General features: G+C 40.4%; 1 protein-coding gene across 1 annotated transcript; it reads right to left on the bottom strand.

The window, feature by feature from the left end:
• Positions 1-1931: 1931 nt before the first annotated feature.
• tacr3a (tachykinin receptor 3a) lies at positions 1932-43970 on the bottom strand. The gene is made up of 5 exons (XM_038713361.1): positions 43334-43970; positions 39380-39568; positions 37637-37787; positions 3514-3710; positions 1932-2548 (listed from the first exon to the last, which is right to left on the bottom strand). The coding sequence occupies exons 1-5, from the start codon at positions 43699-43701 to the stop codon at positions 2215-2217; spliced, it is 1239 nt and encodes a 412-aa protein (XP_038569289.1). The 5' UTR covers positions 43702-43970; the 3' UTR covers positions 1932-2214.
• Between the last annotated feature and the right edge of the window lie 14303 nt (positions 43971-58273).

The following is a 58273-nucleotide window of genomic DNA, read 5'->3' as shown; positions in this document are numbered from 1 at the left end:
GACGGCGATAGAGGCACACATTGTACTGTACATTCATACAAAACACATACTTTTTATACAGAAAAGCATAAAAAAAAAAAAACAACTCACCACATACAAATATTTCACAAACTTCAATATAATGATTAGACAACAGCTTAAAAATTCACATTTTTCACATTCTTGTGTAAATACTTTCATGAAGTCTGAACATTCAGAACTGTTGGTAAGAATAATTATGGAGTTTTTTTTCTTCCTTTGCTGGGAACCTTTGCCTTTTGTTTAACAATGTATAATTGTATTAAATGTATACATAACCTGCTATCACAAACGGTTGGACTACAAATTCAGCTTTTACTACAACTAGCAGTACACTCAATAAGTTATTTTTTAAAGTATCTTTAAAGAGTCTGATTGATGGCAAAATATTAACATGCTTAGTTTTCAGCAGTGAGTTATAGCAATACTCATATAGTACACACATACAGTAAGGGTTTTTCTCACTCTTCTTAGTAATCTTGTCTGTGTGTTGCTGTGTACTGAGTCAGATGGGACATACTGTTCCTGTAGCTCATGTAGTCGTACTCGTCACAGTATGGTTCCACTTATCATATTGTAAACCCAACATCGCACAGGCTAGTGTATTGCTTGGTGCAGTTTCAACACTTCATGTGCGCACAAGCAGTGAGTTAAATTAAGATGCAACACAGGATAACAGCATGCTGGAAGAAACTACTGAAACACCAACAGAACCAACAACTGCAATAGATGAAAACTGTCCTGCTTTCTGATAACACATTATAAGAAGGCATTTAAAAGAACATTATTGAACAGTAAAAGAAAGGCTGATTGCACCTTACTGTGCAGCTTCCATTATTTTATATATATTTCAATTTGCTCATTCTCCAGCAGCCTGTTTATTTATGTGTTACAAATGTACACTGGATTTTGCCTCTGGCTTGTGACCAGTTCCCAGGAAACATTTTTCTTACATGTTACATAATGGGAAAGCCAAATGCAGTTTCAGTACTTTCAGAGCTGAACTCGGAGCCACATATAGAGTCAAACAGAGTTCAATCAAGAGCTATTCCATTGGTGATTCTCTGCAGCCTCATTCATGGCTTCAGGGGGGAAACAGATGCAGAGTGTAACCTCTGTGTCACACAGTTCACAGTTAATACTTACAAATGAAAACTATGTCATAATAACTAAATTACAATCACCATGATGTATTTTCAGATTATCTCCACTGTGAGATGGTCTCACCATCTTAACAAATATTTTAATTGAAAATCTCCAAGCAGAACTGAGTCATGTCGTTATCACTTGTTTGAACTGAGTGACCGAGACCTTAACGAAAACAGCAATGCACTGACTGTGTTTAAATGCTAATCTCAAACAGAGCTGAATGTTTGGGTAAAGAAGGAGGGACAAATACTTACAGAATTTCATTAATGCAAAGGGATGCTGACTGGATAAGTGGAGAAAATATCACTCAATGGCAAAGTGTAATTTAGATGATCATACCGTACACTGTAAGCATTGTTCAACTTGTGAGTTGTTTAGGCTTCTCCTGATCATGAGCAGATTATGAGACATGGGGCCCTTGGACCCAGACATGTAAAGGGTCCAACACCAGGACACCGCACATCACAGACCCAGTGGCTAACGATCCACCTTTTGGGATATGTGTGAATGCACTGCTCTTTGTGAAACAGGCCCCAGAACCATACTGACACTCCTTTCCACAGATATAATAGAAAATACACAAAATCTTATGGGAAAAATTGGGAAAAAACCTGTGGCACATACTATAGTTTCTTGAAGCAGAGCTGTTCTGCTGTAAAACAAATTTAAATTGCTTAGGTTTTTTTACTGTAGTACTTTGATCACGCCCTGTATCAGCTAATTTCCAATATTAAAGAATCAGGAGAAAAACAACCATAATAGATTGAGCTGTGTGACATTTTAATTAGAACTGCTAGAAACATTGACTTGCCCAATTAGCCCGCTCAGTAATCCATCCATGCTCCAGAGTATCTTAAAAAAGTCTGTGATCCATCAAGTTAAAATATTCAATAATCTCTATATCCATGTGGTCATACCCTGCACTACTTTCACCTTGATACAATGTTTCTATGTCTAAATTAAGCAAACATCTCCGCACTGTTTTATATATACAGTGTATTATGCATGTGAACACATTTACTTTTTGTAAGTCTGTGAGAACACCCTTCAAGAGAACTCCTCAGGTTGAGCACTTGGAGCCACTCCATTTGGCGTTTTAACACTGCCACCGTTGCATCCTGTGATCTCTGTATGGCGAGACGTGATGTAGCTTCTCTTCCTAGCAGACAGGGAGTGCTTCCTTCCGGAGCCACCGGCAGCACCGCCACCACCCTCGACAGGGTCGTAAACCATCACCGTGGTTGTATCCATTCGTGACAGCGTGTACATGCTGCTCTGGCGTGTTGGGTGTAGCCGTGTCGAGCGTAGTTCCAACTCGTCGTAGCTGGACACCTTGATGAATGGGCACCAACGAAACGCTCGCTTGAAGCCAGCTCGAAACCTGGTGCCACATCAAGGGGGAAAGGGTAAGAGTTGGCAAACACAGGTAGTGTTTGGAAAGGGGAGAGATAATAACATGGAAAACAAATACAAGGAAGTCTGTCTGATGGGCATTTTTTTTAATTTGGCAGTCCTTTAATAACTTTTTGATAAACAATGCATGTTTTCTTTTCCAAGATGCAGCATACACCATATACAGTGCTGTACCAAAGATTGATTCTTCACCTGAGAAGAGATTGTATCCAGGTGTCCCTGAAGCATTTAAATATTCAGTTAGTGATTCATGTCTAAATGTTTGTGCAGTGACGAAAAAGGGGTCAACTGGGATGAAAGTGCAGTATTTAGCATACACAACAGTAAACCGACAGTACGTGGATCCTTTTCTGAATGCACTGACACTGTATTCATTGATACACCAAACAGTTTTAGACGCCTGGGAGAAGTAATTTCTTTTGAAAGAATTAAATCCATTTTCCATGAGAGGTTGACTATTCATTTTAAAAGACCAATTTTCTACAAATTAAATTCATAAAAACATCATATCTACAAATAATTTCATGTCCTTTGAAGACCATGGACCACACAGTACTGAATAAAACTCAGAAACAAAACATGAAACATCTTCATTAACTGATTCATTTTCCTTTGCTATGTCATAAAATTGGATTTTTAATTTTTTATCTTTGCTAATACATCCCAAATGTTTTCACCAGATATAATAAGCTCATTTCTTTTTCTTTCTCTCATCAGTAGGAGATAACAATAAAAGCTCCAAGCTCCATAATTAATAAAACCATGCCTCACTTTTATTATGTAGTAACACATAATGGAACTTAATTACACTCAACAATGTGACATAATAATGAAATAATTTCACTTTTGTTGTGTCATTTGGTAGCAGTCTCAAAGTGGTGACGTTTAGTGGTAACATTTTGTTGTGCAAAGCTATACTCTGTTGTTACCCACCTGCTGTTGAGGCAGCAGTAGATGATGGGGTTGTACATGGTGGAGCTCATTGCCAGCCACAGCACTGACAGGTAAACCTGCTGGATGTACTTCCACTTGATCAGACGCTTGTTGAGACCTGTCACAATGAAGTAGACATGATAAGGCAGCCAACAGAGGGCAAAGGTCACCACTACGATGATCATCATCTTCACCACCTGCGAGAGAGGGAGAGAGAGAGAAAGACAGTGAACAATGAAACATTAACAAGCTGTCACTGTGATCTGTATTTAGAATTTCTGGAAGCATTGGTTCAGATACAGACAATTTTATTGATCTGAAGAGGGCCAATTCATTTGCACCTTACCCAGTCCATACACATGACTCAAAAACTCACAGCAAGGTACTTATATGCCACAGACAACATACACAAGTCAATACACAGAAACAATGAGCAGCAGTAATTAAATATAACATTTTGTTATTGTTCATATAAATAACACTGGCCTGAGGGCATTACAGTGAATTCACTGGACAACACATGGTCAGATTGACTGATAATTATTTTTGCTTCCTGGACCACCTGTTTCTTCCAGAGGGAGCACAAGTCTCTTTGCTGGGCTCCAATGATCTTAGAACAGACTTTCACAATACTATTTAGGCTATTCTTGTCCTTAACAGACAAACCATTAAACCAGCAAATAAATGAGAAAGTTAGAAGACTTTCAATGAATGATTGATAAATATAACATAAAAAAATAGAATCACAGACAAAAAAAGATTTTCATTTTGCACTGTTAAGCGCTGGCAGCAGTAGACCAGCAACTCTGTTCTGCAAAGTAAAATGAAAAGGTAAAATTTTTAATCAATGGAGTCTGTTGGCTTCTGTTTCTGATGGGGAAAAAAAAGATCTTACTATTTAAAAAAAGGTCGGTCTCTATAAGGATCCTTTCCACAATGTTGTCACTTGTAATAACAATCTGAGCCTGTCAGTGGCAAAAACACTTTAGTGGACGTACTTTGAGGGGGTGAAATTGCCTGCAAGGATTACATTGCAGCCCTGTTTTGCTGCTTCCAACTGCAGAGTGCGCGCTCAATACTGGACCAATTTCTAAAAATGTCATCCCAATTAAACATGTTGAAAAAGAAACATGGGGAAATAAGGTCCAGTTTGAAAAATACTTAGGTTAAACCACAAGTGTTAAATTCCCTACCCTGTATACAAACCAACGGCCTTCAATTGTCCTGGCACTGCAGGAAACAGATGATGGATAGCAGGAACCCAGAGGAAAAATCTTTTGCTCAGAATATTCTTTTCTTTAACTCTTGAGAAAACACTAAGATCTCAATAGTATATCTTTGAGATCACTCCAATCTGAATTGTTGCTCCTAAAACCCCTTAGGAGAAAAGGATGAGATGAAGTGAGATCAGTTCTTGCGTGCATTCGGTCATTAATGAATTAACGTTAATCTCTAAACGTCATGTCAAAGTATTGGTGTTCCAGTTATGCTGGCTGTCACTACCTTAACTAATTGGAAAGCATGACATTTGAAAGTGCATTATTTTCAATGTCAAAATTTAGTTTTCTTCCTCAGTAACAGATAATTAACAATAAATACATTAAGGATTTGAAATTAAGGGGAGTAAAAGTACAAACCCCCATAAAAAAAAAAAAACTCAACCTCAACATTTGACGTAAGTAAAGTACTTGAGTAAAATAACCCTTAAGTGGGGTCACTAAGACAAAACTGAGAAATATCTTGGAGCTTTTTTTCTAATCCACATTCTGGACTGAAATTACACTTATTTAAGATACTGTAGAGATCACATCCTTTGATTAGAGTAAGACAGAGATGAATTATTTGCTCCTGAGGCCAATATGAGAAAACTGAGACATATTTGAGAAGAATCATGAGATCCCAGGAGTCATAGCTGAGTTTTCTTTGAGCTCTTTCTCTGATCTCATGGTCCAATTTTCAGGAGAGTTAAATTAGACTTATTTAAGATCAGTTAGAGATCTCTTGTTTTGATCAGAGTCAGACATAAATGAGATTTTATATTGTTGTTTCTCCTGAGATGAATTTGAGAAGTGGTAGAAAAGGCCTTTAAAAGCAGATAATTTGTGTCTAGGAGAAAAGAAGGAAACAACTATGAGATCTCATCTTGGATTTTGCTTTCCTATGGGAATGTATGTTCTAAAACACATGCAATTTGTTTAAACAGAATCTAACATTTTTAAATAAGCCCAGTGAAGACAATGAAAATATACAGGTAAATCATTACAATCAGTAAGCGCTATAATCATAAAAGCTTTTTTTAACTACCAATTTCCTTAGAAACAAAGGGGGCCATAAAGCGGACCTGATCATCAGAGCATCTTGTGAGGGAGAGATGTGAAGTATGACGGACAAAGAATTGGTTTATGGATAGTTAAAATTAATGCATTAAGTTGGATCCCTCTCTTCAGCCACACACTCTTAACACCAGCTCCCTGCATTACTTTTGCTCGGTCTACACACACCAACAGTTGCTTTTGGATTTTTGCATTTCCATTACCTAGACTTATATCGGCCTGCCTGTTAGGCCGCATTGTACCACATAGTATTAAAATAGAGACAAAAAAACTGCAGTTGAAAATCTATTGTTATCTGCCTTGAATCAACTGGCCCTGATGTTGGGTGGGGTTTTAATATGATTGGCTGTGTCAATCAATCACACACTCAACACTCAGTGCCGCAAAATTAAACACCTAGTACTAACACCAACATGGGTGAACATGAAATAGACAGCAGAAATGAGGCCCCAGAGCCCAGGCAAATTACTCTGTTACTACAACAACTGCTGCCTACCTTGCCTAATGGAAAAGTCTTCCCCTGACTAGTCCTACTAGGACTCGTATACTAATAAAGGTATATTAACAACCATTATGTACTGATATTAATTAAAATTAATAATGTATGTTTTTTAGTAATGTTTTTTTGGTATTCAACATAATATATTTTTTTGGTATTCAACATAATATCCCAATTCTAATACTAATCCTAATAATTCATCTAGGCTGAGGATAATCTGTTGACAGAGATAGCCAGGGCCAGGAAGTCGGTGCCCCTTCAAATGTAAATTTTTTTCACAAGACCAAAAGCACTGCGTGATTGTTTATATCTTTTCAAATACATTTTTTTTTATTGAAATGGCCTGTTGTGGTTTTTATTGTTGTTGCCCTCAAGTGGTTTATTGTACTCAAAAGGCACATATGAGGTGATTACTTGAGGAGAGCTATATAAGTGTTTCTAGTTTAGAAAATGTATTTTAATGTACTGTACGCACAAAATTCCCCCGGCAAAGGCTTTGTCCAGAGAGTGGGCTGACCAGAAATTCCCGGGCAGTTTTTTTGGTAAATTCTTTTTTTTTTTTTTTTTTTTAAACCAACCCTATCGTCAGACAACAATGTCAATATAGAAATCCTCACCTTCTGCATTATTTTGCATGGCAACGATGCTAAGGTTAAGGTAGGGAAAGAAAGTTAATAAGAATTAGACGTATCCTTCAATCATGTTATGAGTGTTGTCGTTGCATAGTTAGTCCACCAGAGGACACTCTGCAAGTCCCCTGTTTGGAACTACAAATCCACCACAAAACAATCAGTTGACATAATTAGCTGCACTTTCACAGTACTATTTATAACCGAGGTCACTAATAGGTGGACCACAGTCCGGGTCAAGACCCAGCCTACCTATAACAGATAATTAATTAATTAATTAATTAATTATTAACTTTTGGAGCATTAGCACTGGCTTAACGGCCCAGGAAACTCAGACCAATTGCATGCGTTGTCAATCATCTCATCATGTGATGCTACTCAGCCAATGAAATCTGTGCATCTTATCTTCCGATAAACATTGCGACTCAAGACAGGGAGTGAGATAAACACAGGCAGAGAGGAAACAAAAGAGAAAAGAAATTTCATATGGCTTTTAATGAAGAATCCACAGATGCTGCTTGTTCATGCTTCCCATGGGCAGTTTAAAACCAGTATGTCTCATATGGTCCGAGACTGTCGCGATTGTTAGCAATGTGAAGCGCCACCATGAGTCAAAGCACAAATCTTTTGAGCAAACATACCCACTCAAATGCAAATTGAGGGCACAGAAAAATACAAGCTTAACTGGCAGGAGAAGCTAGAGCTCACTTTTCTCACTGAACAAGAGAAAGTAAGAATTAAAGAGAGAAGGAGGTGTTAAAGCTGTTCAATTGTTAAGATGTGTTGACATTGTTTATAATAAAATTGGTTGAGACTTAAGATGTAAAATGGAGTTAACAAAAAAGGGGAACTACAAACTAGTTCAAACTACACTTTTTAATTTTTCTAAAGTCAAGCACTTTATTTTGAGATACACATTTTTTAAAAGCTCTGTTATATATATTTTTTTAAGCCTTTCTTTTACTTAAAGAGAATTCATATTATAATAGCATACTTATTTTTAATCTCACGTTTAATGTGAAAAAAATGAAAAAATAAAATTTATATTTGAATTGTCTTTTATCTGATTTGACAGTCCATTGTTGACAACATACTACATATAACGTAAGTTAGTCATTAAGATGTTCCAAACCTTTGCTTGACCTCTTTGAATTTTAATTAATACCCCTGATTTATAACAATATATAACTGCATTATGTCATGTTATCTTGGTGAGGACTCATAACTGGACATAACATATGTTAGCGATAATCTTTGTTTATGTTTAGTGTTTCTGAAAAGAAAAAAACACAACAATAATATCAGCCAATATATCAGAATATCAGATTTCAAAATCCTCATATCAAAATTGGTCTAGGTCTTAAAAATACTATATTGGTAGGGCTCTCATAAAAATGCAAACATTAATTGCAAAGTTTATATCAAGATTTGAACCCTGGTGTCCATCTGGACGCCAACTGACCAAACCAAACTCCACATCGTATCTTTTCACCTTGCAGCATATAGGGCACACTACAACCTGTGTTGTCATTGGACATATATAGTGAGGTGCAGACTCCAATAGATATGGATATATGGATGTAATAATTCCTACAATGAAAGGGAGAAAGGACAACAGTCTAAATGGTAATAAACGGTGTTTCCATCATTGTCATATAATGACATTTGATCATCTACCTGTAAGCCAATTTTTATTATTTTTAAATGTCTTCAATCTGTCTTTCTATTTGGAAGTGAACAGCTGTGGATTATCTCTGGGTGGTAACTAGGGATACAATCCATAATACTGTGTGACCGCTCAGAGGCAGGCTGGAGAGGCATGCTACTAGAGGCAAAACAGACATCGAGTCCCTCCTGAAATCCAAACAGAAGTCCTGGCTTCCTATGTTAAGAGTGCATGTTTCAAAGACGTTTACTGCGTAACACAAGCCATGCTGTAAACTGTGCTAGGTGGCTGATAAACTGAAGTGAAGTAGACAGTATTTTCCTTTGATGATAGTGACTGTGGACATTGACTGAAGGCTCTGATTCTCTCAAGAAGACACAGGTGTTGGAAGACTGAAATAAAGTAGTTTTTATATGGGTGTAGTCTAAATGTTTCCATTGTATGTGACACGCTCTGCTGCCTCTTCCAACAAGTACGACACTGAGGGGGAAGAATGCTTCAAGGGGAAGGTGAAGAGTCCAGTGTTTATTCTAAAGGATATGCACTGTATCACTCAAATATGTCTACAGTTCTATAATAGTAAAACTGAATTTCAGCTTGTTAATGAAGTTTATCTCACAGCATAACTAACAGCTGAGAATGACTGTGAATCTTATGTCAGCATGTTCTTTAAAGAGCCCATTTATTCCAGTTGGTAACTCTTGTAGTTCCAGCAAGTATTTATGGTAGCACGACAGTATATGTGGGATTGACTCAAAATAAACTTCAGTGCCATGTTCATAATAACGAAAACACAATGTACCCATTGCAACAGCGTGGCCATATACAGTGTTTTTTTGGACAACAATGGCACAGAGGAATAAGCTATATACAGTTTATGTTAGTAGGATTACTTATGTGACAGACAGAAACAAGAGTTGTAAATCTTGTTGTACACTGCTCTTGGGTCTTGTTTAAAACACAATCCATGTAACTTATAAGGATACACATAGGGTATTTTATGAGGCTGGCTTCTTAAACATTTTAAGTTTGTCCTTTACCACAGTCTCTCCTAGAGACTTATTGTTCTGGCATTTACTGTAAGAACTATACATACTATAATATAATAATGAAGTGCCTTCTGATTGTGAACATGTGTCATCCCTCAGATGAGAGATTTAGCAAATGCCAGAGCAGAAATAGAAAACACATCATTCCCCAAGTTCTATACAGTACAATCCAGTCCATGGGGGGCAAGATTTCCTGTATGATAGAAAGACAGAATTCATACCCTCCTCCTCACACAGCTACATAAACAATAGTGAAAGTATATCCTTTGAAGCACAGGAGGTTTAGGTGAGCCCATGCTGTAGTTTATATAAACATTAATGGACTGTCTTTAGGGCTATGAGCACATCCAAAAACAAAATACATTGAGATGTAGAAGAGTTCTACCCCCTCAGATTTTCATCATGGGGGATAGTGACAATATCAGAGGACATATTTTAAGCAGTGCTTTGTGCCTTCTGTCAACTGGAAAAACACAAGCAATCATTTCTTTTATATGTCAGTTTTTCTGTGACAGACTTCTACTGTTTGCGCACACAGAGTTTAAAAATTCAGTTTGACTGTCAATTCAGACTCTTGCAGAATGAGAGCAGAATAAAGCTGCACAAATACAGCCGAACAACAAAGACATAATGGCTACATGAAGTGTAAATGGTCTGTTTTTATTAACTTGTGTATGTGTTATACAGTTAAAGTGTTTTATAATAAAACACACAGATGTACAAAACACACAGCAGAGTTAAAATTAGATTATATAACAGAGTTGCAAAATGGAGTTTGTCATGCTTGGTAATCTCTGGCTGCACTGTGGCTCAAAGTGGCTTACATATCTAAAATATGCCTATAATGCTTTCCAATGTATCAGAAAAATACATCTTTAAAATATACAGGTGCATCTCAGAAAATCTGATCGTGGAAATAAAAATTCCCCCCCATAATTTAAGTCAAAAAGTGCAACATTTATATTCTAGATTCATCAAACATAAAGTGAAATATTCCTTTTTTTATTTTAATCTTGATGATGTTTACAGCTTACAGCTCATGAAAATCAAAAAACCACATCTCAAAATATTAAAATGAATAAAACAAATACAGAAATGTATATAATACGACCGTCTGAAAAGTTCTGAAAAATGGTTAAACCATGCACTTAATACTTGGTTGGGCTCCTTTTGCACAAATTACTGCATCAATGCGGTGTGGCAAGGAGGCATTCAGTCTGTGGCACTGCTGAGGCGTTATGGAGGCCTTTGACTTAAATTACGTAAAAAAATTAAACTTCCACGAATTTTCTGAGATGCACCTGTATTCAAAATCTCATCGAGCCAGTGAAATTAGGCAAAAACGGAAGTAATGTGTGTGTTCTTTTTCCAGGTTTCATTGTTTGAAGCCCAGTGGCAATAGTCTGAGTAATCCAGAGGCAGGCAACCAACTTTACCGTAACAAGAACAACTGCAGTTGTCCAAACAAGTAATAAAAGTAATCCTCCTAGTAGTAGTAATACGTAACTCCTGTTTTTTTAAATTGCATCTATAGTTTCCAGTGAAATTTATAATTTAATGTAAACTCCTTCTCATAAACAAAGCTCTTAATATTATGGGTCAATTCATTGTATTTCTGAAATAGTCGTGACTTTTCCAGAGCACTCAGGTCATCTGGTGCTGACCTTTCAAAAACATCAGCTCCAAAACAGGAGTAGCAGCTTTTTGTTTTTACGCTCCAATTAACTTCCAGCTAGAGGATCTGAAATGTGCTCCTTATATTTAAAAACAAAAAAACAAAACATTAAACCTTTTTATTGTGTATGGCATATGCCTGTTGACCAGAATTAACCAACACAATTGGTTATTTCTTCTCAGTTGTGTCTGCAGTAGTATAATGGTGTATTTTTGGCATTGTTGCAAACATTTTTATAACTTTTTATATTTTACGGTATGTCCTATACAAATTAAATTTCCAATGACGTTAAGGTTAGAATGACTTAAGATTACACCAACAATGCATGCATGCTTCATATTGTTAGTTCAACATGTTCTAATACCTATAACAACGGAATAGGTTGCTTGCCAATGACTACCAAAAGACATATATGACCGTTGGAGAATACCAGCAGCACGTGGTTAATGTTGTGCGATGGTTGCAGTTTTGTTAGATTCAGGAAAAAAAATCATGGTGTGGGTTAAATAAGTATTCATGTTGACTTTTGGTTTGGACTTGTCACTCTTTATATTGCTTCGCCTGACTTCCGACCTCCTTTGCTCACGTCATAATTACTAAGGCCACTACAAGTTGCCGCCTAACAATAACCTTAAATATCAGTCATAATAATCTGCTTTCAGTCCTACTACAGCCATATTGTTGGGGAGTTAAGTGTTAGTTTGATTGAATTTATTGAAATGAATGGAAGCAAATTTGAGTTGAGATCACAAACAACCTGCTTACTTACTGCTTGTCTCAGAAAAATGGCTACCTTGAGAAATAACTCACCTCACCAGGAAAATTACATAAATAATAAAAAGCTTATGCAGGATAGCAACAGAAGGGAAAGAAATCTTGTAAGCAGGACTTTGCGACACTGCAAACCAAGAAAAAGTATAGGCACATTATTGAACTTCAAATTTGTATATGTAAAGAAATATAAAAGGCATTTCAGGTCACCAGTAAGTAATAAGAATCACTTTAACATGCAACAACACCTGCACTACTGAGAGTCAAATGAAATGAAAATAAATGACCTTTAATATTTCGCCCTAACTATTATTTTTACCTTCCTCCTGGTTTATTTTGTGCTGTGATCAAATTGAGAGACCAGAGAAGTAATTCTCTCTGTGTTTGAAACTTTTATCTACATTCCTAATGCAGAGGTTGTTTGCCAGAAGGCAAGGAAGAGGAGTAAGTTCTAACTACTGAGGGAACTGCACGATTGCACATCACATACATCTCCGACAGGATTTTCATGCCTACATATGAATGGGGATGCAAGTAGGGGGACTGGAATAGCAACTAAAAGAGAGCTATTTGTAAAATGACTTGGCTGTTTATGTGATGCTTATTAGCCTATTTAGTGAGATGTGCATCCATAATGCCCAGTCTGCATATTAATAGTCAATGTGAATCCACTGCTTCCCATCTACAAGAATAGTCTGTCTTCATCCTCTCATCAAAATTGTAGCCTAAACATTCACGTTCACCTTTGAAGGGAAAATGAGGCGGGGCCATCCAGCTCTGGACTATCGCTGCGTATACCGGTGTTGCATCAGTAGGTCGAAGTTGATTTGCGCCGAAACGGCTTTACAATTGCTTTCAGTGCTGCTCCATTCAGGTGCGCTGCATGCTACTAATAACTATGTAAAGAGGTCTCGTGCAGAATATAACGGAGTAAAAAGTCGATATTTGGCTTTGAATTGTAGCGAAGAGGAAGTACAAGTTGCATCAGCTGAAATACTCGAGTACAGAAACCGAAAAAAAAAAAAACCTACTTAAGTACAGTAACGTATTTGTAACGTAAGTATTTGTACTTTGTTACTTTCCACCACTGGTTAAGTTACAAAAACATTTTTGCTGTACAAATTGATTTGATGTTCATGGCGTCATGATTCTTGTGTCTGAAAAACTACAGACATGTCTCTCACATGTGTCAGTGCTTTAAGAAGTAACAATATGAAGCAATACTGTTAGCCGGATGTTAGCGCTAAACTGCTGAGACACAAGTTTGTTAAAATGGCAGGGATGGAGTCATTTGAGCCAAAAGACCTGGGGGAAGCCAGCTAATTTTGTGTAATTCTACATTTGATTCTTACATTTTATCACCAAAATTATGTGATATTATGAATTTTAGACCGGAAACCATGATTTGGACAGAGCAGTGTGAGGGGTGTAGAATGGGAAGTCCATATGTCAGGTGGCAAGGGACACGAAGATCCACACGTTAACTTTAAAAGAAATACATTTATATGAAACAACTGGAAACATAAAAAGGATCAACTTATAACAGAACAGGCCAATCAAGTCTTCAACATGGAAATTAAGACAAGGCTTGACCCCATGTAGCTAGGCTTTTTTTCAAAAGTCATATTTTGAAAACTGTTTATTCTAGATCCAGAGTGATTTTCCCCAGGGATGTACCACATCCTGAAACATTACGGTCATGTCCTCAAGTAAAAACTGGCTCAACTCAACACTCAACACTATGTAGTGTTAACTGATAGAATATAAACTTTTGCCAATTAATGGCAAAGCAAACTTCATTTATAAACCACATTACATTTCCTTTTATACATAGGGGAAAACAAAATGAGCTTTACATAAATTAAAAATAAAAAAATAAAAAAAATACCAAGTACCACCATGTAAAAATAAAAAGGACCTCAGCCATAATTTTGACCAAACACTGCAGTCAGTTAAAGCAAGCAAAGGTATGCAACTGTATCCTTAAAATAACAGCTTCAAAATCATTTTGATGGTACACTGACTTGTAATAGGGTGAATGGCGTCTCTGTCATTACCACTCCGGGCTGGCAATGCCAGCTACTGCGCTATGTAACCTTGGAATCTCGAGTGGGACATTTATCACGACAACAATGTAATGCTTTACGGCACCAACACAATTCAGCAAGCAAGCTATAAGAAACATGAAAAAAAAAATATATACAATGTAAGTTTTTTGGAAAAAGCTAAGCTTAGTATTCTCAGCATGGAATTTCATTGGACAACAGTAAATAACAGGCTTTCCCTCATTGGTGCGAGCTCGCCTACAACATAACCATCAGCCGTTTTTAATAGTACAAAGGTTACATTTAAAAATAAATAAATACATTTTACCTTTATTTAACCAGAAAGAAAACTCATTGAGATTAAAAACCTTTTTTTCAAGAGCCTCCTGGCCAAGACAGGCAGCAGCACAATTTACAAGGTTGCATATATTAAAACATTGTCATAGGTTTGTGTGGTGAGCAGGTTGGTGGACCAAAATGCAAGACACACAGGCAGACTAGTACAGTTCAGTGATTATTTAATGCAACTAAAGGCGAGCACACTTACAATATAGTGGCTGAGTCCAGGGAATCCAAAATCCAAACAAACAAGGTAATCCAACAGAAAAGTCCAGAAACAGGTGTACAATCCAAACAACTGATGAGGAACAAGCAAGACGAGACTGAGCAGACAACACTACAACACACTGTAATGACCCAACAAAGACTAAACAGAAACACCAGGTACTAACGAGCAGGGTGGAAGCAACAGGGATCGAGATTAACGAGGCACAGGCAGGCAGAGAGAGAGCCGGGGAAAACAGAGAGAACACTTGACAGGCAGACATGGTGCAAAATGAATAACCAACACATACAGAAACTCATGTTACAAAGTACCAGAACCTAAACAAGAACACAGAACTAGAACACAGAGTGTTCTAGCAGACTAGCAGACTAAACCAAAATAATGTAAACAAGAACTGGTAGCGAATATTAAAACATGAACTAAGGACCAGGACTAAGAACAAAGACAGAACTAAAACCCAGACTCCCCAACAAGACACACAGACAGGATCATGACAAACATATAACATATAACATAAACATAAAACATATAACAATTTATGATGGAAATAAATAGTGAGTTACAAGGTCATAAAATATCAAAATTTCATATATATTTACCACAAGTGATAAACAACAAGGATCGTCCGAGTTATCATTCATAACATCTACAGCCAGTGTGTACAACCTTCATGTTGCTCGGTCAGTCGCTGCTAGCTATACAGCTAGAGTTAATGATAGCAAATTTACTAGATACACGGACATTGGTAACGTAACTATGAGTGGTCTTGCATTGGTTGCTTTCTAGCATGGGTTGATAACAGTTTCATGCAACATTTGGCTGCTGCTGGTGAAACAGCCTCTCCATTATCCATTGTGGACATAACGTAAACTAATGACAGAGGCGAAGAGACTGAAGAGGACGCTGATGGAGGAAGCTAAGAAGACAAATGTTGGAAAGAGCTTCGTGAAATAAAAGGCTCCAAGACAGACGCCGAGCTGGCATTATTTCTGTATACACAGTTGGCCTACTAAGTAATATTGCTATGTCTGTGTAGTTGCACTTGCTTGATGTTTAGATATGTTAGCAAGACTTGCTAGTTTTTGACCATGTGTAATGTAATCATAACAAATGCACATGTACAACTTTCTTTTTTACGACAGTAGCAAATTACACTCTGAAACATAGGGGCACCAAATCGCATAACTCTGAGATTAGATGTTTGATGATAATTTTTCGGGGTAGTTACCAAATGGTAATGTATGGTAATTATGGATAAAAGAAAGTGGCTTAATGTTAAAGAAAATTAAACCAATAAAAGATGTCCAGCTTGGAATCGTAAGGAAAAAGGGGTTGCAGGAGGAGGAATGGAAGAAATCAAACCCTGCAGCTGGAGACCCGTGTTTTGTCATCGGTTTGTAAGGGTGTCGGGTGTGACTGTCAGCTGAGCACAACTACAGGCTCCAGTTGATCTTGGAAGTGAGGGACCTAATCAAGTAGTTGTACAGCAATAACAGTCATCTGTTTGTTTCGCTCTTTTGTGTCCTCTTGGTAACCTATTTGTGAATGGTTGGAATACAGTGTGAAGGCAGATTTAGTATTCTGTTATCCCTGTAGGATGTGTGACAGTGGCATGTGCCCATGGACTCAACTTTTGACAGTGAGAAGCTACCAGGATTGGTAATGTGAAAGACGGGGTTTCACAAACACTCATCTTCAAAGGAATACAGGGAGCTTTGCCAATTTTGAAGCTATGGCAGAATGGTATGGCAGGTATCTTCTCTTACTTTCAAAGTACCGACATGAGAGTGGTATCAATCTCCTCATTTAACTTTCAGCAATAGAAAGAATAACATCCATCCATCCATCGTCAACCACTTATCCTGCGTACAGGGTCGCGGGGGGCTGGAGCCAATCCCAGCTTACATTGGGCGAAAGGTGGGGTACACCCTGGACTAGTTGCCAATCCATCGCAGGGCAGAAAGAATAACAGTATTTCCAAACAATTTGAAATTATTAATTTAAACCAGCAGTACATTAAGTGCATTATTTTGCTAATAATCAAGCAGTAGTGCATCTTTGAGGATTGAGGTGAGGCAAATGTCAGTAAGTTAGGCTCATTGTGATTCAAGCTAATATTCTTTTTAGCCAAAATACTACAGAATAATTTAAACATATTTTAACAAAGATGTGTGAGTAACAAGTCACCAATCTAACTCATTTCACCACCACAGCAGTTGAGGTTGCTGGGCAGCTTCAGCTCTAGCGCAGTCTGTCTCTGTATTAAGGCTGACACTTTTTTTTTCAAGGTTATGCCTTTATGTTACAGACAGCAAACATCTGCATTCATGCTAGTGGTTCACAGCAAAATCCTTGCTAATGATGAATGGAAAAAAAGACAACAGCTGCTCCTTGCTTTGAATCTGGAGCCTGTCCTTCTATTAGTGAATGTTTTAAGTTTGTGAGAGAGTGAGCGAATTACTAGCTAGTTCCATCCTTTCTCAAAAACGTAACATCAGGGCAGCAGGGCAAGCAGATGAGATAAAATATTAGGTAAACTATCTCATGGCACAGGTGTTTTTTTCTTTTCAGTTACTATGGTGTGAGACCTTCCATCAGGTTTTAAAGTAGAATCTCAAGTGTTTGTATTCACTTCCACTCCTAAAATACACAGGGTCAATCTACACCAAACTGGCCCATAGCAGCATGTCTGTGTAATCTAAAGGCTATTTCATATAAATTGAACATGGAATACATGAAAATGAAAAAGTGTATGTGTGTGTGTGTGTGTGTGTGCGTGTGTATTTTCTCACTAAATATGAAGGTGAAAACTGTATTGCAGGGACTTGTTCTTTTGTTGGTAGGAAGCCTGTGGAAGGAGAATGTGCAATAGGCAGAAAATGCTTCACTGACATGTGGAGGCCTGCAAGCATCACACCTAAACAGCATGTCATCATTTTCACCTGTTGTTACAACCCTGTCTCCACATATTTGTTGTTGTTTCGAGGGAAACGTTAATTGCTGCCTTGATTATATTCAGTCATGCTTTTTTTTATTCAAGTGTTTTTTTCATGTTTTTATATTGCACACAAGTAGTAGGGTAATAGCTGGATTAGATGGTAGGTTGTACAAATGCAGGACTTTGTTACCAGAGATGGGAGGTTTGCATCCTGAGTGTGGTTACGTTTAGGCCACAAAATCATCTTGGTTAAGGTTAGAGAAAGAGTTAGGTTTTGGTTAACGCGTAAGGTCTAAATACACACACTTCTCTTTTAATCAATACAGCGATATGAGTATATCTGCCTCCTGAAGTATCTTTTCAACCTTCAAGATTTCTTTATTCCATTTTATACATATAATTACAGTGATTGTGTGCTGGGCTCTGAGTGCTGCTAAAAACACACATCCTGTCTTGTGCTTCAAGTTACTCTCTGTATTGAACCAAGACCACACACTTTTCCCAACCTTAACAAAGTGATGTCAGTGCCTAAACACAGCCATAAAAAACACAGAACTTTGTGCTTTAATTACTATAACTAAATATTGCTTTGCAAGAGCGAATATTGTAGGGTACAAATTAAAATATGTTAGGGTCACCTATTGTGAGGTCACCAGACTCTACTAATATTATGGTAAAGGTGTAATTTGTTCAAAACATTTGCCGGAAGTGTTGGGAAATGATGAAACAGGAGTTGAAAATGGATGCAGAGAAGAAACGAGTGTTTAGTAGTTCACACATAGCTATTGAGTGCCGATTGGCAAGCGTCGATTGCTTCCCCAAGCAAGGGTTTTTTCGGCGAGCTTGGCGACTTGCAATTCAGGCTAAATATCGTGTAGTGTAAACTAGACTCAACAGGTGTAACAAAACTAACAGTAGAGTGAGGAAGATGTCTGTACATGCCCACCCAGCCCTGAGAAAAGGATTAACCAACCAAAATAAGTGAAAATCTGGTGGCTTTACTGTTCATGTGAGAAAAAAAGAGAACAATTTAAAAGAAGCTGAAGTAAATACTTTTAAAAGTAAATACTATACCGACTCAATGCGCCTTTCCATGAAAATCCCCAATACCACAATATTTCACATATAAATTAAAATGAGCAGTATTAAAAAGAAATGGGAGCAGACAAGAAAAACACATTAGTTTGATGCTGATTTGCTTTTGGAAAAAAAGTAATGAAACTCACATGGTAATGAGCTTTTTAATGCCTACAATGGATATTGAGCTGTGGTGCAAATGACCAAAACAGTCTTGGGGCTTGCCCCAATACTAGATTTATGTTTCTTTATTAATCAGTGAATGAATATCATGATGAATTCTCATTAGTTACCAGAACAGAGCCTAACTGCCAGACAGAGGACGGTCGCCACTGGAGTGTTTTCTTCATTCAGCCACGGAGAATCCTGGGAAATTCCCTAGCAAAAGCCAGGAATCGGGCAGCTACCGTGGGGACCAGTGCAACCGGCGTAAGGCAGGCCAACGACACCAGTAAGGCAAAACCAAGGCATTTGTGGTTGAGTTGATGTCTAATAGTCTGTTAATCCATTAGCTTTAATCCTTCATCATTCCAGCCTAAACTCCTAGACTAATTTAACCGAGTTAGTATATGTATATATATAACCTGCGTTTATTCTCTTTCTCCCTATGAATCAAATTCTTCCCACAACAGAACAAATCAATTTACATTGAACTCATTACACTCATTGTTTGCCTCATGTTTGTTTAGCCATTGTTTATTCCTTTGATGTATATTTAACCACATTTATATCCACCTTTAGTTTCACCGCAATCACAGGAACTGAAGAACAGAGGTAACAGAGGACTTACTCCTTCGATATGAGATTGACTGATTGATTTAAGATAATTGAGCGATTATTAACTAACTGATCACTAGTGAATAATTGTGTAATTATTAAACTATAACATTACTCAGGGGTCCGGAGACCCTGGGTGAACTGAATCTCTGGTGGTGCCCTTTTCGAGGTATGAATTAATATTCCCTGAATATTAATAGTCATAATTTGTATTACAAAAGTAGGTATGCTACAGTATATAGACATTTAATATTTGCAACAGCAAATATACTTTATTTGTATATAGAAATTCTGTATATTAACTAATTGAAAAAGAAAATACATTAGACTTTTTAAAACCTTCCACATAGAATGCCATTTAATGCCTGTTTCACGGTCATGTAGGAAAGTTTAATGGAAAATCAGTTATATAATATGACCTAGAATTTCAGTACTTCCCAGCTGTATATAACAATAATTCCTAAAGATATAAATAATTAAATCAACATGAGGGACTTGGATAAGTTGCACAAAATGGTAGATGGATTAACCAAATGAAAATGATTAATTTATTTAAGTTCTTGCTAAAGTCAACATTTTCCCAATTTGAGATGAGCTAGCTTCTGTAGCTAGCAGCGGTGACAGTGTCTGATGGTGCTGATATAAACTCCACAAAAACAAATAAAGATTGAACAGCCTGCTGTGTGCATGATCCACCGAGGAAACAATCCCACTTTTAGTTTATAGGTGTGACGGCCCCTGAAAACCTGAAAACATTTCTGCCTACACCAGGCAAGAATATTTAAGCCCTTCATAAGTGACGTTTAATACTTTCTAATACTTTTTTTGAGGAAACTGAATACAAATGCTTTTTAAGAGGTTCCAAGACCTGTGAACAAAGACGCTCTTTGGAGTCAGTAGTTACAAGCCACTGCAAGAAACAATGGGAAGAAATGTACTCGGCGGTCTGAATAAAAGCATGACTTACACCTAATGTTCCTGCAGAACAGAAAGACAGAAATTATTTTTTGTCTCAGACACTCACTGGTGAGAAGAAAGAGCACAGGAGGTTGTGTGAAAGCACTCACTCTCAAAAGAAAGCAGCCAACTCCTACTGGTTTATAGTGTGGCTTGGTGAATGACCCTTAAAAATTGCTTCTATTGGGATTTTCATTATGGAACAAGCCTGGGCACTTGGCTATGCACTGCACACCTAAGCTTTTCTCTCTCAGGGCAGACAAATCTATTGACACCTGTTCAGTCAGTGGATTACAACAGCCATTATCACAGGTAGCACTGCAGTGGATACTACACCTGCCTTTGGTGTGAGAGACCCGGGTTCAATTCCCACTGTGACACATACACCAATGTGAGCAAGACATTTAACCCCTAGTTGCTCAAGAGGCCTACGAACTCTGACTATATAGCAATTGTAAGTAGCTTTGAATAAAAGCACCACCTAAATGAATAAATAATCAAAATGTTAATCTTTAGAGGTTAGCATGGCACTCACATATTCTGCATCTAAAGACTGTTGCATTTCATTTCTGTAAATAATGTAGAGGTAATCCATCCCAATCCTCCATCCACCCAAACACACACACACACAAACACAGACACAGTAGTGTTTATATCAAACATTTTATGACTACATTTGGGTTACATTATGAGTACCCCCCACACACACACACTAGAAAGGAAGATGGATGATCAGTGGTGCACAGGTCGAACAAAGATTGTCTTTAAGAGCTGTACGGCAGACTTAAGACAGGTCATTAGTGTTGCACTTCAGACTGACACTTCAAACACACAGTCCCACAGGCTTAGGCATAATACGGATCACCTGTGGTTTGGTGATTGAAGCAGAATGGATTTACTGAAACAATGGACTTTCTTTCAATAAAGATGATGAGACATCATAGAAAGATGGGGCTTTTTATTGCTTCCTGTCACGTCACAGACCTGTGATGGCCGCATAGGAAATTTTTCATTACAATGAAACATGAGAAAATAATTGAGAAAGATCTTAAGAAATAATAACACTCCTCAAAGGTTATGTTTGTACAAAATTGCCACTTTCTGCTTCTTACGTCCGTTCTTTCATCCATTTAATTAGAGGGAACATTGCTGCTATCATCATTATCATGAGCCATACTTGGTCAGTTAAGGGGAAGTCTGGCACAAGCAAGTTGCAACCTGCCAAGCAGCTGAGTGAAATGGGCTAAGACACTTGTAGAAGATAACACTTCTCTATAAGAATTAAAGTTCCTTCCTTCCTAAAGCAGACCTATTATGCTTTTCCATGTTTTATGACTCTACAATGTTACAATGTTGGATGTTCATGTTAAACATGGCCAAAGCTTCAAATAATGAGGTTAAAGTATTTGAAATAAATCCCTGTGAGCAATAAGCTCAGATTTCCTCATGTTCTGAACATTCTATTTTGAACTAATTTTTCTACCAACGACTCTGTTGTACACATACGGAGCCATTCCATATATGGTTATTTGCTCCCACAGCAGGTCTGTCTGTACTGCTCAGCGACAACAACAGCCTGGTAACATGCTTCAGGTCTTGGCCAATCAGAAGACAGTGGGCTTTGACAGAGGGGGCCTTAAAGAGACAGGAGCATCTACAGCTTGTTTGAGACAGAGGCTGAAATGAAGGCCTACATGAAGGGCCAGTATAAGATGGAAAATAATTTTTTTGATTCATGCAAAGCTGCCATACAGGAGTCACATACTATCTACAATATAGGACTGGAAAAGCAGTATAATAGGTCAGCTCACCTAAATAATCTACTACCAACCCAATACATTACAAATAAATAGATTTTATTTTGTTATGCTAGTGGCATGGTTCTGTCCACCATTTTGGTCCAGGCTAAAATATCTTAGAAAACCTTTGTTGGATTAAATGAGATTTGATAGACATTTATGGTCCCCAGAGACCGAATCCTTCTGACAATGGTTATCCCCTGCCCTGACGCGAGCTTTCACTTATGCTTTGAAATGTCTCTAGGTGTATTGCCAAAATGTTTCAATACTTTGGTGTAAGACCAAATACATGGAAAAATAATGACATTCCCATCAGCGTCATCTCTAATTCATCTTTAGTACTAATTAGCAAATGTTAGCATGTTTACATGCTAATCTAATGCCTGCTTATCATCAGCATTGTCATTGTGCACATGTTAGGCTTTTCGTTTTGTTAAAGCGTAAGTCATTTTTTGATTTATTATATCTTGAGTTCTAAAAACCTTGTGAGTGACTGTAGCTATTGGGATCCCAGATTTTTAAACGTACTAAATAAACTCCTAGAAGTTGGGGGGGCAGTTACTATTATTGAGTATAATTTATATTCATATTCAAAATGTTTATTTATTTATTTAGTATTTTCTATGGTCTGGAAAACAGTAAAAAGATTAGCTTTCAAGCTATTTTTGTGATGCTTGATAGTGTTGACCCGGGCTGTTCTGTCCTTTTTGTAACCTTTTTCTGACCAGAGCCTGCAAGTAGAGACCGGCGCGGGACTGTTTTCTTGATCCCACTCCCGCCCACTCCCGCTGATTTTGTGACCATTACCGCTCGCTCCCACAACATGTGTGTTACTCTACCGCCAGTTCCCGCAACTTGTGTATCCACTCCCGCCCGCACCCGCAAACATTGTGACATGCAAAGTAAAAAAGGACACAAATGTTTGGGCTATGCTAAACGCCCGTGTGATGCAAACCAGCGAGGCTGTGAAGTGAGTAAACCTCACTGACGTCAGCGTGTCCCGTTTCCGAGGTCGCCAGATCGAGACAGGCCTGTGAAGCACGTTTTCGTGAGCAGTCGCATGTGCTCTTTTTAATCTTCTTTTCAACTTCGTTTGTTGACTCCATCTTACCAGCACTACTGCGCGACCCGCCCACAGCACAGTTAAAACTGTCCGCTCCCGAGTGATTTGTGTTATGTCCCGCGGGATCCCAATACCAATGCAGCTCTACCTGCAAGCATAAAACTCTCAACCTGTATGACATTCATCCCCCCAAAAAAGACACTGTATCATGACAGCCGGTGATGAGGACAGTGTAGATAGATAAACATGTTTCATCTTCAAAATTATTCTAAAATATTATAATTCAGATTTTACACACACACACACACAATGCTAACCGCTTTTGAAATTGGCACTGAAATCAACAACAAAATGCAGGCTGTCTGAAATATCACAGTGAAACACTGTAGTGAAGCCAACACTGACCCTTTGGAAAAGGTGAAAGCATGTAAAGGCAAAGACAAATATTTGGACCTTGCATTCAAAAACAATATTGTGTTAGTGGTCAGGAGTTAAGCCACAGAAAAAATCATACTATAGAGTGACCAAATCAGAAGCATTGTAATGTATTCCAATGAAGATACAAAGCCAAATGGACATGATGTCAAAGCACAGTTTAAACATATATGGGTATATGCGTTTACTGCTTGCAGTGACCAGTCACCATGCACCAGTCAGTTGACAGCTGTGGTGAGTGAGAATATAAATAAATTTTAAATGCATTACTTTGTTGCAGGTTTAAGTTACAAGTTACAAGTTGTTGAAGGACTTGCATCAATCTACCAAAGTGAGGATAAACTCATAATGCATCAAGACAGTGTTGGTTTTCAGAGCTTGTGCCTGTCTGGATGCATGAACAAACATTTGATTGAGGATACCCACAAAGGTTGGGTTCTGCAATGGCAGCCTTAAGCATCTGGGGGCCCATTTGAAGAGCTAAGAGAGTAAGAAGCGTGCCAACAAACCCCACCCTTTTAACCATATTATTACTATATTATACTGTAAGAATTGTATAGTGTTCTATTGTTTTTCTGTAGTGTCGTTTTATTAGCTATAGTAGCCCAATACATTTCAATAGTAATACTATGTATCTAGATCAGGGGTTTCGTACTGTAACCCAGATTCTATGAGTATAGGCGCAGCCCTCTGAGGCTTTCGCTATTGGGTTTACCCCTTCCGCGCGCCTGCGCGGCACTGAGAATTTTAGTCTATGCCCACCCACAGCGTGGGCCTCTCCTACATCCGCACCATGTATATATACAACGGTGAGACCCAGCCTTCAGCTCCCAAATGGCTTTTCTTCAGCACTGAGAACCAAGGTCCAGTGAGGCCTTCAGACTTAGAGGGCTGCGCCTATACTCATAGAATCCGGGTAGGTTCGTATGGGTTTTGCCCTCTAAGGCTATCGCTATTGGGTTAGAGGCGAAGCAGGATGAGTCAACGCCTCACTGGCCCATACGGTACCACCAAGCACAACTCACCTGCCCAGAGCCATAATGAGCCACCCAGTTGCTCGCTGACCGCAGCATTGGTGTTGGCATGCGCGCGAGCACCGATGGCACGGCCATGCGTAAGTTGGGAAACTGGGTGGGAGGCCCGCAGCCACACCTGTGAGCCCGTAACCATGCTACTCCCCCAACGAGGGGGGGAGGGCAGGGACAGGCAACAGAGGAAATGGTCTGCCTGCAAGACCGGAGCCAGGCTGCATGAAGGCTGCACGGCCAGCTGCAGCCGGTCCACGCAGTTTGACGGCAGCCACTGACTTCGTAGCGACAGTGGCGAGCCGAGGAGGAAATATTCTGATTGTGGCAACGGAGCCAGACTGCATGAAAGCCGTCCGGCCAGCTGCAGCCTGTCCGCGTTATGCCACTGCCCTGGTGAGGGGAGGGAGGCAGGGGCTCATCGCCGCACCACTTGACCGGCAAGGGAAGAGAGCTGGGGAGGCCCGCCATGTTAGCCATTTGGCTAACAAGCAGCCTGTGTGGAGCGGCGATAGGATAACACTACACGCAGGGTAGTGTGTAGTGCTATCCTGTCTGCATGAAGCGTAATGACCGCTTCAAGGGCTCATTTGACACAGTCTGGCTTCTGTGAACCAAGGGGGAACCCCTGGACGCACAGAAGAGCCGTGCCATTGATGCCGTGATTATGCACGAGATTATGCACGAGCTCGCAGGCGGACACTGCCGGGGGAATGTGCATAACGTCAACAGCATCACACACACAGATTTCTTCGTCAGAAAAATATCTGTACTGGGTGTGTATATGTTCTGTCCACACGAAGTGAATGTCCGTTGTCGTGGCCTCATAAAGTTTCTGTGGGGACGGGTGTGTGAAGGGACCTCTGATCGTGTGTACTGCTTGTTGCTTTGAGCTTCAAGCTGCAGATTAGCCGGCACCTGTTGGTGAGCTGCGGGTGTGTTATGCTTTTGTCCTCTGTGTGAAGAGCTGGCACGCTGCGTGTCGTGTGGCTGTCCTGCCACGATTGCTTTATCCATCAAGAGAGCCTGGGGTCAGGGCCGTATCTGGCCGCAGCGTAGCAAGTGGTGACCACTGTTATGTTATTATCTTTTATACAAACATGTATAAAAAATAATATGAATGCAACAACTGTATAGAGTTGTATTGCGGTTTGGGTTGCAGGTAGTGAGTCACTGTCTTGGTGGTTTTCTTTCCCTTGTTTTGTTCTGTGGCCTGTACTACAAAGGGAGTTCAGTCTACTCAGAGTTAACTCGGGGTTATAAGGCAAACTCAGGGTTGACAAACTCTGACCGCCTACACTGGAGTTAAACGGATGTTGGTTGGTTGAGTCGGTGTTAACTTAAAGGTTCAGTGTGTAAGTTTTAGTGGCATCTAGTGGTAAGAGTTGCGAATTGCACCCCCCCTCCCCTATCCAAGTGAGTTGTATAGCTAGAAAAGGCTGATGGAAATGGCAAAATTCGAAAAAAAAAAATCCTTAATTTCTCAAAAATGTTTTTATGCTTGCTTTAGGTGGTTTTAGTCTTTGTCGAAAAAGAGTAAATGCGCTAAATGGGAGATGGAAACATTTTTTCCGAATAAGTTCTGACGTAGCAAACTTGTAACTCACGTTTGATCAGCTGTTTCTGCTGCGAGAATTTCATGCACCTTGTGGATGGTAACGCTAATTTGTGCTGAGAAAAGAGGTGGATGCAAATCTCGGCAGGTAGCCTTCATCATCTGTTCTGCCGAATTATGCATTCACCTCTTAAAGGTCCTTTTCAGACACTTTGCTCTGCACACTGATCAAACGGGGTTATCACCGCATATTTTTGCTGTATCTCAATGAATACTACTTCTACTGAGTGTAATAAAATATTAACAACTCTAAACGTTCATAGAATTGGCTATACACTTAGAATCATTTATTCCCACTGATGAACCCCACAAAGGACATTATAGCGTTTAAAAGCGTTATTTGGAGGTGCATGCAATTCTCTGCAGGCTTGCAAAACTCGCATAACACCGGTTATTCCCATAATGTGCGGAGACATGGCTGGTAGCAGTTTGCCCGCTTGAAACACATTTCTGAGGACCTCTCTCCATTTTTCTAAGATGACCTGCCATCAGGTTCAAGCAACTGGTTTTGTTTCTGGATTAGAACGCATACGTCTTGTTTATTACAGCCATGTGTAACGTCAACTACTGATGTAACGACGCTTGCCGTAGTCTTGTTTATTCTCTCCAAACCAGCTGATGGGAACATTTCAAAAGTACACTTAAAATTGTGAATGTTATATATTATTGTGAATATGGCTATTGTGAATATTATTGATACAACCACATCAAGAACTTAAGTGATGTCTCATACTACTTTAACACATTGTTTTATTGTACTGTGCTCATACTTTTTGTTACATCTTGGGAGGGTTGGCTCATGTGGACTACCATACCAAAGTAAATGAAGAACATCTCAAAAACTATCACATCTGGTGCATCAAGTATGACCACTGACAGATAACAGGAAAATGTAAGCCTCACTGTTTATCCACCACAGTCCATTATAAACCACATAATACATTAAGTTTACAAAGGCACTGTCAGGTGAGGATCAAGGCTCCTCTGGCTTTGCTTAATTAAATAGATAAGCAATCTGCAAATCTTACCAAAATGTCTTTTTAATTTTTTTTTTAAATACAACAGAAACACAAATTAGTATTGACAGCCATAATTTCAGCTTGGGGTAAAACGGTGCAATGTTTTTAATGGGCATTTAGCATGTGAAAGTACAAATTACACATTTGTGTGCACAGTGGCAAAGCACTATCCCAAAAAAAACCAAAACGTTTTTTTTAATGCAGATTCGGAAAGTATTCATTATTGGTCCCTTAATAGGCACACGGTCATGTTATGTATCACTATTAGCAGTAAAATAAATACATGTTTTCCACCAGGGCAGTATTCAACAGAAGTTTGCTGATCTGAGCTTCCATGCTGTTACCGTTTTATTGGCAATAATATTCATCAGCGGTTTGTCTCAGGAAGGTAAGGGCACATTTCTGTCCACGTTGCAAAGCCATAAGAGCGCTGTAGAATAACTACATTAAATTACAATCCAACAACATACTTTTTTCTACCAGGGCAGAAAAAGTTTAGCTGGCTGATCTGAGCTTTCATGCTGAAAGCTACGTTTTATTGCCAATTAGTGATTAGCTGATTGTCTCAAGAATGTGACTGACAAAGCCAGAGAGCGCTGGAGAGACAGAGTCACTACATGAAATTAACTAACTACATATTTTACACAATAAATCAAAGCACAGTGCTGGAGAATAACTACACGAAATTAATCCAACTACATGTTTTTTCTACCAGAGCAGTAAAATTTTAGCTGGCTGATCGCTTCCATGCTCTAAGCTAACGTTTTATTGCCAATTACTGATCAGCTGATTGTCTCCCTAAGGTAACCGGAAAAGCCAAACCACAGCACTGGAGAATAACAAGGCTACATGAAATTAATCTAACTACATACAAGGTCTGTCGGTGATCACGGTCAGCTTCTAGCTGAAGCTATCAAACAACAGCTTTCATTTGTATCGCTATAGTCCGACTAACTTAATTACCTGCCCAGCAGAAAACAGACTACTTCTGCTCCGCTTTGAAAACATCTGTCCCACATCAAAGCCTTCCATCTGGGAAAATCCACACCGATTATGTCCATGATTTCTGCCGTCAGCTGTCTGTATCTGTCCCAACTCCTCTGGCTTCATGGTATAAAGATCCACACACTGTCCGCTCACGTGCCAAATAACACGTGTGCTCGTTCATTTGTCCAAATGTCTTATCTTCTTACTTCTAATAAACCAGAGGACTACTCAGAAACTGTTTATTATAATTATTATTATTTCCTCTTCTTTTTCTAGGGACGCATTTAATGTAGTGACGGGCATCTACACTGCTTGAATTATACAAGCAGAAGAAGAACCCTGTGATGACGAAACGCGCTCTGTAGCGCTGTTTGTCCGTTGTTGGCTATTGTAGAAACATGACGACACAATACTACGACCTCAACAGAAGGGGGTACAGAGTTTTTTTCGCAATGGCGCATGCTCCATATTTCTCCAGAAGAATGCGTGTTGATTGTGTCAGGATATGAATATTGATATTGAATGTAAAGACAAGTTAACAGCTAAATATAATATATATAAATTGATTGTTGATTTTTGTGACTTCACTTTCAGGGAATTTCCGATTTTTGTTCTTGTAAATTTCACACTTTCATCTAGGATTTTTTTTCTCAATTATTAATCCCCACCCTGGGTCCGTATGTTTTGGACACGTAAAATAGTCAATCTAAATATGTGAAAACACTCAGGAGAATTATATTAATGAATTAAATAAATAATTCAATTATAGATGGGCTACATCTAAGAAACTGTCCCGTTAGGATCTCCTCTCTAAAATCACTGAGGCTGCAGGGCTTGCTGTACGTAACCTAATGCAACCCTGCAACCGCAGTGGAACAAGTCAGGATGAAATCTAAAAAATATTTCATCAAGTGGTGTGTATTAATATCCATCTTCTCATCATTAACTGAGTACAGATGTGGTGTGTGTCACACTCTGCATGTCTGTCTCTGTTTTCCCCTACACTCGCTCTCTCTCTCCCTGCCTGTGCCTCATTAGCCTCATGTCTTTCACCTGTGTTGCTCCCGCCCTGCTCGTTAGTCCCTGTGTGTATATATACCTGGTGTTTCTGTCTTGTCTTTGTCGGGTCATTGTATGTTGTCACCCAGTGTTGCAGTTTGTTCTCGTGTCTTCAGCCTTACTCGCCGTGTCTCCCTGTTACCCTGCTCAGTTTTGGATTCTGGTTTTCACCCTTTTGGATTTCTGTTGGACAGCCTTTGTTTTGGGACTCTGTCATCAGCCACTCAGTTTGTAAGTGTGCTCGCCTTTTGTTTGTTTATTAAAACCACTGAACCATACCTGCTCCGCTCTGTGTCCTGCTTTTGGGTCCTCCAACCTGCTCCACCCTGCTCCACACCACCGATCGTGACAGAATGACCCAACTAAGTGTGGACCCAGCGGACCTAGTGTTTCTGGCAGAGGATATAAGGGAGTGGACGTCGACCTGCGAAAGGTTAGGTTCCCCAATCCTGGATTCCACGGACTTAAATCGCAGACTGTTTGTTTATGGCCTCATGGAGAAGACCCTGTGCAGCAAGCCAAGGCTGCTGAATCTCCCCTTCCTGGCTGAGCAGTTGGTCGTCATTAGACAAATGAAGAGGGACCTGGAGCTGATCATGGACACTCCCGAGGGTTCGCTGCCTGGTGGCGCTCAAGCTGTCAGCCACCAGCCAGTTTCCCAGCCTGCGTCCCGATCAGTCAGGCTTGGCACCATCAGCCTGTCCAGCCACTCTCCAAGCCTGCCTTTTTCCCAGCCTGCTAGCGCTCCAGCGGCTAGCTCCCTGCCTGTTTCCTGGCCTGCTAGCAGTGCAGCGGCTAGTCATCTGCCTGCTCCATCCCCCTCCAAGTCGGCTCAAACTTCCAGGTTGGTTGGGGATTCATGGACTTCCAGCTCTCTGGCTGCCTTTCTGTTGGACTTACCTTTGGAGCCAGAGAGTGAACAGACGTGTCCCCAGCCAACCAACCACTGGTCGGAGGGAGACCGGTCTGCTAGCGGGCTGCTAGCAGACCTACACAGCTCCGGTTCTGGGCCTACTAGCCTGGAGGCTAGCACCTCGTCGAACTCTGCGTCAGATCCACCTCCAGTAAGGCCAGCTGGAGGGCGACATAGGCCACGACGACGAGCGGCCAAGAAACTGGCACCTGCTTCGCCGGTGGCCCAGCCGACTCCTGTTCCCTCGTCGGTGGTCCGACCGGCACCTGCTTCGCCGGTGACCCAGCCGACTCCTGTTCCCTCGTCGGTGGTCCGACCGGCACCTGCTTCGCCGGTGGCCCAGCCGACTCCTGTTCCCTCGTCGGTGGTCCGACCGGCACCTGCTTCGCCGGTGGCCCAGCCGACTCCTGTTCCCTCGTCAGTGGTCCGACCGGCACCAGCTCCGTTGGTGGCCCGACCAACTCCAGCTCCTCGTGTCCGTTCCATGGTCCTCAGCCCAGCTGCTCAGTCCGTGGACCTCAGCTCAGCTGTCCAGTCGGTGGTCAGACCGACTCCAGCTCCTCGTGTCCGGTCTATGGTCCTCAGCGCAGCTATCTCGCCGGTGGTCCTCAGCCCAGCTGCTCAGTCCGTGGACCTCAGCTCAGCTGTCCAGTCGGTGGTCAGACCGACACCAGCTCCTCGTGTCCGGTCCATGGTCCTCAGCCCAGCTGCTCAGTCGGTGTTCAGACCGACTCCAGCTCCTCGTGTCCGGTCCATGATCCCCAGCCCAGCTGTCTCGCCCGTGGTCCTCAGCCCAGCTGCTCAGTCCGTGGACCTCAGCCCTGCTGCAGCTCCAGAGCACCAGAGCTTTGGGTGCTGACCTCCGGAGAGGTCTTCCCGTCGGCCTCCAGTGGGTTTCCAGCCTCTTTGTTGGCCTTCCTGCCGTTCCCCTGAACAGTCCGGCCTCCAGGGCCGTACTCCGGGACGGCCACCTGAACTCTGTGGTTCCTCTGGTCCTCCTGCCCAGTTGGGTCGTCCTCCCAGGCGACCTCCCGAACTCTGTGGCCCCCCTGTTCTGCCCAGCCTGTTGGGTCGTCCTCCGGGACGGCCTCCCGAACTCTGTTCTCCCCCTGATTTGCCCAGCCTCATGGGTCATCCTCCGGGACGGCCTCCCGAACTCTGTTCTCCCCCTGATTTGCCCAGCCTCATGGGTCACCCTCCGGGACGACCCCCTGAACTCTGTTGCCCACCTGGTCCGTTGGGTTATCCTCCAGGATGACCCCCTGAACTTTTGTCCCCCACTGGATGCCTCGGTCAGCCTCCTGAACTGCCTTGCCCTGCCTGTTTGACCTCCCCCTGTACTCTGGTTCCCTTCTGTCTGCTCCTTGGACTGTGGGTTTTTTGTTTTCTCTGGCCCTCCTCCTGTCCTCCCTCCGCCCACCCTGGTTTGGCTCTTGCCCTCCTGGTCTGCTGTGTCGACCTCCGGGTCTGCCCCCTGAACTTTTGTTCACCTCTGGCCGCCTTGGTCGGCCTCCTGAACTGCCTTGCCCTGCCGGTAGTTGGTCCTTTGGGACTTTTGGTTTTGTTTTTCTGGCCCTCCACCTGGCCTCCCTCCGCCCACCCTGGGCCAGCTTGACCTGTTTGTGTTTTTTTGTTTGTGATGTTTTGTTTTAGGACGTCAGGGGCCGTCCTTTTGAGGGAGGGGTACTGTCACACTCTGCATGTCTGTCTCTGTTTTCCCCTACGCTCGCTCTCTCTCTCCCTGCCTGTGCCTCATTAGCCTCATGTCTTTCACCTGTGTTGCTCCCGCCCTGCTCGTTAGTCCCTGTGTGTATATATACCTGGTGTTTCTGTCTTGTCTTTGTCGGGTCATTGTATGTTGTCACCCAGTGTTGCAGTTTGTTCTCGTGTCTTCAGCCTTACTCGCCGTGTCTCCCTGTTACCCTGCTCAGTTTTGGATTCTGGTTTTCACCCTTTTGGATTTCTGTTGGACAGCCTTTGTTTTGGGACTCTGTCATCAGCCACTCAGTTTGTAAGTGTGCTCGCCTTTTGTTTGTTTATTAAAACCACTGAACCATACCTGCTCCGCTATACAGGGTAACCTTGAGTTAACCGCAAACAAAACCTGCTCGGAGCAGTTTAGAGATGCAGCATAAATTGCCATGCGAACAGACCTCGGTTAACACGTATACACCGTTCATTGTACGGGTTAATCGGGAAGTTACACCCGACATCACAAAGTTACTCCTGAAGTTACCTGGATAAGCCAGTTCTATTTCGTATAGGCTTCGCCCTCTAAGGCCATCGCTATTGGGTTTACCCCTACGCGCGCATGTGCGGCAAAGACAAATTTTGTTTTTCATTTTGTCTCGATCTGCTGTTGACGGAAGAGAGGGAGTTGGATGGCTCCTCGCTTCCCCCGTTCTGACCTCCGATGACGCCGTCCTCGGCGCTACTAGGTTGCCGCGGCGAGGCAAGCTAACAGGGAGCTAACGTTGAGCTAATAGATAATTAAGTTGTTAACGATCCTCGGCACTCAGAGCAAACGACTGGTAAGCTATGGGTCAGGACTGTGTGTTTTACCTTGTTGCTCCTTTTGTGGAAGACGCTCTGTGCCTGTCTCAGCCGAATCATCCACACCAAGCACACATTTCCCACACTGTGTGAGCCAGCTGCTGTTAGCAGGCTAACCTGCAGCTCGAGCTCAAAGCAACAAGCAAAAAGGACCCTGGCCCGCTGCTGCCTCAGCTGAGTCAGCGGCCATTAAACAAGCCTGGCTTCGATGTCACAAGCAGTTCATTTTCCATGTCGCCAACCTGTCCCTCCATCCCCTCACTGGGGTAGCGGCAGTGTTATGATCCACGAGTGCACCTTGGACGCGTTTTTTCACATTCCCGTCATCCCAGCAAGACAGGAAGTTCCTGCATGTTTCTTTTTTTGGGCCATCCAGTATCAGTACAACCGCCTGCCATTTTGTCACTCTATGGCCCCATGAACCTTCTCCATGTGTGTCGAGACAGCCTTGGGGCCGCTGCGGCGGGTGGGCATCATAGTCCTGTTTTACCTGGACGACCTGCTGCTGCTGGCACGGTCCCGGCGACGGGGCGTTCGCGTGCAGATGGCCAAGCTCGTTGCTCACCTGTCTCGCCTGGGTTATCCACGGTGAACTGGGAAAAATTGCTCCTTTTCCCTCCCAGACACTCGGGTGATCAGGCTACTTTCCTCCCCTGGGCATGGTGCTGGATTCCCCCCTCACGAGAGTGCGGCTCTCCCAGGAGCGAGTGGACGCTCTGACAGAACTGCTCCACCATGTGGCTCCACCAAGGGTGGTGAAGGTGCTTTCAGTCATGAGGCTCCTGGGCGCACCCCCTGTGGCCTCCTCAGCTGTTGTATGCTTTTCCGCCAGTTCGGCACCTTTCGGACAGCCTGCAGTTTTCAACCTTGGCAGTCATCCTGGTGGCTCCAGTGCGCACAAGCGCGTTGTGGTTTCCCTGCCTCCAGCGACTACTGTCGGGTCAGCTGTGGAAACTGCCCTGGAGGGAGGATGTCCTCTCTCAGGCGGTAGCCACGGTCCGGAGTTATTCGCTTCTCGCTGAGCGGCGGCACCTAGAGGTTTTAGGTCTCTCCCAGGCGGTGGTGTGCACCATCCAGGGATCGCTTATACTCAGTCCTCTTACTCCTCCAAATGGTTAGCGTCCATTTCATCCTGCCACGAAGACCTGCCGCTTAACGGTGGGATTTGGCCCAAGCCCTTTTCGAGCCCTTGGAGACGGCGGAACTGCAGTTCCTTTCGGCCAAGTTTGCGCTGCTCTTGGCTCCGACGTCGGCTGAGAGGGTCAGCGACCTGGCTGCCCTCTCTGTGGCTCCGTTGTGTCTCTGGATACAGGGTGATGGCAGTTCTGCTGTCCTGCGCCCTAATCCTGCTTTCATGGCTAAGAGCATCACCAGCTCCTTCCCATCGCGGGTGATCAGGCTACTTTCCTCCCCCCCATGGGTCTGAGGATGAAGCTACATCTCACCTCCTCTGCCCAGTGCTATGTTATGTTGGCTCTGGGCAGGTGCGTCTGTACTTGGTGGTATCGTATAGGCCAGTGAAGCGTTGACTCATCCTGCTTCGCCTCTAAGCCCAATAGCGATGGCCTTAGAGGGCGAAGCCTATATGAAATAGAACAATAGTTACGTATTGTAACTCCAGATTCTATGACTATAGGCGCAGCCCTCTAAGCAGTGGGCCTCACTGAGCCTTGGTTCTCAGTGCTGAAGAAAAGGCACTATGGGAGCCAAAGGCTGGGTCTCACCATTGTATATATACAAGTTGCGGACGTAGGTGAGGCTCACGCTGCGGTTGGGCGTAGACAAAATGTATCAATGCCGCGCAGGCGCTCGTAGGGGTAAACCCAATAGCGATGGCCTTAGAGGGCTGCGCCTATACTCACTATGGGGTAGTGATGGTGTAGTGGATGAGATGCATGATGGTGTGATGGTGTAGTGGATGAGATGCCTTTGGTGTGAGAGACCCGGGTTCAATTCCCCACTGTGACCCATCCACCATTGTGTCCCTGAGCAAGACACTTAACCCCTCGTTGCTCCAGAGGCGTACGACCTCTGACATATATAGCAATTGTAAGTCGCTTTGGATAAAAGCGTCAGCTAAATGAATAAATGTAAATGTAGAATCTGGAGTTACAATACATAACTATCGTTACCCCGCTTCGTAGTACAGGCCACTGTTCTGTTCTGATGGTCTGACTTCGTGCTTATCCTGAGTGTGGGATAAACTTGCCCCTAGTGCATTGACTGTGAGCTCTCCTAGCACTGGGTTAACGTGTCTGCTGGTCAATATTTACTGAATGTCAGCTAGTGTGTGTTTTATGGTGTCATTGATATCTCAGCCAACCTGTCTCTTTGTGCTTAACATTGTTTTAATAACGATTTTTTGATTAATAAAGGTTTATATTTTAATCTAACTGCTTTTTGGTCATACTTGCCTTCAGGGTGCTAGGGACCTGTTGTTTGTGGCTCCAAGGGGGGCCTACACTATCACTATTTGCTTAATTTATTTGTAGTATTTATTTAGACAATGTGTTAGTAATTCAAATATATATATTTATTTGCTTCGTTTGGGCCCCTATGTACAAGCTTCAAATAGCTTAAAAATGGTTTCCCTTTTCACAAATCTGCATTATTTCTAATGACTGTACTTGTATTTTAAGGTTTTGTGAAAAAACTAAACTGGACTGAACTAAACTGAACTGAGCTTGGCATCGTTCAGTGACAAAGACTAAAACTAACGCTGAAACTACTAAAAACTAAACTAAAACTATACATTTTCAAAAATAAAAACTGAACTAAACTAGCAAACGCACATTAAAAACTACTTAAAGCTAAACTGAAATTGAAAACATAAATTGTCCAACAATTGTATTTCACCTGCAGGGACGGACTGGCGCAATAATTCAGGCCGGGATTCTGACTCGACCCCAGGCCACTTTGTTCACACAAACCACCAAACCGCGAATTTTTGTGGACAAACCAATAGATACCAAACCAGGTATAGTCTTTGCCAACAGCAGAGAATCCGGTCAATTTTCAAAATAAAATACCCTGTGCAGACTCCCGATCATATATCAACAACAAACTGAAAACAACAGAAATTGAAAACAAAAAGTCAAAATGAAATAAAAGTAAAAACTAATGAAAAATCCAAAACTTGGGTAATACTGATAATATTTTTATTTTTATATTTTTTGTGGTATTTCTATGGTGATACTTTTTAGTAATACTATAGTGTTTTTGTACGGGCAGTCTCCCCTACACTGGGACACTGACAGAAGGTCCGTCTATTTGATGAGCTCATACTAAATGGTGCACGATATTCATGTTTTCCGTATTGATTTTAATGGCCAGAAATAGTTATTGCAGTAACAATAAATTAACACCAACACCAAACACCAGTATGCTGTATGTAAATGCAGCCACAGCAGCTACACAGTCAACAACAGGAACTAATGCACGAGAACTGAAGGGAGTTGAAGACGGAGAGACAGCGCCTGGACGAGAGAGAGTGATTCAGAGAGAGATGACCCATGACCAGTTCATCATAGTTTATAATAATGCAGTGCAGTGAAGATACAGATGTTTCATAGATGAGACAAGCATCTATAATGCGAATCTGTCTGTCACTGTTAACAGAGATTTGAATTGATGTTTTTTATAATGCCTGGTTTTAGGGATACTAAGAGGGTTGCAGCACCCCTTTTTCCTGTGTCCATGTCTCTACACATTGAGTGAAATGGGTGAATTATAGCTAAGGCCGCCTCTGGTGTTCTGTGTAATCAAGGTTTTCTTTCCTCAATGTTCCCAGTACAGCCTTGCTTCACATGCATTCAGAAAGCAAAAGTAATTATTCTTGCTCACTGCAAAACCTGACAAAGAAAATTAAATCTGCATTCCAAGCTACACAACTTAATTAATTGTTAAGCTTCATAGACATTTTTTTCTTTCCAATCTCACCAGTAGAAATTTAAAGTAATATTTTGTATGTTTTTCAAGTGAAGAAAAATTATATTTCTACTGCATCTCCAATACTAATCCTCCAATATTAATTAAACAAAATGTCCAAACATTTTCAAAGCAGAAATATTAGTTCAAGTGATTAACCAAAAAGCATACAGGAAGTTCTTGGTCCATGTTATATTATTTATATGTTCTATTTTGCAGGCTGTGTTTAAAACAGATTCTCATGAACACTAAACAGGCCAAGAAAGATTAAACAGATTTGGTGGTGGTCTGGGATTTACCCAAATAGACAATAAATGTTTTAGCCACAGCAATTAAATTAACATAGACAGAGGCTTAAATCCAAATCCTAATGGTGTATATATACAGTAACAGTTAGTTTAATAAATGTACTGCCTTGGCAGATGCTTTTTGAATGCCTCCTAGTTTTAGAAAAAAAGACCAAATGAAAATTCCAAATCTCATTTTTTTTTCTTTTTCTCTTAAAGGCAAAAAAGTGTAAAATTTGCATATTGTGGCTCAAATAATCCTTTTTCTATTCCATTCAGATAATGAAACAGAAAAGAGATACTAATTACCTGGAGCCACAGGCTGTTCAGTGACAATTACAGATTGCTTCTTGTTCTTTGACATCTAGCTTTGAAAGATCATCACGTTCAGTTACTAATTGGGTTGCCCTGGATCACATCTGAATTCTTGAATGAATTCCACTATTTCATGCATGCTTACCTTCCTTTTAGCCCTGAGCTGTCCATGATAGTTATCAGATGAGTCTCCTGGAATCTCCCCTCCCCACAGAGTCACCCCAACGATGGTGTAAGTGATGCCCATCACCACTAATGGCAGCACGTAGACCATAACTGTAACTATGATATGATACCTAGGAAGTAAAAGGAGAGAAGCCTGAAGAGTGATTACATTTATAAAATATTTATACATATATACTATATATAGTCTATATAGAATTTCACACAGAAATTTGACATTGTACCTGTTGCACCAGATGAATGTAGGTTTGATCGAAAATTATTAGTGTCTACAATAAATTAACACTCACTGCTACAGTGTTTCAGCAAGTGCCCCAAAACAACATGTGTTTGCAGTAAATAATTATGACAGCATGCAAAGGAGGAAGTCAGGTGAGGTTACTGTAGAGCAACAATGTCCGTGTTGGAAGGAGGTCAGTGTAGATGGACGTCAACAAAGCATTGGACTGGAGAAAGACGTTCTTTTCTGGTTTCCTACGACAATCACTTCAATCAAAAACTTGTTTTCTTTTAAGCATAACCATAATTGTGGTTAGTCATATGACCTTGACGATGGATCAAACCAACATGTTTCCCCAAACTTATCGACATTGTTTTTGTGCCAAAACCTTATCAAACCATAACAATACTGTACAATACATATTTTATTTTAATTATTAGTTAATTTTCCACAAATGTGATTTGAAACGGTTTTGACAGGCAGTGACAAATTATGTCATCCTGCCAATAGGGGCATCAGTACACCAACAGCTGCACCTCCAGTCATAAGTCCGTCACGCTTCTGAAGTGTGTGGACAGCACCATCCTTACTGGGCTAATCTCTGGTAGGGATGAGTCCACCTACAGGTGGGAAATTGACAATCTGGTGACTTGGTGTGGACAAAACAACTTGAAGTTCAATGCTTGTATCATTGGTTCCCCTGAGAAGGTGATCGGCTGCAATCTCCCAACCTCCAGGACCTATACACCTGCAGTAAGGTGAGGTAAGCAGAAAAGATTGTTGCCAACCCCTACCACCTCAGACACAAACTAATTTAGACACTCCCCCCGGCAGGAGGTTGCAGCCCATCAGGATCAAAATCTCACGCCACAAGAACAGTTTGTTCTGAGCTGGCCTCATCAACGTGGCCTGGGACACGGACATGGACTAAGATGGACTCTTATCCGCCCCTCTCCCCATCAACAGTTAAACACTACACATTACATGCTCACCAGACTGTTCTCCTAAAAAATAGGCAGGTGTGGCTATAATGCTGTAAAGTAAGAATGCTTTCAAAATGTTAATAGATTATATTTATCAATTCACAAAATACAAAGTGAATGAGTGAATGAATGAATGATTGAATGAGGTGAACAAAAAACATAAATCAAATAAATTTTTGGTGTGACCAAATCACACCTTTGCCTTCAAAACAGCATCAATTCTTGCACAATGTCAGGGATTTTTGTCAGCATATCTTCAGGCTTATTATTAAACAATTATACCAAACAGGTGCCAATGATCACCAATTCAATATGTAAGTCGACAGTAATTTAATGAAACAGCTGTGTGAGAGGATAGTCCAAAAATAGAACAAATAGGATACATCTGAACTTAGACAAAGCCGTAGCAAAAGTTAGCTGAAGTGGAAAGGACTGAGTTACACTTCCTGGTATTAAAGCAAATTAGAGTTTTTATAAGAGAAAGTTAGTAAATATTTCTCACATGAAGGGGTCGTCGGCCATGCGGGGCCAGGCCACGTAGCAGAGGGTCCTGCGGGGCAGAGTTCGGGTGGTGGAGAAGTAGCAGAGAGGGAAGGCCAGAACCACAGCCAGGCTCCAGATACAGACGATGACTCCTGTGGTGGCCTTCGCTGAAAGACGAGGCTTCAGGGGATGGATGATGGCCATGTACCTGCAGGTTAGAAGTCAGTAGATTAAAAAGACATTGTGTTTGAAACCTGAACAACATATTCAATTCTTGATAACGAATTTGAGAGATATGGATTTATATATTTTATTTATGCCCTATATGTTTTAAGTTTTTGTTTATTCATGTATACATTATGGCATTTTTTTCCCCAACCCTTTAGGTTTTTGACTCCTTAAAATTAAGTTATGGCATTACAGTAAATATATGACTCGTGAGTTGGAAAAGTATTTCACAAGAAAAAGTAATGAAAAGTACACATCATTTTGTGAAATAGAATATTTCTTTCCTAAGACTTTAATCATGTTGTCACCCCTCAGGAAGCACAGCTGTGTGTAATAAAGTCTGAATAGAAATCCTTTGGCTTCATTCAGGCATTTTAACATTTTCCCTCTAGATTAATAATATAGATAATTTTCTGCGAGGTTGCCTATAAAAGTCCAATAACGCTGTGGTGTTTGATTGTCAGGGAAATTGATGGATGAATCATTCATTCAAAAAAGAAAGACTGTGATGAGATTTAGTTGGAACCACAGTGAAAGTGGCAGAAGATTACCGGCTGAACTTGAACCCAACTCAGGATGCTACATGATTTTCAATTGCCTGGTAATGCAGGCTCAGAGCCGCTAATTCAATCTTCATAAGATGATAAAAAATGGGCCTTGTGTGTCACCTCAGTGCCTGGAAATATCTGAGGGACTACAACAAAGATGCCCCGTCTATTCACCAGTAATTGTTTAGCATTTATTTTGAGTGTCCTGCTGGCCCTTGTGGATGGCAGTGTGTGAATAGCTTGTTAGATGTCCAATCAAAGGATATGCCACAGCAGTCCAGAGTTATTTGTGATCCAAGAAGCTTGCACAACGGTGGCTGAATAGACTTGTAACCACTGCACACACAATTCAACACAGTAACCACAATGCAACGCAGGTAACCCCTGAATAAAATAAATAGGATTACACATCAATCACATTTGCTGTGTCAATATCAACTGGAGTGTCCGCATCAACTGGACTTCACAGATCACAGAGACATTAGAGCAGCAAATTAATAAATCATTTAATGTTTTTTGTTCAATCTGGGAGTCTGTGATGCCTTAAAGCTTTCAGACAATGTATTGTTTTGAAACCACATCACCATAGTGTGACAACACTAACTAAACACTCACTTTATCACTGCCTGGTGTTTAACTAACAGAGATTACCTTGGATGAGACTTTCAGCGGCAGTAGCCAAACATTATGCGCGCAGCTAAATGTCAAGTGTTGGCTCAAATGTTCTCAGAGGAGTGGAGTATGTTTAATGTTTCACACACCCTCGCCTCACAGCATCATATGGTAAAAATGGATCACTTCGTCCAAATTACACCTAACAATTCCACTAATGGTGTTTTGCAATGCAGACAGGTTTTGGTTTGATTTGTTTGGATTTTGAGATATCCACCTTGATGTTTCTGCTGCCACCACAATTTACTGAACTGGACTTTTGCTTGCGGCGCAGACAGCATTGAATTATTCTTCTTTAAAAATTCAACATCTCATTCAAGCAACAATGTCCCCAATTACATTGGATACTGCATAGGCATTACTTTCAACAGTTTTCATAGAGACTATTTCCTCCTTTGAGAGTAGTTCCAGTGAAAACTGTTAACAGCAAAGCCTGTGAATTATCCAGAGTAAAAGGAACATTATCGCTGGAAAGACACTTTGCTGTTGTTGATTTTTTTAGGAAGTAATTGTTCAATGTTATTGGCACAAACACAAATATCCATTAACTTAAAGTACATGGAGGGAGAAATCTCAGAGATGGATCTCTCAAACTGGACTGATTAAACCAATATTTGCATGAGTTTATACCGAACAGGAATGGAATGGAAAACAACACTTGTTATTCTCAGAGATCTGTTCCTTTTGTCTCCTTATCCAGTTCTCCCTGCGTTGCAGTTTACATATATCACTACACTTGAAGCTCTAATGATGTGACATCCAAAGCTTCAACACAAGAACAAAAAAGGTGTGAGAAATGGAAAAAGTCAACAGCCGTGCTACCATAAAAAACTTTAAGGCTTCTGCAGTTACCTTTCACACAGTAATCTGCGTTTATTTTGCTGCAGTGCCTAAGGAAACACACTTGGAAGCACAGAGAGTGAGCAGGAAGGACAAATTCACAGATGATCATGAACTGTGGCCTCACGCCATTTCAAGACATCAGAGCGGAGACAGCACCATACTGGGGTTTTGAAAAGCATGACCCGAGGTTACATCTACATCATGTAGGTCATGCCAATGTTCTCTTTCTCAGTACACAGTTGACAGAATCGAATGGACACTGCAGACCAAAAATACAAAAGCATGGATGTTGCTGTAGAGGAGCCAAAATGAGCACGCCCTCAGGAAATGCATTGTTCCCTTTTTGTGTCAAGAAAAAGTACAGGAGGAGAAAACACCTTGCAGAAAACGACAACACACTTTGACTCTTGTACACTATCTGTAGACACACACGGCGTGTGCATGCAGCTTCTTTTTGTTTTCATTATGTCCGGCCTGTGACTGCCTCCTTCATCAGTCTAATCCCTTTATTCAAACATTATGACGTATGATGGACCACTGATCAGTATCAAAGGCCGGCAGATACTGATGACTGCATCACCACATTACTGGAAACCACAGGGGCAGGAACAGAGAAAGAGATGGAGGAACAAAGGAAAAAAGAGTAAAGAAGATAAACAACATGAGTGCATGTGACAGAGAACAAGAGAGTCAGAGAGCGTAAAAGCATTGAGGAAAGGATGATCTTTCCTAGGGTGTTGGCACAGAAGGAATCACTGCATCACAGACACTTTGCGAAACAACAGCTTCAGTATATGATTCCCTAGCAGTAAAATAAATGTAAAAATAAACATGGGGCCCATTTGAGATGGCAGTCACCCTGCTGTGCAACCTCCTTTCCAGTATCACAATGCAAATCACAAACAAGGAATTTCCCACTCCACCAGTGAAATACATGTATGCTTGAATCAGCAGGGAGCACAAGCTCTGATGAAATAATGTGGGGAGGAAGCATAAAGCCCAAAATATCCCATCAGTGGAATTTAAATTAAACTAATGGGGACTCCATGCAAGGAAGTTCTTGCATGGGCATGAGAGCAGAAAGCACATCCAATTGCTTTAACTGCATAAGCCTTGAGAAATGGAGTGCAGTTTGTCTTCAAGCAAGGCAAAACAGTGATCTGAGTTTTTTAAGCACAAGATTTCATTTTCAGCCACTGCTGGAGGAAGTCAGCATAACCAAGTGGAATAATGAGAAACGAGATGTCCGAACAATCATGCATAAAGCATCTGAGATGAAAGTGTTCGGTGACAAGGATTTTTTTCTCCCATCTGTAACGTTATATCTGGGACATTCATTTGCTGTGCATGTGCTCCGGATATTTCAGAGCTCTGATGATTAAGGTGTGTAGACAGTAGTCTGCATTAAAATTGAATATTCACCCTCATTGGTTTTCCCCTTTTTCTTCAATACACAAACTAATATTGACGATTAATATATTTCAGTACAGATATGATTTACACAGAGACGCATGTAAGAATAATCTAAATGGAAAGTAAGACTCCTTTAATAAAAAACAAAATAAATCTAGGCCTACCCACACATGTAGTTACTGATCACATATAGAGAAAAAGGGGTGAGGAGGATTTATCATCATCAGTCATTCGTTAAATATTGTTCTTGCAGCATTTCATAAGCCCACCTGTCCACAGCTATCGCAGTCATGGAGTAGATGCTTGCAAACACCGATGTGACCGGGAAGAAGTTGTGGAATTTGCAATACGCTTCCCCGAAGTACCATTCCCCGTGGGCAGCGTAGATAAAGTTTATCAAAGTGTTAAACGCGGCCATCGACGCGTCCGAAAACGCCAAGTTTAGTAGAAAGTAGTTTGTCACCGTCCTCATCCGCTTGTGGGCAAGAATGATCCATATCACAATGAGGTTTCCGAACACCGCCACCGCCAGAACGAAGCTGTAGGCTACGGACCAGAGAGCGATGCGCCACGGAGGCTGCACAAACTGGTTGGTATAGTTGGTCGTTAAGTTGGATCCGTTCTGTGGAGCTGCCATCCTTTTCTCCTTTCCCACCGACTACTGTAAATGCTTTGGTTGTTCCACGAGTCTAATCTACCTACTGAGGTGTAAATCTAGAATGGTGGAAGAGGTTTTGCGTATATGCACCATAGGGCGCAACTTAAAACACATCACCATCCCTAAAAACAGATCCCTACAGCTTTGTCTGAATTGTTCGCAATTTCAGTATAAAGTAATAGTACTACCGTGCTAATAAAAACGCGGTGAAATTTTACATGTAACAAGTATCCTCCAGTGCCTGTTGAATGTGGGTGTGAGCGCACAGGCTCTCCTCCAGCAGGCAACAGGCAGAGCGCCGTGCGCACCCAGTGAGGCGTAAGTGGCACAAATGGCGAAAGAGATCGATTGATTCTTGCAGCTGCTGTTTTAAAACGTCACGGAGAACAGATGGGCCACGCAGTCCCTCTCCACGGTATATCATCAGTCAGCGAACATTGTGTGCCTTTATCTTGTGTGACCCTTCAGATGATCTTGCGTTGCAGCATTTCAAAAGCGCCACAAACAGGATATTGAAATATTGGAGTCAGAGTGTGTACAAAGATTCACTTTTTTCCATCCCTTAGCGGTGGTGTTTATAGACTCCACACACTCCAGTGCCACCTCCTTCGTGGTGAGTTTTCATCTACTCTCAAATTTTGTATGACTCATCATTTTAAGGCTGCTCGGCCGCTGTCTTAATGCTTCCCTTATTACTGTCTTAAATCGCCCTCACTGCGCACCAGACAGAATATAAATTTATAATGCATCATCACAGTGCTGGTAGAATGGCTGTGACTCTCCCCCTTTCTCTGACATCAACATTTACAACAAACAGGCTGAAGTTCCCTCCAGACATCCAGCTGTTCACATCGGATGAACCTCCCTTATCTGCTTACATAGCCTTTAGTGCTATGGTAACCTCTACAGGGTTACATTTACATGTCTTCCATGGCTAATCCAATCCAATCAATCAAGTAAAGCTTTTCAACAGACAACTATGTTTCTGCAGAGGAATACAGTGATTGCAATCTCTTGTAGTTCTCACTCACACACATACTGTGTACACAGGGAGGACACTGTGTGGTTCCATTTCACTTTCTCTTCTTGAAATTCATCTTTAGTTACTGATAGTGTTTACAGAGAGATACAGAGCCACAAAAGTATCCAGACCAAGATCCAAGTCTGCAGAACTTGTAGGCTACCACATCACATTCATTTCTAAACTCTATAGTCTTATTCACACTTTTGCCCTGATGCTTAAAGGTATGTTTGAGTTATCGAGACTGTTGTGTGGTGCAGAAACAAACCCTAAATAATCCCTATTGAAGAAATCACTGAACCATTACAAGATGATGTTAAAATGATTGATACTGTAGAGATTTAAATCAAGGGATTATGTGTGTGTGTTTAAGGCCCAGGCTGCAAAAATCAGATGAGTTTTTGTTCTGCTCTGCAATCCCGCATGTTAATGCTAATTGAAATTCATATGAGACACTGACAATTTTGAAGTTTTCTCCCCGAGGATATGTAAATACTGCCAAAAGTATCATGATGGACACTCAGCTTAATAATACAACAGTGTTTGCAGTATGAAAATAGAGCATACATATTCAGTGATTAAGTTCATATGAATTCATGAATTTCCATATAAATATGCATATTGATATTAGGTAGAGGTCAGTATTTAGATTCTGATTCGTGGCACCTTTTTTTCTTGTGTGAACTGTAAGAAAACATTTATTGAAAGACCTAAATTTAAGCAACATTACAACTATTTTTCCCCCCAGAGAGAGTTGGTGAAAAGGCAAAACAAACAGCAACTACAGGTATGCAGATTATATTGAGGTAACCAATTACAGAAGGCATGGACCTCATCTCTACGGCTTTCACTTTGGATCTTTGATCATTATTCAAAACTCTGAGAGGTTCATGAGTTGTGTACTGTGCTATCTAAGCGACCTTTATTCAAGAGTGGTGGAAGTCTTATAATCTCGTCGTAACTGAAAAATGTACATGGCCACATGTGACACATGCAGGTACGAACTAGATACATACGCCTAAATGGGAAATCCAGTTTACAGAAGTACTGTGGCAAAGAGCAATGCACTGACTTACATACAAATTAATCACTTTTTTTTTGAAAGACTGAAGATTTTGGTTTTGCTAGACCACAATGTAATGGTCTTTCGGGTTCTGATGTAAAACAATTATTTCCTAGTAGTTCCTTTGCACTTGAGCTTTTTAGTTCCCTTCAGTGGATCTGCAGACCTGCACTAGATCAATATGATATATGATTGAAGCAGTGACATACTGGCTGTGCCAAGTGTAGTTAAATATTTAGAGGCGTCCCGATGGACTGAGGAATCCAGTGGAAATTTAATCTAGGACGTTTCATAAATACTGCTCAAAAACAAAGAAAGTCGAATGTTTTTTGTGATTGACTGACACAGGTTATAACTTTGAGGCTGAGAAGATGAAACCAATTTTCTTTAGGATGATAGTGCTCTGAAACTGACATTTGATATTCACCTTATGATGATGAAAACCTCTCTCAGTAATGTCAATAAATGTATTATTTAATTGACAGTCAGTAGAGACAGACAGGGAATACGGGAAGAAAGAGGGACATTGTGGATACATAAAATGACTAATTTCAGGTGCCTCCTGACACAACCTTCTGTGTCTTTTGAAAGGGAGAAAAACAACTTTAGGGCCCTATTAATTGTATTGTGTACATGTTATCAAAGCAGCATTCAACATACAGTAATAACTGTCAAAGAACACAGCAACACAGCAAGACAAAAGATCCAAGGTTAAAAAAAATGCTTCATTTGCATGTACTGCATATTTTCACAGTCATGTCTTGACCCCTGACTGTTCTCTCCTCTGATCCTTGAGACTGGCTGCTTAATGAGGTATCTGTGGGCTCATTGTCTGGCCGTGGCTTTGTTATGTGCATGTTGCATGGCATAGACTTGATTGTCATAGGTAATTACAGTTTTTGACATGATGTGTCATTTTTTGGACTTCTCTCGTTTATATTGTGAAAATATCAGGGCAGCAGTTGCCTAGCTTCAGCTGCAGCGTTGTGGTCAGCTCTCGCAGCTGCCTCTGTGGTGTGTCAGAACTCGTGTCAGCGCTTGGGGCTATTTGCTTTGATCAATTCAAAATGTAACCGGGGACAGCAATTTATTTGCTAATGGAAGAACATTAATCCTCAATTATTTCTCAATTAGTCCATACCTCAGACATTCAAAGCTGGACATTATGTTCCTAAGAGGAATATCATGTTAAAGCTTTACTTTGTAGCTTTTTGTGCTTTACTTTGTGTGCAAAGCGTGTGTTACTATTGAACACTAACAGACTGTTACACACCAATCAATTAAAACGTCAAGACAGTTTTGTCAATGTAGCCTTGTCTAAAATGTACTGCATGCATATGGACTGACCATATGTTGCTCTAATGATGCTGCATGGACAAGCAGGACAAGACTGGAGACTAACTTACATCTAGAGCCTAAAGAAAACTCGTACTGGACTGCAATTATCTGTGAATATCAACAACTATTCTGATTAAGCATAAAGCACCCTCGCTCCTTGAATTATGACTAACTAACTAATGATGAGGACCAGCTGAGATAAGTTATCTGTATAAATGTTAGCGTAACAGCAGGGAGCAGAGTGAAACTTTTTGCTTCTCTCCCTCCAGCACACATCTTCAGTGATTTTTTGTGCTAGCCCATTTCTTGATATGCTGTGTTAGCTGCCCCAAGATAGGCTAACAGGAGCTGAAGTTCATTTTGAGTAAATTTACTTATTAATGTAAGTTTTTATTTTAATAAATGTAAGTTTTTGATTTTAAATTTAAAAAAATTACAACGGACAATTTTTTATTTCATATTTTTATTTCATTGGGGGGAAAAAAACCTTGAAAAAAGTGTTAGCATAGTTATTACACCATTACAACACCAATAAATGTTTTCCTCTCACGCACCCCATAGAGGCAGCTCAAGCATCTCAAGGGGTGTGCACACCACACTTTGGGAATCCCTGTACTAAATCAGTCTTAAGAAAAATAAATCCCACTTCATACTTCTGCATGTAAAATACATGCCAGACATGAACATCTATTTTTGAATAATTCTGCAAAGCCCTGGATTGAGTTCAATACTGATGTTGTTCTATCTTGAACTAATGAATTCTAGATATAGTGTGCTTATGGTTAGAAAAAGTTAAATATGGTTAAGTTATTGTAAGGGTTTGGAAACTAAAACAAAGACCTGAGGCATAAGACACAATCTCAAATGTCAATTTACGGATAGAACAAGACAGGTCAAGATTCTTGCCTGTATGCTGGTGCCATGGATTGAATAAGACTAAACTGCCTCTTTGAATTAAGGAGGTGTCAAACTTTCCTACCTTCAAGACAAGTGCTAAACGGTGGCTGCTAGATGGCATTCCTAATGCGTGTATCTTAAAGCACAAGTGTGGCTTAATCCTTTGAAGTTTGCATGTTGAACATTATCATTCAGCCACTGTCTTTTATGATGTGTTTGAGGTGTTTAGGGTAACGTCTACCATGTCTGCGGATTCTGTGTTTTTTTTTATTTTTCCAGTCTTGTTATTTGTTTATAATGTCTCTTCAGACATAGAATGCTTGACTCAATTATGACAAATGGTTGGTGGGCTGTGAAAACATCAACAATGGAAATAAGTCCAGGACTCTATCATGTTGTATTTTATAATTTATGAGAATGTAGTCGATAAACCAAAACAACAACCAAAAAAATGGTAGCCATAGTTGTCAAATGGATTCAACTGACCAAACATTTCCTCTGAAATGGAGTGGAGGGATAAGGTAGTATAATATGTAAATACTCAACTAAAATGACCTCAAATTTGCACGTAAGACAGTGCTTGAGAGGCTTACTAGTGGTTGAATGGTTAAATTATAACTCTGGTGATATTCAATACTTTTCTTATTGCCAACAAATCCCATGAAAAGACCAAAACCAGCAATGAATTGATCTGTCACAGGTTTGTAGGAAAGAGCAGGTAGGGGGACCCAAACGAAGGACACTGAGCAGGTGAAGTTGAAAAGGGTTTATTTGACCAACAGAAGGTGAGCGCACTTACTTCAAAGTGTCTAAGTCCAAAATCCAAAATAAAGTGATCCTCAAGAGACAGGCAGGCAGATTACTAGGGGAACAGACAGAACACATGTTACAAAATACCAGACAAGAATCTAACTTCAGACAATAGCAGAAACCCATGTAAACAGACAAACACAGACAAAGAACTAGAAGTAAATATTAAGACATGAACTAAGGCACAGGACTAGGAACAAATACATGGAACCAAAACCCAGACTGCCCAACAAGACACAGGAGACAGGATCATGACACTATCAACATGTATTGTTTGTGTATCCAGAACCTGTTTTATTTGTATATATCTGTGACATAGACATCCATTGTTGTCCAAAAATGTTCACTCATAAATGTGCTTGGAGCTTTTCCACTGGGTGTGATGGGTCTTGATGTTGTAAATATTCAGTAGAGCACCAAATGTGTACTCAACCACAGCTGAAAATAGTCCTCAACAAATCCCCAGCTGAAAATAATCTAACCCTTGTTAAAAATGAAAGTATATATGGTATACACATTTTTAAAGTTTTATGTCTTCAGTAGGAACCAAGTGACGGATGATGCATACTGCTGTTTTTGGTCTTTTCATGGGATCTGTTGACAATAACAGAGACACAGAATAACGCCAGCCTTGTCCTTTAAGACACAAGCCACATGCAGTAGCTGCAATATCCCCTATTTGATTCAAGCGGGGAACATTTGTTGCATGTCAACAGCCCCTCTCCCTTGCCCCATGTTTCCTAACTCTACTGTTATAATTTTTCAGTACTTATGTAAAGTATAAATATTTTACTCTTCTTTCGTTGATTGTTGTGCTAACGCTGTTGAATATAGTGAAGACCCTCCGGCTTTGAATTCCACAGCGAAATATATCCTCTGGGAAATCAGCCTTATAGGCAGCAGTTTTCCCAGGATAATCGACATGCGCTCCATCACTTCATGGTTCCTGGTCGGCCAAGACATTTACATTGGCTATCCTAATTGAGTTCATGGCAACACACAATAAATGACATTAATATTAATAGAGTGTAGAGCATGCTGTACAGTTCCAGCTCAAAGCAAAGAGCTGGTGATGCAAAAGAAGAAACATGTTGCATGTATATATAAACAATCTTTACATTTCAAAATACATTTGAAATTAAACGCAGTGACATTCTATTTTAATATTCTGTACATGTATATAATTACATACTAAATATTTATTTACATACAAACAAACAAAGGAGCATGATAATTATGATAACAAAGACATTCCACAAAAAGATAGTAAGTGGATCTTAAGTTAAGATTATTTGATCAAAATCAGAGTTGTGACAAAGCATATGAGCTTGACGGCATTGGATTTGTTATTTATTTAATTTATTTGATTACTCATAGGGGACAGGGCACCTTAGTCAAATTTGAGATTTAACAATATGAACGTAAATGAGCAGTTGTTAGCTAAACAGTTCATTTGCATCTAAAGCCCTGACACAATTAAAAACTGAAAATTAAAAAATAAAAAAACTTTAGTAGACAGTGAAGTTACAATGAAAATAGACAACCATGACTCTAGAAATTACATTTAAAAACAAGGGGTTTTAAACAGAGGCGGCCTCACAGCAAGAAGGTTGTGGGTTCAAACCTTGGTCGTTCCGGGCCTCTCTGTGTGGAGTTTGCATGTTCTCCCCATGTCTGCGTGGGTTCTCTCCGTGCTCTGGCTTTCTCCCACTGTCCAAAGACATGCATACTAGGTTGACTGCTGACTCTAAATTGTCCTTAGGTGTGCGTGTGCCTGGTTGTCTTGTCTATATGTGGCCCTGCCATGAACTGGCGACCTGTCCATGGTGTAGCCTTTCACTCGATTTCAGCTGGGATTGGCTCCAGGCCCTCTGACCCTGTACGTAGGATAAGGGGTTGATGATGGATGGATTTTATACAGCAAATTATTTAGATCAGCAAAGTGGGAAAAGGTTGATACTGAACAGTAAAATGGTCAATTTGTTTTCTGCCAAAATATCTGATTTTGTTAGCTGCTGGTTGTGACCACAGCGTTATTAAACTTTTTATTTTTTTATGGCTGTGTTTAGGCACTCACAGCACTTGGTTAAGGTAAGCGATAGATCATGGACTGGTTTAACACAAGAACCACCAGGGTTTGTTGTATAGCCTACACTGTAAGATATTTATTGTCGAATTAACAGTAAGTTACTGGCAACAATTACCCAGTAGTTGCAGTATTTCATTTTACAGTAAAATTACTGTAAAACCAACAACAGTAGTGTTTACCATACCGTACTGAAGGACAGTATTATACTGTTACTTTTTTGGCATACTGTATGATGAAGTACAGTATTATGCTGTTATTTCTTGGCATACTGTATAATCAAGTACAGTAATATACTGTTGTGAAAATATTACTGTATTTACTGTTTTTTACAGTACTACTGTGTAACAAAAAATAATAAAATATGGCTATTTAGCTGTTGATGTAAAATAAGAAAAACGACATTTGAAGACAGCAAGCAGATCATGTATTGCACAAGTAGAACAAAAACAGTCATAATAACACATATATAAAGAGATCTGTTTCGAAACTGATAGTCTAACAATGTCGTAGGCTGTCTGTAATCAATGTATAAAAAGGGGTTCTCTGAAAATATTTCCCTATAACTAGACACAGAGACTAGAAAAGCCATGTTGAAGATAAGAAAACACTGAAACGGATGTTTTTCCATCCAACTAGCAAAAAATATGGGTCATCAACCATCTTGCCCACATGCTAAACATGACATTCTCCATAAAAATCATCAGAATAAATAACAAGTAACAACTAATCAAAACTCCAGAAAATTGGCTGAACATTCAACCAAGCCACAGGTATCCTGTCAAGACACATTGCAATACACAAAAGAATCTTCACAAAACAATTTCTCACTAGGTGTTCTGGGTGGGGATGTCAGCATTGGAGAAGTAATGATGGTGAAGTTAGACAGGTGAGGGTGGAGGTGAGGAGGGTGGTGGTGAGCAGTGGCAGTGGTGACAACAGTTGCGATTGTCCTGCAAAAAAATTAACAACAACAACACAACAAATCAATCACTGGGGCAGAAATTCATCTAAAATGCCAAACTCACGTTATCCTCAACACCTTTGAGTGAATCTATGAAGGCTGCTCTGCACTCTGATTACACAAGACAATCAATACCTTTGAATGTGACTTAATGAGAATTTAGGTGTACGGTGGACTCCATCAGAATACTCAGACACAGTATGGGACACGTACATGACTTCTGTGAGTGCTGTGTTGTTAAGTTTTTTTTTAATCAAGGAAAAATGTAATCATCACCCTCCAATCTATAAGTTAGAGTACAGATACTGTAGGAGTATTTTCAGAGACTTTTTCCTATCCAATTTTACTATGGGAGTCAATGGAAAAATTGGACACTTTTACTCTCACTTCTAGTGACAGGAGGACCAAGGCACACAATTTTGGTGATATTCACAATTATAGGACTTTCTGAAGATGGATAATAAATTAAACATTCTTAGACCATCATAACTTACATACAGGTCTGTTTTACTCAAGCATTACCAAGCTACCACAAGCAATCATTTTATCTATTTAAGCTCATGTTTAGCTGTCATGTAAAATGTTTGTTATAGCAAGGGGCTAAAACCAAGTTCAGAGTATCTTAAATCCAATAAATCACTAACTAAATGTAAATATATCCAGTAATTTTAGCGGGCCGTACTACAATAATGGGCCATGTTAACGTTATGTTAGTTAGTAATAATGGACTTACAGTTTTACAGGTTGGAATTCTGAAGATGGTCTTGGTCCCACAATATGGCTCAGCTCCCGCCTTGTGGAATAAGAGAACAGAAAAGCCTGTTAAAATAAAAATCAAGAAGACTCCCTGCAAACATAAATTCACTCTAATGTTAACTTACCTGTAAACACCCAAGGTCAGACTCACAGCTCTATTAAACATAAAGAGTTCCAGTGATTTTGGCCTTTAGCCTAAATATACTATCTAAAGTTATAAAATAAAATGTGCAAATCAAGCATTTTGTTTAAGCTATTAACGTTAATTTAATCAGCTTCTAACTTACTGACAGTCTAACAGGACAGTTACCAACGTTAGCTAGCTACCTAACGTTAGCTGTGGCTATTTACCAGATACGTTACAGAACATCAAAGCCACAGGCAGTTCTTCTAGACTAACATTAATGTTATGCACTTTTTGTTTCTTTCACCACTCACCAGATATTAATGATGATGCAGCTTCCAGGTCAGCAGACAGACAGACGATCCCCCAAAACAGGCTCTATCAATTGTGCTCTCATACAGCGGGGAGTACAGCTGTCCGTGTAAACAGCTGAGTCCGTGTAAAACCTCACACAAAACATAAGCGCCAACTTAACACATCCAGTCCAGTCCGGAAGAGTCCGATGTGAAAGTTTCAAGAAAGGTTTCATGATATCTGATGTTAAACTAAATATTGTTCAGTCAAATCTAAGACAGTCTTTTATTTCAAAATGGAGGTTGGAGGTTGTTTTCGCAGTCAGTTAGTATTACTGCATTTAGATTTACAGTAATATTTTCCCAGAATGTATTGAAAATCTACAGTAATATACTGTACACTACTTATACAGTAGGAAACTGTTGAAAATACAGTAATAATACTGTGAAAACAACAACATGTACAGTAACATACTGTATACCTCTTATACAGTAAGAAACTGTTGGAAATACAGTAATACTACTGTGAAAACAACAAAAATCATTTACAGTGTACCTATAACCGCCATAGCAGGTAAAATTTACCCACTATAAAAATGCAATGATTTTGTGATTATTTCTGGTACATGTTGTTCCAACACACTTTGGGAATCATTCAGCACCTTGACTGTGCGTTTCCTATAAACACAATCCCCATATTTCAGGCATTTACAGAATGTTTATTCTATTTTATTCATCGGTAATAATAATAGCCTCATAATGTCGGCTAGTTCTTACTGTTATGCTTGTTTTTTTAACTCTTGAATGTTTATCTAAAGCTATCTAAAGCTTATCTAAAATGACTGTATTCTCTATAGGGATAATTTTTACCCGCAGGTATAAATGCCCATTTTTTAAATCTGGCTTTATTTTGACATTTTTTAACAATAGGGGGTGCTACATAACACATTTTACGAAAAGTCAAAGACTTTTTAAGGCCCTTATCAGCTAATATGCTGCATTAGTAATGCATGGTCACAAAAAAATTGCAGTTAATTAAATCACCACAAACCAGTGCTGAAATATTTAGTAAACTGATCGATTAGTTGACTAAAAGAAAATCAATTGGGATCTATTGTGGTAATTGATAAAGGGCATAGGACATTTATCAAGCCAAATTGCCAAACATAATCTGGTTCCAGCTTCTCCAGTGTAAGGAGTTGCTGCTTTTCTCAGTATTGTATCACTGTGAATTAGTTATTTTGGAGTTTTGAATTGCTGTATGGTCAAAATAGGACATTCGAAGATGCTACGCTGTGATGGGCCTTTTTCACCATTTCGACTTAACATATAATTGATTACTGGAAATATTATCAACTTGATTAACAATGACGTGAATAACAGTTAGCTGCAGCCCAACCACAAACCAATTGAAACACACACCTGTGGGTACCTGTATGTGTATTTCTTTTATAGTAAGATTTTATAACACATTTGGACATAAGAATCACTTTTACATGTGTCTGTTCCATAAGACAGGAACCACAAAACACAATGGACCTCATTTAAGAACCATGCGACATGTATACAAACATTTGTTCTGAAGTGGCACAGACGAGGGATTTAAAGAGGTGGTATTATGCTTTTTGGGTTTTCCCCTCTCCTTTATTGAGTTATATATCTTTTTTGTGCATGTAACAGGTTTGCAAAGTGAAAAAGCCCAAAGTCTGGCTCAAAGAGAGATCCCATCTCCCACAGAAAGCTCTGCTCTGAACTGCTTGAAAACAGCTTGTTTGTAGTCCAGCCCTTCACTTTCTTTACTTGTGACGTCACAATGAAAACGCGTCATAAAGCTTGCCAAGCGGCTAGCGGGGGTCAGACACGCCCTCAAACCAAGCTAGTCTGAGTGGAGGCCCTTTGGCTTGACTCACCTTTGTTTGGGTTTCGATTGTAGAAATGTTGTACCTGTACCTGCTTCCAGGTACTTTTTTTGTATCACCTCACCTCATTCGAGGTTCCAAGTGAGCTGAGGGATACTAAAATGTAACGTGAAAACACGACAGACTGCTGATTGGTCAGAGAGAATCGTCACTATTCACTGCATCATCATTACTTGCACCATACAGAGGCCAGCAACACAAAGTTTTATATTTTGTTTTCGTATGGAATTTCATCACTAAATCCACTTCTGAGAAGTTTTGAGGTGAGAAATCAACTGTGTAGATATTGACAGTTTACGAAGTGATGGCGGAACAAAAATGTGCTTGAATATTTTCGGAGTTGAGGAGCTCCGCAAGTGGCTGCGAGGGAAGCCTGTGCCAACACGCGGGAGGAGCGTGTGAGGCCGGCCAGCCGCCCTCTCACAGAGCCCTCTGCTCCCGCCGTCACACAGACCGCTGCAGCAACAACGGCAGAGGAAAACACAGCTGGAAGGTTTTCATACCGCTTATCTGTCTTTACATTCTGACATTCCGACAAGCTACGTACTATCTCTGGTTACTATCTGCAATGGAAAACGGAGCAGGGTCGAGTAGAGTCGAGTCTATCGATTTGCGCTATGGTAGCATTTTTCGGCAAGGCAGCATAGATCGTCAGAACACCGGCAACAGTTCAACGTTTAGTCCTAAAAGATGATGCAACTCTGACTCTGTTTGGGCCTGGAAATTCACAATCACAACCTGTAAGTATGCTTTATTGGTTGTGAATTATATTTAAAATAAACACGGCAATGCAACTTCAATTGACTGTTCAAGTGCGTAGTTGTCGTAAATGTTGGCTAACACAGCTAAAGTTGTAGCTATAATGCTAATGTTACACCCGATGTGAAAGCTACTGAGCAAACGTTTAAATTGTTTGGCCAATTTTTATGTAAAATAAAAGTAACTTATACCATCTGCTAGGTTACGGTCGCAGTCTGAAGCGGCTTTGATTTAGATCACACTACCTTGTTTCTTATGACCCGCCCTTCTCTGCTTCTGATTGGCTAGTAGTCCTTACCTGGGAAGTGCGCATGTGCAACTCCCAAAAAAGATTTTTTACAAGTAAGATGCATCACTCTGTAGCTCAAGAGCGGAGCGTACTACACATAGGGTGAAAAGAAAAGCTGTAGCAATGTGCAGTATGAGAAAAATTTGGTGTTTTTTTGAAAATTAAACCATGTTAACCTTTTCTGGTACAACCCCTAATTAAGATTTTGAACCTGAAAATTAGCATAATACCACCTCTAATATCATCCAACATTACCTACCGTAGGCTTAATATTCTCTCTTCTAAGATCTAAGTGATTGGATAAAGTAGATTGTTTAGAAAGCAGGATTTCCGGAAGCAGGAAGTCTTTTTTTTTTTTTCTTTGGTAACATTTTTGTGAATGAAACTGCATATAAAGTGGCATTGATTATGCGTATGAGTATGAAATCTTAAGAATGTGCACCTCCTCATGAACAGTTGGAATTCATTAGGCTGAAATCAGCGATTTAGGACATGTTTGTTCAGTTAAGGGAGTATAATAGAATACCAAGGCCCATTGTTCCTTAACTGCCAAATTGCTACCATCAGCATTTCAGTGTAACAAACAGTATCCTGTCATTGTGTCTTCATTTATTATCATTATTCTACACCCAGAATGTACCCAACTGACAACTATAAAGTCAGAAAAAAAATTACAGAAGCATGCAAAGGCTCCTCAGAGAAGGGCAACAAATCACCAGCATATCTGTCTTACTCATTCAGCCGTGCCAGTTATCACAAATTGGTTGATTTTCTTCTTGGTTTTGTTTTTATCAATAACTTGATTAATCCATTAGGGCTTGTGAATGTGACTCTGCTGGTGCCAACTAGTCATCAGTGCTGAGAGACCAACACAAAAGATGATCAATATTCACATGCTCGGCTGCTTTCATGCTGTTATTTCGAGCAAAGACTAAGTGGCATTTATTTGTCTTCCCTCAGAGGTCTGGCTTTGAGCGAAAACTGTTGTGTTCACAGGTGAAGTGTGGCGGTGATGCATGTACATATTAAGTACTGATGAGGGAGATCTGTGAGCTTTTGTGTGAAAATTAATTATCTTTGCATCTCTTCAAACACATTCAGTGATGTGGAGCAATGTGAACACACAGTCACAGTAATAGTCTCACTTCTTTCAAATACAGTAATTTTCACTGTAGCAGTAATGCAGATTGAAACCAATTCCACCAAAGAGAGATTCCCTCTCTAGACTTCTTTCATTCAAATAACTTTTTGAGGCCCAAAGAGGCAAAATGATCCACTATTTCATAAATATAAAAATTTGTGCTGGGCAACATAATTTTAATCGCAATTAATTGCATGATTTTTACCAGCAGTTTTCCCTTTACAGAGTAGCAATAAAATATTTCTTATAAATCTCAACTTAAACATTAATATAATAAAATCAAATATAAAACCAAAGCTATTTAACACTGCCAGGGCATTAGCTTTTAGCTAGCTTGTTAAAACAAGTTACCATCAGAATCCAGTTTTCTTGTTGTTTTTTTTCTGAACAGGTATCAGCAGAAACATTTTTCTTTTATCAGGGAGCAGCATAAACAGTCTATGTTCAGTAGCAAGTTTCCCTGTTAAGAGTGAGGTGAAGTCGTCGAGCACAAGGTGTAGTGACAGGTGGGTGTGTTCCCATGAAACTGTAGCGGTTGTGCTCGCCTCACACACACATGCCTACATGCTGCCGAAGTTGAATTGTCGAACTTTTTGTACACGATGCGCTGCACAAATCATTGGAAGAGAGACTGATCCTCGCTGTTTGTGAGTTTCCAGGATCTATTACTGTTTACTAAATAGTTAGCAGGACATCAACAGGAGGGAATTCGCATGGCAGAGCATCCCCGCAAAACTAGATGAAGGCCTATCAGGTAAAGTTATGTAGCCTAAAATTTTAACTTAAGTTAAATAGGCTACAGCTGTGTAGTGCACAGAAGCCGCTGCCATGGTTACTCTCAACAGAGTGCCTGCCGTTTACTTGCGGAGCGCTGTCTTTCTTCTCACACACACTGCATCCAACGTAGTCTGCTGAAGCCTCCCTCCGCTGCTTGTTTGGGTGGGTGATTTGCAGGCTGATCAACATCCAACCCCTCCTGTGACCCATGATTTGACTGTATGTGTATTCAGAGCCAGTGAGCAATGGACTTAATAATAATAATAATAATAATTTAAAAAACTATGTTAACATATGATAAAATAATTGTTGGC

The sequence above is a fragment of the Micropterus salmoides genome, unplaced genomic scaffold (genome assembly GCF_014851395.1).
Source record: "Micropterus salmoides isolate LMB-PRFRI ecotype aquatic unplaced genomic scaffold, ASM1485139v1 Ms_hic_scaffold_12, whole genome shotgun sequence".
NCBI lineage: Eukaryota > Metazoa > Chordata > Actinopteri > Centrarchiformes > Centrarchidae > Micropterus > Micropterus salmoides.
Note: the sequence above shows the minus strand (reverse complement) of the source record. Positions and strands in the feature narration are given on the sequence as shown.

What these genes read in the sequence shown, in the direction of transcription:
- tacr3a (XM_038713361.1), bottom strand. Translation starts at nt 43,701, where the DNA reads ATGGCAGCTCCACAGAACGGATCCAACTTAACGACCAACTATACCAAC. An exon ending in AGCTCAGGGCTAAAAGGAAG is followed by an intron (nt 3,711 to 37,636) that starts GTAAGCATGCAT and finishes CCTCTCTCGCAG; the next exon opens with GTGGTGAAGATGATGATCAT. An exon ending in TACTGCTGCCTCAACAGCAG is followed by an intron (nt 2,549 to 3,513) that starts GTGGGTAACAAC and finishes ATGTGGCACCAG; the next exon opens with GTTTCGAGCTGGCTTCAAGC.